The 72089-nt window shown below is 38.5% G+C and overlaps 1 protein-coding gene across 3 annotated transcripts; it reads left to right on the top strand.

Annotated features, from left to right (window-relative positions):
• Nucleotides 1-14009: 14009 nt before the first annotated feature.
• Nucleotides 14010-68213, top strand: ENPP1 (ectonucleotide pyrophosphatase/phosphodiesterase 1). 3 transcript variants are annotated; one of them, XM_027690878.1, is made up of 26 exons: nt 14821-14858; nt 27071-27101; nt 30654-30726; nt 32328-32444; nt 34427-34552; nt 34711-34771; nt 39805-39902; nt 42785-42864; nt 44184-44303; nt 45400-45509; nt 46649-46714; nt 46980-47052; nt 48770-48878; nt 50036-50167; nt 51735-51766; nt 53130-53257; nt 54281-54350; nt 57410-57497; nt 59304-59479; nt 59988-60039; nt 61088-61242; nt 62540-62675; nt 63663-63743; nt 64727-64859; nt 65575-65731; nt 66547-68213. In XM_027690878.1, exons 1-26 carry the CDS (start codon nt 14836-14838, stop codon nt 66712-66714), a joined length of 2595 nt encoding a protein of 864 aa, XP_027546679.1. In that variant the 5' UTR covers nt 14821-14835; the 3' UTR covers nt 66715-68213. The 3 variants fall into 3 exon arrangements, with proteins under 3 accessions (XP_027546668.1, XP_027546679.1, XP_027546689.1); XM_027690867.1 differs by lacking the exons at nt 14821-14858; nt 27071-27101 and adding an exon at nt 14010-14210; XM_027690888.1 differs by lacking the exons at nt 14821-14858; nt 27071-27101 and adding an exon at nt 25012-25047.
• The last annotated feature ends 3876 nt before the right edge of the window (nt 68214-72089 follow it).

Below are 72089 nucleotides of genomic sequence, written 5' to 3'. Positions count from 1 at the left end.
CACATGCCAACCATACTCCCTAAATGATTAATTGGGAATAGAGCCAGTATGTAAAATAGCTCCATGCTCAGTCTTTGGGACTGTGATCACTGCCACCCATGCTTTCTCTTACTACTTCTGCAACTCAGGACCTTCAGAAAATTTAGTATAAAAGCGATTAATTTAATCATTAAAATCAGATGGCTTCTGCCAAAGAAACAGAATAAGCTATGGGAAGCTCAGAAATAAGCATTTTCAATCACAAAAACCTTTTAACATGTATGACATCATAACAGTTCTCTGAGCTACAGATTTAATTTAATGTACCCTAAAAAAGACCCTTAGCTAGAAAAATTCTGTTGGTCTGAATAACTTGTTGTTGAGAACTAAGTAACATCATTGCAATAGAAATGCTGAAAAACCATATGGGTATGGGTTACAGAAGTGTATATATAGGTTTTCTTCTAATGTCTTCCTCACAAGCAAAATGCTTAAGAGAAATAATCCAGGGGAGATGTTCATAGTTGTACTGCCAACTGTTCTAGCTACTAAAAACTACCAACTGTTACCAAAAAAGTGCATAAAAGAAATGTGAAAGCTTTATATAACTTTATATAGAAATAAAAATAGAATAAAAGTTTTTTGTATCTTGCATAATAAGCAGTGCATATTTCAAAACAGCAGGGAGAAATTGCTACCTGCTGTGAACGCAGTTGTGGAAAGTTCCCTCTTTTCCTTTATGAATAACCTAATGTAACCACGGACATAATGCTGCAGTATTGCTTGACAAATTTGCTGATTAACTGCTGTAAAAAACATGGGACCTTTTGAAACACATTTGATGCATGATGTTAAGTCAAAAGGGAAGTTGATTTCTGGAATAACTTCGGAACATTATGAAATCTGCTGTAAGAAAGATTATATTTCTTCATAGGAATTGATTTTCTATTTTCTATTATATGTTTCTGCACTGTGATTAATGCAGAATAACTGCACTGTAAACCAGCACTGAACAAAGTTTCTTCTGGATAAAGCTTATGCTTTATGAATAACTGAATCCACAGTCTACTTCTTGTTCAACCAAGCTGCACAGCATTCTAGACAACTATAGCATGGGATAATGACACACAGGACATGACACACCACTGTCTTGTTCATGCTCAATGATTTTCCTGTATGACATCTTGGCTTGTTTATGGAGGTTTGAGGTTAGACTGAAGAAAACTGTGATTTCCTCCTAGTCTTTCATAATCATCTGCTTTTTAACTGCTCAGAGTGATTTGTGAACTGCTGTCAACTTGTACTCATTGCTTTGAACATAAACGAGATGTTCCATGTGTATCAGTGTTTATATAGCCACGGGGACATGGCTGGACTGAGTAACAACTGCAGTGATGCCCTAATGGCCAAGGAGAGGAGAGAAAATAAAGAAAGGCATAATTTCTTCTTCCTATATTAATTCCGAGTGGTTTTATATATAGCTATTTACAGGTTTGGCCAGCTCAGACTAGGTGGCACAAGGATTGTGCGTGGACCTGGAATGACCATCAGTGGCAGTGAAACTTCCAAGAAAGTGGTCTTAGTCATCTTAAAACCTGTAAAAAGTGCACCCAGGGCTTCAGAAGACTCTTACCTTACAAAAAACTTGCTTCAAAGTGAAGAAGGGTATGACTATTACTGGTGACACCTCCCAGTCTTGGATTGCCAGTTGTCAGTAGCTAAGTAGCTGGTCAAATAGTTGTCCACACGGTCTTCAGAGGTGAGTGCTATAGGCAGAGACAGAGTAGAGCTAATGTAAGGCTGGCTAATGCACACTGATGATACATTTTTGTTGCTGTTCAGTATGTGAAAAGGGCTTCAAAACATAGGGGAACGTTGTAATTCCAGTTACAGAAGAGGTGATTTCATTTTGGAGCCAGAGCAAAGGAAGGCTCTGATATGACATGGAAGATTAAATCCCTATATGGTTATCTACTTAAATCACTTCACAAAAAATAAGAGATTTTAAAATCTTGTTTTTGTTCAGCAGAGCAAACCCAGAACTTTAGAGGAGATAAACCACTCTTTCTAGTTGTATTGCTAGGATTGATAGTAGTGATGACAGATTCTCATCAGTAAGCTTCTGGAACAGCTACTCTATGAAAATTGCAAGGGATGAACAAAAATACTTTAAAGTAAAGAGCTTGGTCAACCTCTGAATGAGCCTGAATTACACAGTTACCCATGACAGCAGGCAACTGCCTTGATGAATCAAATGGTTCTGTGTTCTTTGCCTCAATGAATAATGATTAAATGAAGAAAAAAAAAGGTATTTTTACTTTAGAAAGGTAATGCAAGATCTGTTTGATTGAGACAGTACTCAGGGATGTTTTAATGGAGATTAATACCTCAAGTTCTTACAACCAGGAACTTGAGAAACTTGCCTGGGTTTATTGCAATTTAAATAAAAACTGTGTTGCCAGGATTTGTATGAGCACTGCTCATGCTGCCATTTCACCAGTCCTATATCCCGCTCTGCTTTGACTGCTTGTGAATCATCTTCCTGAATATGTTGATAGGAAAACTGTTCCCTACTTGCTTTACTTCCAGCTGTGTTTGTGAGGTTGGGAAGTATGTCTGTGGATAATTGACTAAAGGAAAAGGCAGTGGGGAAATGGAGGAGTCCTTTATTCCAAGATTGGGGATGTAATGCAATTCATCAATATGTCCTTCCTGTATTGACTTTACTGACTGTTTCGCACACCATCTGCAAAAATGTACGAGACAGCCTCTCTGGAATGACATCAGGACATGTCATGCTGAGCCAGAAAACATTTGTACAAAGTGCTTTTGACTAATTAGAGGGAAAAAGGGCATGGATAGAGTTGGTCAGAAAAAATTAATAAAACTAAGTCAGGGTTTAGGTGGGTGTTTTGGGGGTTTTTTTTGGTATGAATTAGTCAGATCACCAAATTGAAATTATTTTGCAGAGTCTGAATTTGCTTGCAGTGGTGTCCCAACACAACCTTGTCAGCCAAACAATTTTCAGAACAAGGTTAGATGCCAACACATCCTCATGACTTTTTCTTTCAGACTTCTCCTGAGCTGACAAACAACTTGAACTCATTGAATCCTGGCTGACAGCCACACTGCTCCATGGCCTGCTGAGCTGACAAAATCCATAGTTGGAGCAGCTTGAAGGCACAAGCTTGATGCCAGATTTTGTACAACTTGAGTGAGTGTCTTAACAACCAATCTGCTACTTGTTTTGTTGTTTTTCTGTCTGATGTGACCCCACACCTGAAAGATTGCTCTGACCTGGTGCAGAATGTGAGAATTTTTGAAGTCCTAAAAATTCCCCAAGGACAGGAAATTTTTTCCAGCACAGCATTTCTGCCATGATTTTCCTCTGCAGCACATCCAAAACTCATGCTGTTGTTCTTGCTTCCTTTGCCAAAATCCTAATCCAGCTTCTCATAAGAAAAACATATATGAATTTTTGTTGGAACATATACAGTGACTGAGGCAAGGCAGCCTGGCTAAAAGGAGACCAGACACATGATGGAGGATGTGGTCTGCTTAGAAGCTTTAATTTCAGAGAAGCTGCCTTGCAGGTCATTTCCATTTATATCCACTGAGAGCAGTCAGTCAGAAGACAGAGAAGAAATGCAAGAGACCAAAGACAATTAAATGTATTAAATTACCTAGATGTGAGAGATGATGACTGACTATTATGTGAATATCATAATATCTGGGTCCCTGCATCTTTAGTTTTGGATGCAGGATGCAGCAGTTGATCACTATTCATCAGTATCATTATTTCATTAGGGACAGAAGACTACTCAGCTGTTATTCTAGGATGCTAGACAGTGAAAAGACCTGCCCGTTTTATTGTTTGCAGACTTCCAGAGTAGTTGAAAAATAAATTCTACCTTTCTGTTCACCTTTCAATTATGTAGGGGACGCACAATGCATAAGATAAACACCAGCGGCTGATAAGCAATCTCAGAAAGAAAATCAGAGTGAAATTTGTTTATATACTTGAGCCAATGCATGAGATAAACTGATAGACTGGAGCTTCGGATTTCTATACCATAAAGGAGAATAACGAGCAAATTTACTGCCTTGTAGCTTTTAACTTTAAAAAGGTTACTCCAAATAGTTTTCATGTGAACCTTGCAAGGATTGAGTATTTACGTACTTCATAGGGTACAATCAATGCTTACTTATCTCTGCTCTCCATATAAAACTTGTAAAAAGATCAATGTGTGACATGTACTTTGAGACTTTAGGCTCACATACAGAAAGAAGGGTAGTAATATCTTCCTTGCATCCTCAAAACTCCTTTCTTTAATATCTATCTTCCAATAATCAGCGGAGAATCTAAAAAATAATACTTGCTGGCATGTAGGCTTTTGTAAGCAAAGTACAGGCTGGATGGAGTACAAGGGCAGCAGCACTGCTGGGACTGACCATCAGTTTTGAGATTCATCCCACCTTATTACTGGTGCCAGTTGAATAGCTTTTTTTTTTTGAACTCATAGTTGTATAAGAGACCACGTCACAGTGGGAGCCCCAGGAGTTGGTCATGTATAAGTCAGCCTCCTTATGAGATTGGTCTTCCTGATTGATCTCAGGGTTCTTGAGCTGGATTTCCTCGTGTTAGAACGATGAGAGACGTGAAAAGTGAGAAGGTTGCAGCTCCTGTATTATAAATTTTGCTAGCAAAGAGGGCTGTAAAAAAAGCCAGAGGAAATGTCTCTGTGAGGTATCAGGCAAAGAAACTGTGGTTTGTCTACATGGAGAAATAGTCTGTGTTGTTACTATGGAAAAGTTAATCTGCGTTTACAGAATCCTCTTAGACACTCCCATTGCTCTCTAAGAATGCCAGAAAGAACGTGGAGCTATGCCCAGAGTTTTCCCTGTCTCATAATTCTTTGTACATGATCTGAAGACCTATGGGGCATGGTGGATTGCTAAACCAGTCAGTCACTTCTGACTCTCAATTAAAGCACATTGTTACTTCATCCTAAGGAATTGGTTGCCCTACCTCTCTCCTCCATGGAGAGCAATTAAAAGTATACTCTTGACCTTCCTCTAAATAAGGTGGATTAAAAACATATTTTGAAGTTCAAAATATAAGATCTTGTCTGGCTCTTTGATTAGTAGTTCTAACAGTGTGTCACAAGGCATCACTATGAGTTAACTTGCTGTCAATGAACGCTACCAGGACTATCAATACTAAACATGTCTAAAGGGTAACTAACAAAGAAGTGCCTTAGCACAAATGTTTTGCCATCTTCAAAATGCCAGCTATCACTACTGTTCATATGCTTCCTCTGCAAATTTTCTTGCAATTCAGAAGATAAGAGTAACTACTAGGGTAACTAAGTTCAGCTACCCCATGGTTAGTTAACACCCCAAAAGAGTTATAGAAAGATACCTTCTGGAGACAAGCAATTCTTCAGAGACAAATTGATTTACCAATAACTTGTAAACTTTGTTTACAAAATATCTGGTACATAGAGCTCTTGAAACTTCCCATGAAAAAGGAACCTCAGACAAAAATAAAGGTTAACTAAAAATACACTAAGTTTCTTTCTGGGGTAAGGATAAAACGACTTTTAGACATCACTAACATCCTGGCTGAGTCAATTCAACCTCCCTCAAGTCAAATACATAGTTTGGTTTGGTTGAACATATTAGTTTTTAAATGGTTAGAGTCTAAAGAAGCATTCCTACAAAACAGCTGATGATAAAATTCTTTGGGTTTTTTTTCTTCACATCTTCTTACAAAAATACAAAGAGAAAAAATAATATAAAAATTAGCGGTCAAGGAGTTATTTGTCAGGTGAATTTCATACACCTGCATTTTGAGATATTTGCCTTTTTTCCAGCTTCTAAGTCCTAATAGGAAAAGGTCATATGAGAAGGCAACACTTGCACAGAGTGTGCATTACGTGTGAGTGACGCTTAGCCAAGATTTGCTCTCTCATAAGTGATGGACTACTGAGAAACTGAGGAGAAACAAGTTTTGGCAAGGGAAACAAATATGGAATGAGCAAATCTGTCTCTGACACCTGAAGATAATCTGGTGGTGGCATGTCCACATGAGGAATTGCTAATTTAGTTTAATGTAGACAACTGCAAAAAGAAGTTTGTTAACAAAGTTGACATAAATGATTTGGGAATTTTATAAAGGATACTTTACTCCTCAGAAGATTCATTTGCAAACTAAGCTGGAACAAAGAGTGGATTGACTAGCGAATGGGCTGAGATCTTATTGCCTGAAATACCCAGTACAGGCTTGTAGTCAGCAGAGGAGTGGCTGCTCTGTTTATTCTGGCTTTTGTTATTCTGTTTCCTCAATAGATGCAGGAGTATTGCCTTCCATTTCTCTTATGGGCTACAGGAAGGTATGAAAGGAGAATAGTAGAGATTGGAAGCCTTATGGTTTTAGTATTCCTTTATACTAATTGTGGAGTCAGTATTGACTAACTCACCATGTGTCCCTTTAGGACTGGTTTAACATGTGTTCCCTAGATGGGGTCTGTCAGGCTCACCTGCAGATTTCAGTTCTCTTTGTCCACCATATTTGTCCGCCAACAATATTATGACTCATAATAACATACTCAAATTCTGCTCTGAAAGTAAATCAGTGGATTGAGTTTTGATGACAAGAAGAACATGGGCAGTGACTTCTGACTCTTAGTCGAAGCACATTGTTACTTCATCTTAAGGAAGGGGTTGCCTTACCCCTCTCCTTCCTTGTGATCTTCTGGGCTTCTGAAGATCATGTCCATGGTCTGTTGCATAGACCCTGCTTCAAACTTGGAAGAATGTACTTCCTGGTATGCTCCACAGTCAGAAACAGCTGTTCTTCCTTGCATCTAGCTCTGGTGACTCTCTAGACAGTCTTTTGAGAATGCCCAGGTCAGGTATAATATGCCCAGGCCAGGCATAATATGCCCAGGCCATACAATAGCAGGGATTCAGCAGTAGGCACCCTGCTACAGACTTCATACTGGTCCTCCAAATATATTTATTGAAGCGTGCATTGTTTCCCTTTCTTAGTGGGCTTCTTGCCTGGGCCACGTCCCAGAAAATGGTTTAATTTTATCACTCTGGAGCAGCTTTGCTAGAAGCAGTTGTGCATCCTCTTGTATTTTTATAAATATTTCTAAATATCTATTTTCATAAATGCAGAGGAGGCAAGTAATGGAGCCCAAAAGAATAATACTAAAATAATCTCCCAGAATTTCCCTGGATAGTTTTCTGTTGTGAGAGTCTGAGAGGAAATGGCACAGGTTAGCTGGGTGACAAGGCAGAGTTGAAGACTCCAGCTTTGAGCAAGGACTGGTGAGCTCAGGTGCTGGCCACACTCACTCACACTGTTTGAAGATGAGAGTGTGAACATTTCCTACCAGGAGACCGTGTTCCCCTGCTTGGTGATTTTTTATTTATGTGCATCAAGTCAGAAAAAGAACAGAAGCAGAACAGATGAGCAAGAGGTGTGTGCCAGCAAAGAACTCAGGCATAGGCTGACATAGCAGTGCAAGGACAGGCATTTACTTCCAACAGTGACAACATGTAAGACTCTAATTTAGATGGTAATTTCCACTGGAAAAGTTAGTGTCCCTGAGAAAACATGATTCTATTCAGCTTACTTAGCTATTATTAGCTCTAAAATTCATGGTTGATTTAAAATTTATAGACAGACATTCTTCTTAAACAGTGTTTAAGCTTTCAAAAGTGCTCATGCAGAGACCTCTCAGGATTACAAAACCAGATGTCCAGTGAAGGCTGTGATGGTCAAGATTTCAGAAACATGAAGTATTTATTGTTGTTTTTACTCTGAAACACAGAAATACCACAACTATTCAAATTACTTGAAGGCTTTATGGATGTCCTTTCTGTGGAGGGGAAACTTGATTCAAACAACAAAATGTTTTCATTAGATGTTTTGTTCTATTTAACCAGATCATCTCTTAAACTCACAATGCTTGCATACAGGGCACTAAAATTCAGATGAATGAGAAACAGCATCTGTACCATTAAAAAACAAAGATAAAACTTCCCCTCTCCTTCCTTCCAGGTGCTCCTCTCCGTCTGTCCCTTCCTTCCTCCCTCCTGGAAATCTTTAAGTTTTATCTCTTGAGTTTTCCAGTGGCCTTAACGTTATACTTGTCAAGTATAACATTAATGTTAATAATGTGAATATTAATGTTAATAATAATGTTAATAATGCTAAAATCCTGTCTTATACCTTCATTAGGCCTTTTGTTTGTTTGTTTGTTTTTTCTTGAAAAGAACACATGTTTCTTCTCTCATTATCCCTGAACATAGTATTCTAATTTTGTGTGCATTTTATGGAGTAATTTCATATTTTACAATACCAGATGTTTCCTTAAATGTGAAACAAGTTCCTGGATCATTTGTTGTTTGTTGAAACACCGGAAGAAACAACTTGCATTGTGAAAATCACAAACTTCTTTTTCCATGATAATTCAGTGCAGCCCAACTTAAAGCATCATTCCAAGTACTTTCCTAAAGTAAAGATTTCTTCCAGAATCTTGTCCTGATGATATTTTAGTATGTTCATTTGAAATAGGTGTTGTTCCAGCAGTGAAGTACAAACTTGGCATTCCATGCACTTGTTTCCAAGTCAAGTAAAAAAGTAGTGAATGTCAGTGGCTGTAGCTGTTGGAAAGGAGACCTGCTAATGCTACTAAACAGGACATAGGACTTCCTTAAATGACATTCACTTACATATTTGACATGAGGACAAAAAATACTAAAATTTAAAGAGGTATTTCTTCAGGCACCAAAAATTAAAATGTAAAATTTTCTACTGCACAATAAGGTAGATCCTAAAAGTGTGCATGTGTTCAAAAAGTGGTTAGACAGGATGAAAAATTATCTCAAACAGTATTTAGCAGGAGCCTTCCCTTTGGCTCAAAAATCTTCTAGATACAGACCTCTGACTGCTGTTTATCCTAATTTAATACAGCAGTTGTTGTACTTCTAGGGGTGAAATAAAACTGGGTTTCAAAACTGTTTATATGATTTAAGAATATGAATTTGTATGGAGTTGCAGTATGTGAATTCCTAAATTCCTTATGCATTTTTTTCAAATCTCTGCCCTCAACTCACTACCTATTTTGAAAGCCTTTTTTTCCCCGTGCTGTTCTTTGTTGAATCTTGTTTGAGTTGTCAAAAATCAATGAGATATAAGGGAATATCTAGTTTAAATCATAACACATTTAACTTGTGAAAGAATGTTTTATCTTCTTTAAATCACCATCTAACTGCAGTGCATGTTACAGTACCTACACTATCGCTTTTTTCTGGACTTCCCTCAGATTGATAAATACTGCTTTTAATCTCACTACAGGCACCATGGAATTTACCTTTCAAGTCTTCAAGAAACCACTGGAGTAGTTACTCATATACAGTATTTTCCCCCCCTCGTTTTTTTTTGTTGGTGAAGATCCTACAATTCTTCCAACACGTACAAAAGTATTCTTCCTGATAATAGTCTTACTTATGCAGATGTCTTAGAAATGGTCGGCAGATTAGCTATTAAAATTGTGTTTGCTACAGAGATTACACTGATAACAGCATAATGAATTTCTGCTTGGGTAGCATTAAAGTATCGAAATGTCTTATAATGTGCGTCCCAACAAATTCTGCCAATATGTTATCATGTCAGGATTTAAAGTTCAAAGGTGCATAGGCATTTTTTTGAAAATCAAATAAAGGCATTTTAATATAAGCTAGGGAGACAGGCAATCACTGTCAAGCAATTATTTCCTGTTGCTAAAAGACTTTTCATATTTTGCTTGTACTGTTGCCAGCAATCTAACAACTGTTAGGTTAACAGTTATTAAACTTGCAATAATATATGCCAAACTAAGACTGAAAGCAGGCACAAGTATGCCATTTTTCAATGACAGGAAAAATATTAGGTAATGGGTTTATTACCCCTACTTTTTTTTCTTTCGGAGACAAGTAAAACAGCCTAAAAAATGGGTAATTCTTTGCAAAAACAATTTTCTTTGCGTACTTATTAAAAGGGGCAGTTGAGGAGCAAAATAAACAGATCTGAAACAAGTAGTTATAAAGCACAAAGTAGTTTTTCCTCACAAAAAGACATCATCATGGAAAGTTCAGAACCTGACACTTGCAACATGTGTGTTGAAACTCTAATTTGCCCTTGTATCTCGGATCTTTGCTCAGTTGTGTATCATCCCTTGATGCTGGTTTTACAGACGCAAGTCTGAAAAACACAGTTCAGTCCACACAGTTTAATATGGTCATAAATGCCATGGGATTTCTGACTTCATCTTAGGCATTACTCCCAGACATAATATAACAGTTTTGGGATATACCTCCAGCTTCATTTGTTTCTTTCACTAAGGATTCCTTGCATTTTTTAAAGTTTGAGACATACTTTGAGTGTTAAATAGAACTCCCCATAAGGATATTTCAGAAACTAAGATAATTACCAGTTTTTCAGTGATTTTTAGAGTAGTTTACAATGCAGATCTCATGCAACAATGCCAGAGAAGTCCTCATAGCAGGAGCTGAGAAGCAGAGCTTCAAGTAGGTAAAGAGTCCAGTGTTAACACTAAGCAGCAATGGTCTTTAACAAGCAGCTTCAGGCTTTTCTGGGGCTCCTAGCTTTTTTATGGCTACAGAAATTTTATGGAGGATTACAGATAATGCAACATGAAATAGTTCCCACAACTACTGGGAGAAGGTTAATATTGCAGTTTAAGGGTCAAGACTCAGCCAGCCTGGAGTTATCACAGGCAACCTTGCAGGATGGTACTCCCCTGCCTACAAGCTTAGTCTGTGCCCCTGCTGTGACAGCAGAAAAGGTCTCCCCACTCCGTCTGGAGTGAGTGGATAGTCCACTCATGCAACCTGGTGCAATTTACAAGCCCTGTCACTAGCCCATAGTTCCCATTTAGGCCATAGCCTCTTCACAAACTGGGGCCAGATGAGAGTACTTGGTATTTGCTCCAGTCTTTCTAAGAAACAGATATTTGGTGGAGATTTTGTCGAGGTAAAAAATGCAAGTAGAAAGCATTACAAGCTCTGACATGCAGCAGCGTGGAAAACTCCCTATGTTTACCTTTTTCTCCTACTACCTCATTTACATTCGTCTTCACCATAGCCATTAACAACTGAACAGCAAATTAAAATTGATAATCTTTGATGACCTCCTTTACAGATAAGGCCTGAAAACATGAAGCTGGTGTTACTTCTGTTCTCCTTTGACATTTGGCTAGGCAGCTTGATTCAGTCACAGCTGAAGCTGGCAGCTGTGCTGGCAGCAGCCCTGGCTTCCTCAAAAGTTTCCTCGGTCTCTGGTGAAATGGCCACAGCCAATTCTTTGGAATTTGGATTTGCAACCTCAGTAATCCCTGCAGTTAATTCATTGCACAATGATGTCTTTTGTCACAGATTTCTTCAAATGGTATTGGACTGCTATTTAACAACTTCACCCCAAAGCAGCTGTGGATTTCTGAAGGTTTAACATTGGAAATGTTTTGTCTCTTCCCCCAGTATTCAACAGATTTCTTCAGATTGATCTGATATATTCAGCATCAGTTATTCTTTTTTGGTTTTCCATTCTCTTCTTGTCTAGAGCACTTTGACACCCTGTCAGTCAGTTGAAATGAGCTTACTTCTCACCAGTAGGTTAATTATTTACCATGCTGGTTAATTATTATAAGCCTGAAGCACCTTAACTATTTGTACTGTCATAGAAAGAAATTATAAAATCAAGGGTGTCTCATGAACATTTGTACACAGGAGAGTAACTGTTGATGAAAGAACAACTCCAGAATATCCTTTCTTTCTATGGGAAAAACCCATACATTTTTGTCTGCAATGTAGTTATACATAATTTCCATTGAATCATCAGTATGCAACCTATACTATTCAAATTTTTGAGTGAATGAGTTACACGGGACAAGGAAGATTTATATTTGACTTAGTCTTAAAATTAATCAGAAAATATCTTTTTACATACAAAAATGAAAATGAAAAATGAAGTTTTTGTTGTTTGTATAAAAACACCTCTAAACTTCTAATTTTATCAGATTTTTTTTTTTTGGAAGGGGAAGGCATTTTCTTTATTTTAATAAAGAATTTATATTTTTAATACTTTAACTTAAACCCATGTGATTACAGTATCTTTTCATTTTTATGAAGAAAAAAATAGTGAGGCTCTTATTGCCACTTGTGCTAATTCTTAAAGCCCCATTCATCAAAAAAACTCCAAACCCAAACAATTCGGCTATCTCAGTTTTCATGAGAGTTTTAAAATTATCAAGCAATCAGTATTCAATTTACAATTTTTAAGAGTTCATATCTCAAAGATCTTGAAGACATAATAAATCAGCTGCTTAGTTGGACAGTTGTTCGAAATGCCACACTGATGGACTAAAAGAGGTTCTCAATTCTCACAGTTTTTCTTGCGTTTTTCTTTCCTCTGCAACCAAGTGAACTATTAGTGTAGAAATTCTCAAGACTGCACCTATGGAATCTCATAAGATGTCAACAGGCATATGGAGGCAGCTGAGCAGTAATCTTCAACATGCTGTGAGGTGCAGTAGCACTCCAGACCCACAGTTCTGTAAATGCTGTAACTTTGCAATTATTTTTAAAGGAAAGTTGTAGTGACAGCTTGATCTTCAAACTCAACTGAAATAGAAAACAGAGCAACAATACAGGGATCAAAGTAATTTCCAAAGGAAATTTTCATTTCACTGTAGCTATTATTGAGAAAATATAGATTTTTGTCAGAAACTATGCAAGTGCCACTCTTCTGAGTACACTGACAGTTAAATCTCACACAGACTCCTCAAGCCCTAGGCAATCAAAACTACCATCACACTAGAAGTGAAAGACGAAGCCTAATGTCAATATACGTACCTGTATATAATAACAAAGTATATTGAAAAATGAGATACTTTTAGCAATTTCAAGCTTAAGCATACTTTGCAAGTCTTGATGCTACTGAACACTACTACATTTCTTAGAGGAAGGAAAAATAACCCACCCCTGGAGCCAGCCCCTGCAGTCAGTACCTACACACGTAGGGTGAACTGTCTTTCCCCACGGGCAGTCAGCGTGGGTACAAACGCCCGTGGCGCACCTTTCTCTTGCCGAAAAAGTAGGGCTGAATTTAGTGGGAGTGAGTGGGAAGTAACCCTCTGGAACCAGGTGGTGCTTGAAGGGCACCCAAACATGAATTTCATCCCGACAACGCTGCCTCTCCGAGCACGGCCCGGCCTGGGGGCGTTACGCCCAAGTGACCCCAAAGGAGAAGCAATGTCTCCTAGGCAGGCGATGAAGCCGCCTGCCGAGCTGCGCCCCGGTGTGCGGGCACCCAGCTGGCCCGATGCCCTGCGTGGGAGATTTCCGTGGGCGCCCCGCGGGCACTTGTGGACGGGAGGGGAACACCTCCTCGGGAAAGGGCGGTAACTGCACGGAGGAAAGCACCGTCAGCCTGCGAAGGGGTGCAAACGCGCACCGGGGGCTGGCTGCGTGCCTCTGGCAGCACCGGGACCGGGAGCAGTGCCGGGAGCGGCACCCCCGCCCCCGCGCACACCTGTGCCACCACCACTGGGCGGCTGCGGGGAAAGCCGCGCCACCTCCTCCACCCGCTTCCCGCGCCGGGGGTCGGGCAGCGGAAACTTGCTCCGCACTCCCTCGTAAACACGGCCCAGCGCCCTCCCCCGGACGCTATTTCGGAGCAGCGTGGTGTCCTCCGGCCCTGCACCGCTTCCTTGCCCTGCCCGCAGGGAGGGGCGGCCGCGGCCCGCCCTCACCTGCAGGGAGGGGGCGGAAAGAGGCGGGAGGCCGAGCGGGGGTGACCGAGCGGGGCGGGAAGGCAGGGAAGGAAGTCGGGGAGCATCCCGCTCCCTCTGCGCTGCGGCCGGCAGGGGAGCGGGGGCCGCCGACGGCCGCGCTCCCAGGCGGGGTGGGGCGGGACCGAGCCGCTATTAATAGCCGTGTCCGGGCGGGTGGAGGGCAGAGCTGCGGGGACCATGCAGGGGAACGGGCAGCAGATGGGAAAGGGCCACGAAGACCACCTGGGCGGCAATGCGGCGCCTGACGGCGGGCTGCAGGCTGCGGCTGTGCCCATGCTACCGGCCATGGAGGTGGCCGAGGAGCCGGACAGAGCTCCAGGCGGCAAGAGCAAGGACCCCAACACCTACAAAGTGCTCTCTCTGGTAGGGGCCGGGGCGCCGCGGGGCTGGGCGGGCGGGCGGGCGGCGGTGCCCGCTCTGACCACGCCGGCGGGTGCGTGAAGAGCGGCGCGGCTGGGACAGGTGTTTCGCCCCGCTCCGAGCTTCAGGAGATGTCGGGGCCTTCCGAGCCTCCCGGCGGTGTCGGAAGAGGGAGACCGCCTTCGGCAGCACGGGCTCCTCGGGATGCCCCGGGCAGCAGTGCTGCGGGACGGTTCCTTTCCTCCGGCTTCGGGAGTAAGCCTCGGGCAGGAGCGTGGCACTTGCGTATAGACAGCGACCTACCTGAAAGAGGGATTCGTAACTCTTCACTTGATGTATTTTACTCTTTTGACTCAGCGTTCGAATATTTCCAGTTTTTTTGTGCTATTAATGGTTGTCCTGTCTTCCATCAATTGGTTTTCACTGTTTGCTGTAGGGGGGACACCAGGGAAGACAAAACCAGGTTAAAATAGGAAAACATGGCTAGAAAAACTAAAAAGAGTTGAAGAGCCTAAAGGACGGAGGAAGTGTAAAAACTTGCCTTTCACTGAATTTGAGGTACCGTGGGTTGAAAGTTTGTATCCAAATACTGCTTGAAGACACTTCTGGCCTTTGTTTGGAGGCCCCAATGGCCAAAGCCTTTGTTAGCAGGTAGGTCACTTTCCCGTTTTAGCCACGCTGCTGTATTATAATTATCTTCCCTGTAGAGCTGAGAAAATAAGACCTTCCAGGCTGCCTGGAGTGATCATTATGAGGCTAAAATCATTATCAAGGTGAAGGAACTGTAATGTTCTTGGAAGGAAGCTTTAGTGGAACTGCAGCAGACTTTATTACCCATATATATGTATGTATATATACACCCATAAGTAGTCCTCTTTCAATACATTAAAGCATAAGGATCAAGGTACCTTTCCAGATATACTTATAGCTTTGTAATCTGGTTACTATTTCAAATGAACCATCCACCCATATCATAGTGATTACATGTTGGTCATACTTCCTGACGTAGTGGGTGATAAGTCAGAATGTCATAAGAAAAATATGAAAATTCATGTAAAAGTCTATGGTAGTTTCTATGCAGAAGTTTTTTTTTGTGATTTGTAGCTTGTATCATTACTTTGTTGTCTTCTGGGCAGGTTAAGGTTGTGCCATAAAAGCCATTGTGGTTGGATGGTAAAAACAACTCGGCTTTTTTCAGGCTTAGAAATAGTTACTAACAGTGGAAAATAATGATATACTATTCAAAATGTAATGTTGTTGCTCTGAGCTTTTTAGGCTCTAATACAACAAAATGATTAGAGATACACAGCCACTTAAAGACTGGAGTTGAACACAAGTTAAAACATTTGCAGGTACTTTTCTGAATTAAGTTCTTATTTTCCAAACTATAGCCATTGCCTGAGAACTGGCAAAAGATTCATCCTATGCTAATTAAAGTGTCAGAATGAAATATAGGTCACCTAATAAGAAATAATTTAAAACTTGTAAGTGTAAATGACCATGCAGTATTCTTTTTGGTGATTGTAAACACTGAGATAATGTAGACTATTCAGAGAGAAGTTGAAAACCTTTCTAAATACTGCAGGGAGTATTGGACTGAGTAAGACAGGAATATATTTAACCTAAATGTGTTAGAAAGTGGAAAACAGGAGTTGGAAATACAAGTTTGTTCTTTCTCACAAGCCAATGCATTTAGAAAACAGTGATGATATTCCAGTGTAAGAAACAAGTGAATAGCCTTATCTGCTTGCTTTTTATAGTTTCACATAGTAACGTGGAACTATTAAAGTGTCTAGGTGTAGGTAAACCCCCTTTGCCTGCATTTACCCTAGTTGTATGCACTGTTGCTTCCTTTATTTGGGTAGATTAAAAAAATCTGGTTTCAGGTAACTTTATGTTGAAATTTTTGTAAAAACTGATGAGTGTATTTTTGCTCATTAGGGAATACTTGAATTACTCTTTCCATTTTTCTGGAAAGCACAGACTGGCCTACATTCTGCTCTACCTTTACTTGTGCCTGTCACCTGTAGATGTCTGTGTAATTTGTGAACACCACCTCAATGTTCCCAGCATCTGTCCATGAGCCAATCTTACCCTATTACAGAGCAACTGCAGAGTTCCCATGTGCAAAAGGTTATAGTCCCCTTTTCACCCTATGGGTATGTTTTGTTGGTTGCTCCAGAAGCCTCTGTGTTACATGGCAGTGCTTAGTTGTTAACTGAATGGATGCTGGTTGAGGGAGGATGTAGGTAGGTAAGGAGGTGGTATAGAATCACCCTCACTTCTAGCAATGTTTGTTGTGGCAGGCCTAACTTTAAGTTCAGTGGCAGGTTTTCATACCATGCAGGTCACTCTTCTGTTGCTGCTGCATAGGGAGGATTTCGCAAATGGTGGGACAGGCCTGGAGGGATTTACTAATCCATGGTGCTTCCCTAAGCACCTGAAGCACACCTTTTCATTTACTATCTTGCCAATTTTTTGAGCTCAAACCTTTTTCCATCAAAGTCCAGTGAGCTGTCTGTAGTCTCTCCAGGCTCACTCACTGCTGTTCTGTGACTGAGCAGCATGTTGCTGCCCAAGAGCAGTGTAGCCTTTGCTTAGGTTTGAGGGTTTTTTATCCCCACTTGCCAGTAACTCTCAGGCATTGCATTTTGGTCTGATTCATTCATTCCGTTAAAATAAAATTTTCCGTGCCTTTATAACAGCTGAGATGTTGAGAGGAAAGAAAAGTAATAACATAGAGAACGTTTCTTTTTTACAGTTTCAGACTTCCTTTGTCAGAACTGGAAAGCTCATTTAAACTGGCACTGTGGGTAGAAAAATTTTTAAGGAGTTTTTGCAGCTTGAGAATTCCTGAGGAAAAAAAATTACCAAAAAAAGTTCAGGTAAGGTCCAAACTGAGATACAGATAGTTACTCTAAAGAGTAACTCAAGCATTTCAGAGTGTGAAGTTTTAAAAAATGCTGGGGAATACACTTAAAATAGTTTGTAAATATATAAATTTTTTCTTTGTACTTTTCTCATTAAGGCAGTCCAGTCTTTTTTTTTTTTTCCTAAGGCTAGTGTTTTATGCGCATCCCGAACACTAAATAGTCTTCTGAAGTCTTTTGTCGAATTGCTTTCTGCAATTCAATGAGAGGATAGCTAAACTTTATATAATACCTGTGAATTAAAATGGTTTTATTTAACAGATTGACAGAGCAACTCTTGGTGCCTACTCCCAGAAAGCTGCTATGTTTTATTGCTGGTTGCAGATGCAATGAGAAGTAATCCAGGATATGTGGCTGCACTCTTGTGGATTTAGTTACTTTTTCGTTTGGACAGCTAATGAACCCTTTATCAGCCTGAAAATCAGACTAAAGCAGTGGGTAGGACAAGGTCTTGTAATCATCTGCAAAGTGAAACCAGTGAAGGATACCACGATACAGATGACATGCTTAGGAGGCTCTGCACTGATTTCAGTTAAGTGTACTGGGCTATATCTGAGGACTTGTAAACCAAAAAAGTTTTTTCTTTCCCGTACTAGCACTTGTTAGATACCACATCAAATACTGTGTCCAGCCTGGGGTCCTCCACACAGGAAATACAGGAAAGATCAATTCAACTGGAGGACATTCAAGGGATTGCCACCAGGGTGGTCTGGGGTTGGAGCTCATGTCATGTGAGGAGGAGGGGCTTATAATCAGGGCTTGTTCAGCCTGGGGAGGAGATGACTTGGGTCAGGACATCTAACTGCAGTTTCATTATACCTCTGAGGATATCATCAAGAAGATGGAACTAGGCTCTGTGCTGGTATGCACAGTGGGAGTATGAGATGATATCTATAATTGATCTGAGAGGTTCCTACAGGATATGTGGGAGGAGGGCAAAAATCACTATGAGCATAAATAGCCATTGTAATGGATTGCACAGAGGGGTTATGTTGTCTTTGCCCATGGAAGTTTTGAATGCTCAACAGCATAAAGCCCTGAGCACCCAGGTCTGAATTCAGTTTTGACTCAACTTTGGGCAAGATATTGAACTGAAAACCTCTTAAGGTCTCTTATCATATCACAGAATGGTTTGGGTCTGAAGGAACCTTAAGGATCATCTGGTTTCAACCCTTCTATCATGGGCAGGGACACCTTTACTCTAGACTAGGTTGCTCAAAGCCCCATCCAACCTGGCCTTGAACACTGTCAGGGATAGGGCATCCACAACTTCTCTGGACAATCTGTTTGTCTTCCCATCCTCACAATAGAGAATTTCTTCTTACCGTCTAATTTAAACATGCTCTCTTTCGGTTTAAAGTCATTCTATCACTACATGACCTTGTAAGAAAGGCATCTTTCTTGCAGGCCCCTTTAGGTACTGGAAGGCTGCTGTAAGAGCCTTTTCTCCTCTAGAGTGAACAACCCTAGCTCTCTCCACCTGTCTGCATAGAAGAGGTGATCCAATTTTCTGATTATTTTTGTGGCTCTCCTCTGGACCTGCTACAGCAGGTCAATGCCCTTCTTATGTTGAGGACCTCAGAACTGCTTGCAATGCTCCAGGTAGGATCTCACAAGAGTAGAGTAGAGGGATAGAACTGCCTCCCTTGACCTGCTCATCATAATTCTGTTGATACAGCTCAGGATCCAGTTTGCCTTCTGGGCTGCAGGCACACATTGATGGCTCATGTCCAGCTTTTCATCTATGAAACCCCCCAAGTCCTTATTTGCAGCCTGTTCTTAATGAGTCCTTCTCCCGGTCTGTACTCATCTCTGGGATTGTCCTTACCCAGGTGTAGCACCTTGCACTTGTTGAACTTTGTTAGGTTCTCATCAGCCCCCTTCTCGAGCTTGTCCAGGTCTCCTTGGATGGCAACCCTTCCTTCTGTTGTGTCAACTGCACCAACTCAGCTACATGTCATCTGCAGACTAGCTGAGGGTGCCAGGTCACTTTGTGCTTCTCATCCACTAATGCCCCCAAGTCTTTCTTGTCAGGGCTTCTCTTCATCTATTCTCTGCCCAGCCTGTACTGGTTCTGGGATTGTCCTGACCCATGTGCAGGATCTCACGGTTGGCCTTTGTATGGGCCTACCTCTCAAGACTGTCCAGGTCCCTCTAGATGGCATCCCTTCCCTTCAATGTGTTGACCTCATCACACAGTGTGGTGTCCTTAACAAACTTACTGAGTGTGCACTCAGACCCACTTGTCCATGTCACTGACAAAGATGTTAAACACTAGTCCCAATACAGACCCTGCGGAAGGCCACTTCTCACTGATCTCCACTTGGACATCAAACCCTAGAGCATAACTCGTGTGTGACCATCCAGCCAATTCCTTATCCACTGACTGGTCCTGCTGTCAAATCCATGTCTCTGCAGTTTAGAGACAAGGATGTCATGCAGAACAGTGCCAAATGCTTTGCACAAGTCCTGGTAGATGATATAAGTTGCTGTTCCCTCATCCACCGGTGCTGTGACCCCATGGTAGAAGGCCACCATATTTGTCAAGCATGACTTGCCCTTAGTGAAGCCATATTGGCTGTCACTTACCACCTCTGTATTTTCCATGTACCTTAGCATAGTTTCAAGAAGAATCTGCTTCATGATTCTATAAATCTGTTTTCAGTTGTCTATTGGTTGCTGTGTTAAGCCTAATGTGTAAGATCTGAATCATAAACCCTCATTTATCATAAATGAGACAGTCTCTGATATCTCAGTTAATATATACCATTGCTGCAGTCAGGAGAGAGTCTAACTATAGAAAAGAGATCTGTTGGATGTCAAGATATTCTGTATGAGTCCTGAAAGTTTTTCACCACTTTCTTCTAAAATAACCCATATCTGCTGACTTTCTGCTCATGCAGAGCAAGATGGGTCAGGATACCAGGACATTAGAGACAGCTGTAGGTTTGTTTGATTTGTTTTTAATTCCTCCGTAGAGATGAAGGTGTGGAAACAACCTTTTCTTACATAGGTATCTGGAAGATTGCATGCCTCTTTGGTTGTTTTCATATTGATGGTTTTTCTCCTAAATATGTTTGAAGATGCCCAAACTTTTGTATAGGTTAGTACTTTTTTTTTTTTAAATAATGCATTTCTGTATTCTTTCTCCAGAAAAAAAATGCAAAGTATGTATTATTTGATATACTTGACAAATTTATCTTACTTTCTCTTCTGCACATGCTGTTGAAGAAGGAAAGATGGAGAACAGTTAGAGCAGGTGGGAAATTACTTGGGCTTGTTGAGAAGTAGTGCGTTGGCCCAGACCCTTCAAAAGGCTGTTCTGCTCTCAGGTTCAGGCTCCTGAGAAGGGTGTGATTACTAGATGAACTATTACCATTGCTGCTGTGTTGCTGCAATGTGGTCTTGATTTCTGGTGGAAGGACTGTGTAGAAAGTTGGTTCTAGTCTCACAGATTTTCCTTTTTTGCTTATCATACAGACTAAGGAATTAATGTAATTTATGTAAGGAGGGGAAAGTGATAGGAAAGTGTTCTTGCTGAAACCTTGTGATTTGGAACACGGCTATTCACTTCAGTCAACTTTAATGTGGGTACTTTTATGGGTATCAGTCAGTTCTTAAGCACTGGATCGAAGGACTGATTGTTGTCTGAGTTCGTGAGACCTGGGTGACATGTTCAGTCTTTCCTCTAATCTTTTTTTGACCCTCAGCAAATCATTCAATTTCAGCCTTTTTTGTATTGTTTTACTTTATGTGACTTGGTTTTTTTTTTCATTTTTCAGTAGGGAAAAGTGGTTCTTGCTGAAATTTACTTGCTTCTATGAGAGTGCTGAATTGATCTTAAATGGGATTTGTGTGTTCCAAGAAACACCACGCATCTTTGAAGTAATATTAAAATGACCAACTGTTAGGTGACCTAATTTTTTTTTATCATCAAGCATCCTTTGGTGAAATATGAAGTAAAAAAAGACAGTGAGAGGATGGCCATATTTTAAATAGACTTTGAGACGCTTTCAGTTTAGAAATATTAAAACAGTTCTTGGCCAATCTCCAATATTTTAAAATTTTGTAGGAAAGTATTCCAATATTTGGAAAGAAGAGTATCTTACAGCTCTCTTCTGTCAATGTTACAGCTCTCTGGCTCCAGTGGTGACTTGGTTTTAAGTCTGAAGACACAGTAAAAACTGATATTTAACAAAACTTTTTTTATTGCACTTGCTGTTGATATTGCTTAAATGCATTAATTAGAATGCAATTGTAACTATAAAACAAAAAGACATTGTTATTCAATTTAAGTCATCAAAAGAAAGTTTGGGGTTTGGTGAATTTTAAAATCATTGTAACTTTAATGTTTCTCTTCAGTCAATGAATTTTTCAAGGAAGACTTTGTGAATAATTCTCATTATACAAAGGTAACTGTAAACCCACAATTTCTTTATTGTTCTTCAAGTGGGTACCTTCATTCTGGGTAGTGAAGACAAAAATCATAATCTTGCTCTGTTGCTTGCTTGCGCAGTAAAAAATAAAGAAATATTTAGACATTTAACTTTGAAGGGCTTCCGGGGTTAATTTGTATTCTTGCTTTATTTACACTTTACTTCCCAGAGCTACTTGGTGTATCCTATCCTAGATGATAGAAGCTGATATGAAGTAAAAAAATCTTGTCCAAAGAAACACTTGCAACAATTGAGCCTTTCTGTTTGACTGTTTTTTTTAAGTATAGAAAAAAACCCCCAAACTAAAACAACAGCAAACCAACCAAACAAAAACCAACCCCAACTGAACAACAACAAAACCCCCACATCTCCCTGAAATTCCACTTCTATAAAAATCTTCACAAAGGACACCATCTTTGTTTATGGCTCTACTCAGAATTCAGTTTAAATTTTTTTGCTTAACTGGGTTGAATTTGGGTGCACAGTCAAAGGGGTGATTGTGAATTGGCTAAGCACACCTCAGCTCACCTTAAGTTTAGGTACAGCTTTCTGCATATACTAAACATTGTGCAAGTTAGGTAAACCTCCTCTTAGAGTGCGGTGTGTGTGTGAATGCCTTTGGCTGCCTGGATTCCAACTGGAGTGTAAAGCTTGCAACAGGCTGAAGTACACCCAGATGGGTGACTGATTCTTCTATCAATGCTGTTGGCTGGTTACCTACCTGAAAACAAACATGTTGTGCCTAGGAATTTAATGTGGAATACCTGCTGATAGGTCAGCCTGTAGTGTGCTAGGATCAGCCGTTTGGTCCATTCAGGCAAAACAAGTGAGTGACTGGGGTCATGATTGGTGTCATGCTCCGACTTACTGCTCCAGCATTCAGAGCTCTTACTCAATTCATGCCTTAGGGTTTCTGTTACCATTCTTTAATTTTGCAGTAATAATCTTCGGCTACCTATCAGATTGAAGGCAGGTCACACTAGAAGAGAAGGAAAAACTGTATCCAGTAGTGACAACAAGGCAGACACATTGTGGCCTCATTGTAAAGGGAGAGTCTCACTGTAAGTGAGCAAGGTGAGCACAGCAAGTTTGAGGATGCTAACCAGGTTCAACCAATAGTCTAAATTGTCAGATGAGTATATAGTGATGAGATAGATCAAAGTAAAGGAAGGAAGGCCTGTGAATTATGGTCAATAGAATGCTTGGCCAGGATGAACTTGACTGCTGTGTGGCTGTAACACAGTTCAGACAGGGACAGAGGCGCAACAGGCTAAAACAAGGGCAAATGACTCTTCTGAGGCTTCCTCTAGCTTTTTGTTGAAGAACTCTCTTCAAGGCTGGTGGGGTTTTCCAAACAGTTCTATCAATTGCTCAACCAATATTGGAGAACTGGCCTCAAGCACACACAGCCAAACTTCTGGGAGAAGGGAATGTGCTCTTGTTCTGAACACACTTCCATGTACTTCTACAAGGCTCTTGGATACTAAAATAATAAGGAACATGTTAATTCAAGTGGATAGGCTTTCTCTAGGTTTAATTATTAACTTAAATTCAGAACAACTTAGTTACTGTGCTAAAACTTAGATTTCAAGCAAGACCAAAGATACAAGAATTATGCAGAGCTTCCTTTCAACTCCTGCTCTTCAAAAATTTTCCTTTGCATCCTTCCACTAATGTCAGTAGAATTACACAGAGTGAATTGTTCTGAGTCAACTCGCAGTGGAAGCTATGTTTCTGTTGCTTCCAGCTGAAAGAAGGAGCAGAGCAAAATAAAGGCTTTGAAAACATGAAAGGTATAAGGAGTTTCTCATGTTGGAGACAGTATTAGAAATTATTAAGAAAAAAAATGAAATATTTGCATTTCTGAAGAAACTCAGGTGAGCATGTACCTTGACCCAGTTCTGCTGTTCAATGGCATATAGGCAAATCTATATAAAAATTCTTTGTAATATGTGGTAGTATTTGGGTACAAGTTTATGTTAAAGGTTGTTTTTTTGTTCTTCATAGAATAACAAAAACTATAATGTTGTTATAAGCTGCTTCAACAAAAGTCAATAATCAAACGTGGCCTTGCATATTTCATTGTGCTGTTTATCTCTGGTAAGTGGACCAGTTCTTGAATCCTCTTCTGGCTCAAATATGTTTCCATGCTGTGAAGCATCAAAATTTCATAGTCTGCCTTTTGTTTTTTGAGGGACTGTATTCAAAGGGTGCAGAGATAAATAATGGCTTCTTTGTCAGCCCTGCTCTTCATTTTGGGAAAGTTGCCAAAGGACTCAAGGCTGAAGATTTGTTTGTGATTGATATCAGTGTGCTTAGTAAAAACCTACCATGAATAACTGAAACAGTCGAACTCAATGATCTTAAAGGTTTTTTCCAAACCAAATGATTCTATTAAACCTAATTTGTCTCAACTTCTTCGTATACTGCTTTGTGGTTCTGCAATTTTTTGACACTCCTTGTATTCTTACAGTGTTTTACAGAATTTCTTCGCTTGCTCTTTGAGGCCGCTGTGTCTTCCTGTGAGGGTTAATGTTACTGTCATTATAACAGTAACAACAGCATATGCCGTGGAAAAATGGAATTGAATATAGGTTTACTTGGTATATTTGGTGTTATTATCCATACCCAGTAGAAGCAGCTTTTTACACTGTTCTTGTTACAACTCTCATGACAGTACTCTAAACTGAAGCAGCTTTAGCTTTATTCTTGAAAAGGGATGTTTGGAATAGGAAGGGCATGAAGATGGCTCAAAGCTATATTTTCATATTCAGTTTTGCTTTTATTCGGGGGTGAAGTGCAGCTTGTTTGGAAAACAGTTTTTTAATTGGCATAGTTACTGACAGTTTTTTCTCTTTCTATGCAACCATGCATTCATATCTGGTTGCCAATATGCAATTCATATCACATCTGGATGACATGTGGTGGTCTTTGATCTGTGTTCTTATTCTGCTGTGCTGAATAAACGAGTCATATTTGAAAGTGCAATATTTACTTTTTTCTTATAAGATCAGTTTTCAGTCCTGTTTATCCTTAGGGCTTTTACAAAAATCTGCCTGGTGATTAAATAGCGGAGTCAGCTGCTCTCTGGTTTCTGGGAATTTAGTTCAAAGTTGTATTTTCCCTTGTTTTTGGCTAGCATACAGTTGCACTTTAGTTTCTCTCTAAATTCTCCCATGATGTAAAATGCACTGAAAAACATAACAGATACGGTAAAATTTGTGTGCTTTGATAGCAGCTTATGTGGTAATGACTTCCAGGAGAATATGTACCCATACAGTTGAGCAAGCACCAAGCAAGAAAAATATTTTAGATTCCAGCTGGCAGATGCTAACTCTGTTCTATCTTTTTGTATCTCCTCCCCCCTGCCCCAAACCAGATGCTTGAATAGTTTTGGAAGGTATTTAGAGAACTATAGTATGATGATGTCTTCTGCTGATAATTCTCTGCTGAATGAAGAGTTATCTCTCTTTGGTAAGCTCTGTGAAGGCTTTTTATAATATCTTACAGTGGCTCGATCTACCTTTAAAACATTCTTGTCCTTTGAATGACCTAGGTTGCAGTAATATATAATAATAGTCTTGAGAACATTAAATAGGAAGAATGAGAGTAGACCTTCTGTGTGCTGCTTTGAGAAGGAAAACAATAATGCCTATATATTTTTAGAGTAAATCTTTTTAGCTCTGAAAAGGTTTTGGGTGTAAGCTCCAGCTCTTTTATCCACTGACTTCAGAATAGTTTAGTCACCTTTAGTGTTTTAGGACAGCCAGGACCTTAGAGCCTCAGCGGTTCTCCTGCAGGCCTCTAGGTGTAGAAGGTGGATAAACAGAAACAAGTCTTTGAAGATCATAAAAATATTTACAAATGTGGAAAGAAGTATGAGTGGTGCAAGAAGGAGGTGAAGAGGAGGTCCGCTTGGTTCAGTGCTGGTAACTTTTTTTTAGGTGATTTACTTAAGTATGTAGCAGTGCTGGTTGAGTATTCACCTTCTTTCGGTTTGGTGAACTTCATTAAGTATCCACAGCTTTTGAGTGAAACCGAGCTGTTGGCAGGGGGGTTATGCTTGTTTAAAAATCATTTTTACAAGCAAGTGTTCCACTGTCCCTGGCGAGTGTAGATAAGGTTTTTTTTTTCTTTATACAGTATGCTTTCTGCATTTTTAACAGTGCTCTTTAGAGACAGAAGGTGACCCTATTTTGCTTGAAATTCATTACTTGTTACTGCATTCTTTACACTTTTGAAGCTGAAATTCTTTCTCAAAGATATTTCAGTTTTAAGGTCCAGGTCATTAGTCATCTATTCTAGGGGCACAAAACAGTGAAAACATAGTATGCCTTTCACTGATCCCAGTGTTTTTGGAAAATTCCATGGATTTTTGTAATTACTGGCATTACAGATCCAGTCTAGACGTCCTCCCTTCACGGATAGATGTGACACAACTGGGAGAGCCAATCATGAAGATTAGACTGGAAAACCATTACTTTGCATTGTTTCTTTAATAATTGCATAGTTGTTAATGGATGTGTCTTAAACCTTGGAGTGACAAGTTTTGTTGGCCGTGGAATACCAAGGATGAAGAAAGGGAGATGGGAAGCAACTGGGTACGGGGCAGGTAGAGTGAGAAAAATTAACACAGAAAGAAACTTAATTCAGAATGAGTATTCCTTAAAAGAAGTATCAATGTATTCTTTGCCAGAGAAAATACAGAATAGAAGAGGGGAGTGGGGGAGATGGACTCAGCTAAGGAAGAGCAAAGAGAAAGGGACATTAGTATTAACTGTGTAAAGAAGAGTAAAATACAGTAGCAAAGGAAAGGGGACAGCAGCTAAGCCTGGTGAGAGATTTCTTGGTAGGTCACTAGACCTGTACAGTTGATAGATCTCTTTGGGATGTGGTGTATGCAGCCTGCATGCTTGCTGACTTGCTGGCCCTTCCACCCACCCCCTGAAATCACTACTGAGAAATTCTATTCAGCTGCAGTTCTAGAGATGAATGATGGGAAAGATTCTCCTCTCTAACCATGTTATCATATTTCCATCTACCCAGCTCAAAATAAAAGGCTTTTAAAATGTTTTCAGGATTGCAGTTTTCCAGATGCTCAACCACCTATTCCCAACCACTATAATGTTTACAAAGCAAAGCTTTTATTGCTTCCTCCCACGTAAAGGAAGCAGTGATGGGACAGAGATTCATCCCTAGATGACAATGTTTTTGTGATTCCAAAACAAACTTTCTAAAAATTATTTTTAAAACAAAAAAGGACACTTTCTTCTCTGCAGTTGTTACTGTGTTGTTTTAAAACTTTTCTCAGATACTATATTAAAACTGAATGTGACATTTTGTCCTAGCAATCTCTCAAGACATAGATAATAAAATGTTCATTTTCTACTTTTGTGTATTACAATGGCAGATTCTTTAATTTTATTTGCCTTCCTACTTAATGTTGGATTCCCATATTCCTTCTTAATTGCACCTTTTTCTTGCTTTCTCTTTTGAGTGGAAGAATATGGATGAGAGAGAAAGAACAGGTAAGATTTTCTCCTTTTTTTTAAAAAAGACAGATTAAACCTTCAAGGCAGGATGACAATGTTGTAGTAGCTAGAGATTTGAATTTGGTGCTTGCAGCAGAATGCTAAACAAAGTTCTGGTAAACAAGAACACATGCAACTACTTCTCTTTCTGTATTTTGAAAAAATATGTGATCTTTACGCAGCAGACTGCAGCATCCCAAACCTGAGTTACTTGTATGTAAAATAGTTCAGGTAATATTGGTAACCTACCTACTGCAGTGAGGTCCCATATAGAATCATAAAATGGTTTGGGTTGGAAGGGACCTCAAAGATCATCTAGTTCCAGCTCCTCTGCTGTGGGCAGGGACTCCTTCCACTAGACCAGGTTGCTCAAAGCCCCATCCAACTTGGTCTGGATCACTTCCAGGGATGGGACATCCACAATTCTCTAGGCAACAGAGATATGTTGCAACACAGAAAGAAATAAAGTAAATTAGTTTAGGCTGCAGCAGTGAGATGTTTTTCTGTATCTAGGCAACCTTTACTATTGTTTTGAATATTCCTCATCATCTGCAGAACTGACAATAGGTCAACTACTAGTGTAACACCTCTTACTGCGCCTAGTTAGGACTACTGCTGCTGTTGACCAGTGTTAGCTGCTCCTCATTGTTCCAGCAGAACATTTGTCATTTGTGTGGATAATATCCATGTGACTGAAGTCATTCAGGCTCAAGATAAAGCTTCAATTCAAGGTTTTAAACACTAAGCTCCAATTGCATGGTATAGTCTACTGGACTGGAATTGGCTGTCCTAGAACATTGTCAAATGCTTTACTTCTAAGCTTCCCATTTGCATAAAACTTCCTCATTAAGCATTGAAGAAAGAAAGAAAAAAGAAGGGGAAGCTTTAGTGTTTTGGAGTAAGATATCTTTAGGACTAAAATTTAAGCTATTGGGACTAATGTTAAGAAAACAAAGATTTTGATGTAGTGAGTCAATAGAGTTTCAAAATCTTTATTTATTATTGCATTTAGTATTGCATTTTGTAGTATTTCCTACCCAAAACAGCACTCATGTGCCTCAGTGAACATAATCCTTTTGTTTTGGCCTATTAGAATTATGTTCATAGAAGTGTAAAACTGAAAATCTGGAATACAAAAACTGTGATTTTGTAACATTTGGTGCCCAAATCTCAGGAATTGTTTGTGAGAAAGTATTAATGCTATCACTTTGGAATGGGTTTTATTTAGATTTTATTTTTACATTAATTTGGTGTCACGAATCAATTCCTGTATTAACTACACTGAAATTCCCTAAGGGAATATTAATTGTCCATTTAATGGCAGTGTGTTTACCATTCAAGGATTCCTTAGGTGGCTTAAGTCCCATAGGTCATGTAGCTAATTTAAGATATGGGACTAAAGCTGTTGCAGACAGAGTAGCTGTGGGTTTTTTTGTTTTAAAGCGTGTCTGTACTTACACGTCAGAGGACATTCTATTCCTTGATTTTAGTACCAGGTCCTAGTGGGAGCAGAGAAGCAATGTATCATTACCCTGAAATAAAATGTGCTCAACTTGGCTTTTTAAAACAAATTAATCAATTTGTAATTTCCAAATAACAACAACAATATTAATAATATATAATAGAAGTTAAAAGGACAATAACAGGCTTTGCTCTCTCCTCTGATTTTGCTGGGCTTTGATAACTTGCATTTGGCATGTTATGTACCTACCTGTGCACCTGCTCTTATCTAGGTGATATTTTGTATGGAAGACTTCAAAGGTCCAGAACAATTTGCATTAAAGATAATGTTGTTGATATGGACTTAACAGAAAATGTCATTGATACTGTGCCTGTTAGTATGCTGGTTTAAAAAAAAAAAAAAGGCAAGTACAGAACTCTGCAGGTGTGTTTGTTCTTGACAGCTGAGTTAATGGAGACTTGCATCTTTCTGTAACTTTTTGCATATCCAGCTGCACTGATAATGCTAGATTTTTTCCACCTTATTCTTTTATGATTTTCCTTCTTTCCCTGTCATTTCAAAGACAGATTTGAACTCAAAGTGTTTGTTTCTCTGCTATACATGGTGTTGAATAAGATTCCAAACTTGCCTGGTTCAGAATCCTAGGCCAAAGCTTCATCAGGTCCAGTCTGTCATTCCATTTTTTTCATGAATGCTATATATGTAATATTGTTTATATTGATAATTTGTTTAATGATAATTTGTAGTTCAGAAATCCAGAATAATGTCTGAATTTCAATGCTGCATATTCCATGCTTTCTTACTGTCTTTATTAACTTCTTAGTGAACAAAATTGCACAGTGAACTGTATAGTTGTTAAAAACAAAACAAATAGTTTTTAGGTACTGAAGTGCTCACAGTCTTTGAAAAAATTAAGCTTGAGAATCAATTAGGTGCATTTTAAGAATTAATTTTTGCCACGTCACAACATGATTCATGCATCCTACTCAAGAGACTTGACTCAGCAGCTTTTACTGATGGGAAAGAAGGAAAAAAGGGAGAGACTTCATGTAGGCATGCACGTAAAGTTACTGAAGTATTGCTTCAAAGCAATTTTTCCACAGAAAAAAGTGACTGGAGAAGTGACATGTACATTCTCCCCTACCCAAAGCTCCCCAAATACTTTTGTATAAGAAAGTCTGCATTATTATAGTGCCTTCTGTTTCATGACTTTGGGCAAACTACCTTATTGCATTCTGCACTTGAATAGAATAGCCCTCATTACTGCATTGTTGGCTTCTCTTTAATTACTGTATATGCACTGGTAGTAAATACACTTTTTCTAAAGAGTTTAGGGACCAAATCCAATACTTAATGAGGTTAAAAAAAAATCTTTGTATTTGAGTAGGTGTTAAATCTTGCCCTGAAATGCTGGACAAGGATGATATGGTGCTTGGTTTGATAAGTTTAATGAATCCAGAATCCAAAATAAACACCGCCATAGTTTCTGGACAGTGCAAGACACTGTGGTCAGCCTTAATGTGACATGCCACAGTTGCTTACCATGGTGTGGACCTACATCTAGTATGAACTGGATACTAGGAAGTGGGAAAAGGTTTCCCTTTATTATAGGTATCACTTAAGGGCCATGCCTTCTGTTTGTAATCTGTGGTTAATGGCAAAACTTTGCTTTACCTTGTTAGAACAAACAAGGAGAAAGGAAAGAGTGGAGCAAGAAAAGTTTTTGATAAAATGGATATATGTGTAAGAAATATAGAAAGAAATATATCAACATGAAAGCATAATACAAAAGAAATCAAGAAAGAAATTAGAAAGAACTATATCATCATATCTGTGTTAAATGGCTTGATAAGAAATTATATACGTAGGCCAGTTGTGACCATATTCATGTTCATGCACTAGTAATTAATGGCAAATAACAACTACTTGTGGGAGTGAAAACTGCTGGTGAAAACAGTGAAATCAACCTCCTAATCTGCATGTTTATAAATTTCTGTACAATTGTATAGCATTATAGAGAAAATGAGGGATTTCAAAACCATTCAGTGGTAATTTAAGATTACTTTCTTTTCCTTCCTGTCTCACAGGTACTCTGTGTCTGCATGTTAACAACAATCCTAGGATGTATATTTGGCCTGAAGCCTAGCTGTTCAAAAGATGGTAACTAATATGCCTTTTATTTACTAATATTTGCTTTTTCTTTCTTTTTGTAAATTAATTTTTTTATTACCAGAATGCCATCCTTTCTTGCTGCAGAAGAGGATTGGATGCATTGCTTGAAGCAGTATCAGTTAGAGGGTACTGAAAATATCAGAAAATAAACCTCAGGTGTACTCAACACTTGTGTGTACTCACTTGAGAGGTAAACTGATCCTGGTACTCGGTGTCTGATCTGGCAGCTTCCATGTATCCCAGCTGTCACTGTGGTGGTGTCACATGGCTGGCTTTTCTCAGTTCACCATAAAAAAAAAAACCCAACCAACAACTTCTATTTCATGTTGTTCTGGAACATTTGTTTTTCATCTTTTCCAGACAATTATGGAGGGAAAAAAAAGTTATTTTTTTTACTGGTTAGAATTGTAGCCTGAAAACATTCCTTGTGGAATTCCTCTGTCTATTTTCTGTCCTGAAAAATATGTGGGTTTTTTTGATGGTGAAGTTTCTTCAGGTAGAAGGTTACGAAAGATTTTTTTTTTTTTTAAGAAATCAAGCTTCACTTTGTGAACAACTGTCAAGAATAATTTCAAAGTTGATCTGTTGAACAATTATTTTTAACTAAAATTCAGATTATTAATTTTCCACTAGAATATATATAGTATTTTTCTCATTTTATTACAGCTTTGTAGCACTGGCTGATTAGTATCTCCTTTTCCTAATATCACACACCTTAAGATTCTTGAGGAGCCAGATGATGAAGAATTTACCTCGCTCCCTTCTGGTGATTGCACAGGATTAGACAGACTGACCAACTGCTTAAGTTTTGTTAATGCTTCACATGACAAGTTTCTGGTCTGGTTTTTTTTTTTTCTCCTTTTTTTAATTCCCCTGCCCCCAGGAACTCCAGTCTAGTGGAAGAAGGCTATGTCTTTTTTTTCACATTAGAATGGGAGAAAAAATAAACCAGTAAGCAATAGAACTCAAGTTTGTATCTCTTGTGTCTGCTTTGGAACAGCCCTTTTTGTGTCTTGAGATAGCACCTTCATGGTACAGTGGGATGCAGAAGTGAGGCTTCTTCAGTTCCTCCTCCCCAGGGCACGGGCATGGGAGAGCTGCAAGCATAGGCAATTCAGTTTAGATTCTAATTAATGTTTGATTATTTATAACTGTCAGACATGAAAATGAAGATTAGTGTTCTCTGCAGAAGCATTTCATTGCCTAGGGCACCCACAGTGAAAATATCCTCCAACAGATCTTCCATAATCTGAATGACTGTAGTCAAATATTCCAGTGAGACAGAAAGGCAAGGACAGTCACAACGGGAATTGTAGTCTTTTGTTTCACTTGTTTCTGCCAGTAGTGAAACACCATGTTCCTGCTAAAACAGAACAAAACCCTTTGTTCAATATGATGAAAAATATTTTTGTTCAGTAAGAGAAAATATTCAGTTGGGTCAAGACTTTCCTTTGGCTGTCACTGTTTTTGCAGCCGTCCTGTAAGTTTGGAATGACCAACTATGTCATCTCACAAACTGACTTAATTTCTTTTGCATGTTGACTGATTTGGGCTCAGCCACTGACATCTAACACTATCCAATATTACAGTGAAAACCTGCAAAGGTCGTTGCTTTGAAAGGACCTTTGGAAGCTGCCGTTGTGATAAAGATTGTGTCAAGCTTGGAAACTGCTGCTTAGATTACCAGGAAACATGTATACAACCAGGTAAGGATGAAAAGGTAGTCCAGGTTATGATTGTGGGAGCAATCTGTCCTGTTCTGTGACAAGAGACAGCTCAGCATATGTGAATACTGCTGTGGTCAGGATTTCTTTCAGATGGGCTGTGAGTGCAAAGGAGGGGCTACTGAACAGCAGACTGGTTTTGATGCCAGTGATCTCCCCCTCTTTGTACTCCTTCCATTGCATTCCTGAGTGGAGTTACAGTGGTGATGGGGGTACTGGGGACTCCTGTGGAAACATCAGGGCTTTGTACAGCCGCTGTTTTACACAAACAAAGCTTGTATTTCAGCCAGCTGGACTACATAGGAGCTGACATAGCCACTATAATGGCTTTCCCATAGCTCTCCTGTGAGGAGAGAGGCTACAACACTGTGCTGCTGCCCTCCCCCTTGGAAAGAGGAGGAGTAACTGCAACTTGAGATCTCAGCCAGCTTGTTCTTTGTCTGGTGGTGAGAGAACAGTGACCTGCATTGTCCCTGACATCAGGGACAACTCCTACATTCTCAGGCAAGCCCAGAATAGAAGTGCATTCTGCATATTGTATTTTTCTGTCGTTGCCTGCGTGAAAAAGGGGAAGGACAGAACAGCTCTGTAAAAGCTGCCATCTCTCCTTACCCAGCTATTCAGGCCCTTTACCATGTTACTTCCCAGCTTGAGTGTGAAGCAAGGGTCATGAGCATGAATCAAGGCAGAATGACAAAACAGATTGCACTGGTGGAGAAGGATTGCGAAATGAGTAGCAGTTATCATGATTTGCCAGAAAGAAAAGGTCAGATAGGCAAAGGTGTGAAAAATACCTTGGAGAAATTTTACAGGGGAAGTCGTTAGTGCAGGTAGAACACTAAGGGCAAAACTTGACTGTTTTCTCTACTTTGATTTTGCCTTCATGCTTCAAATGCAGCGTTCTTTTCAGATAACTATTTTTATTCTTACTCCTCTTTACATGTATTTCATTAATTTCTGAGTGAGACAACATTGATAAATTTAGAATTCCAATGTATACTTTGAAAACCAAATGATTAAACTAGGCACAAATCCCTGCTTCAACTGACTGCTATTGAAAGGTCATCTCATTTACCTAAAGCATTTTGTTTATATATATAAAGTTGCATGTATAGTTGAGATATATGTATATATATATTATATATATACAGTTGCGTAGAGTTTACTCTGCTCTGTTTCATTAGGTCATTTTCCCACAGTTAAAAAAATTCTTTAAAAGTAAACTGGAGAGTCTGTCTTAGCACTAAGAATGGGAATGAATTGATTTGTGTTGTTTTTTTTTAAATTAGCCTTAACATCAGTAGAGAATCAAATTCTTATTTCCCAATAGTATCATGTAACTAGAACCATAACAGATTCTTCTCCCTCTCTCTCACAGAAGTAAAGATCTATTGATATTAGTGGAGTTACTGAAGTTCAGTATCCTGAAAGTGAGATTAACCTCTGACAGTACTTTTAGGGATTTCTAATTGCTAGTCATGTATGAAAATGTATGAAAAAACATTGAGTGTTCTCTGTTCAAACATTTAGATTTGGCTTCCGTGTCTCTGTTAAGAGCTTCACGGAAATATTCACTCAACTGATAAATTGATTCATGCTCATCCTCATTGAATGTAAAGGATCTACTTGTGTTTACAACTGATAACAAAATCATAGTATCATAGAATATGCTGAATTGGAAGGGACCCATCAGGATCATCGAGTCCAACTCCTAGCCCTGCACAGGACACTCCAAGAATCACGCCATGTGCCTGAAAGCATTGTCCAAATGCTTCTTGAACTCAGACAGGGTGTTTCTATTTTTCAAAGTGCCAAAGTTTGCAATACTATGCATGAATAAGAACTCAAGGCTGTTTTTCAGTGGGTAGACATTTGAGACCTAACTTTACACTTGGTTTATTAGTTCTGCACTTACAACATTGTGTAAGTCATTGTGCTGTCCTTCTCTCTCATCTGCTTTTTAGCCCACATATGGACCTGTAATAAATTCAGGTGTGGAGAAAAGAGGCGACCAGAATATCATTGTTCCTGTTCAGATGACTGTGTGGAAAACAAAGATTGCTGTGTCAATTATCAAGCTGTTTGTAAAGGTAAATATCCCCAACAAATTCCTATATCTTTCATATGTACCCATAGTTGTATGAAAGGAGTAAGGACTTTAAAAGCATCCAGTAAAATGAAAAAAATCTTATATTTATCAATAAGAATGTACTGTCTTAAAAAATAAATTGCACTCATTTGTTTTAAGGAGAGGCAAGCTGGGTTGAAGAAGAGTGTGAGGACATTACTGAACCTCAGTGTCCAAAAGGGTGAGGAAATTGTATATTTGCATAGCTCTCCTCTTTGCTTGCGTTTCATTTTTGTGATTATTTTTGCTGCTGTGCCTTCCTGGGATCTACTTGCCTTTCATACATACAGTAAGAGCAGCTGCCAGACAGGACACCTCTTCAGCCAGCATTTGGTATGCTTACTAACAGATCAAATTGCTCTATCCCAGCAACACTCGTGTATCCCAGCACCTGCTTGACTTGTAAGACATGCCTATTCCTCAACCCTCCTGTCTCTCACACATATGTGTGGTCTAGGCAACTTTGCTGTGTTGCCAACCTTATCGTTGACCTACATGTGCTCCAGTACCCACTATCCCAAATATTTTGGGACCCATCCAGCAATCTCAGGCTCCTAAGACTGCCTCCCTCCCTGGTCACTTCGAAAGACCTCTTCACTAGCTTGCATTTTACAGCCTGGAGCTGCAAAATGTGCACAGGTTGCTGTTCCAGTTTCACCAGCAGTGGGACAGCATTACTTGCAAGCTGTCTGAACTACTTTCTTTAAAAGGTGTAAAATACCATGGGATCCTTGTATTCTCTGGCTCAGCTCCACAGTGGGCCTGCTCCTGTTCCTGCAATTTATGTATAAACTGTGTGAGGAATGACTTGTGGTTTATGGCATCAGCACTCAGGCTCAAATAGTACAGCAAAACTCCCAGGCAGGAAAAAAAAGCCTGTATTTCTTGTACTGTTTTTGCTGTAGGATCTTCAAATTAACTTAATAGTTAAAGTTGACTACAAACTGTGATTGTATGTCTAAGCTATTTATAGAAGTGACTTAAATGTTCTTGCTTGAAATGTGCTCCACTGGTAAATAGTTGGTAGATATGTTGTGGGATAAGTTGAATTAAATTGTGCTCTTGACTGACAAGTATCAAAAAATCAGACTTATTTTCCTTTTGAAATTATGGTGTGCTGGGAATATTTCTAGTGAAGTAAAAACATCTTATTTTGTTATATCATTACTTTTTTGACTTAAGATATTTAAATCATACTGTATTTATTCACTGGAGTTATAATACTGTGAAAGTACATTTCCTTTTGAAATATTTTATACTAGTTGAGTACTCTTCATTCTGATTCAGAGCAGTAAACAAATTGTGACGTGACACTTCACAACCTTCACCAGGACAGAAAATGGAGCTTCTGTCCAGCTTGTAGTCCAAGTCCCCAGCAACCCCTCATGTAGAAAGGTGATAGTGAGGTGATTCTTGAAGCTTTTGTCATTAACTCTTGTTCTGAACTCAGGAACCATTTGAGACTGCATGCTGGGAACTCACTCTAGGATGCTGATTTCCCTAATACCAGGTTAGGAAGTCTTGCCCCTGAAAGGTTGGTAAACAAGCAAAAGCCTTTTACAGATCCACAGTCAAAGTTAATGACGCAAATGCAATAGAGCAGCTCCTGTTGGTTAACTTGTTTTTTTTCCTTTCTGTTCAGTGTATGAAAGAGTTACATAGTTACTCTACTAAAATTGTTTTAATCCTGGCAAACCCAAAATGTTGCAATAAGACCCAACCCAGGAAAGGGTGATGTGTGGTCAAAGTGTTGACTGAAGGCTCATCTCGAACTATTAGCACACAAGCCTCTCCCAAAACTAACAACTCTGTAAACAATCCACTTCTTCCTATGGTGCGGTAGGCAGGAAGGCAGGTGACTTTAGTGCAGTGCTCATTTTGAGACCTTAGGATATCAATTCCAATTCTATGCATATTAATACAGCATGTTTTGTGGGTTCAAATGGCTGGTTTTATTCTGCTTTCATTTTAGCTGTGTTTGTTCTTGTAGTGCAGAATAGACAAAACATGATGCAGTGTTCAATGAGGTGCTTAATCTGAGAAGTCCCACTGACTTCAATGAGATTTGTCAACTGCTTAAAATTAAGTAAACACCTAAGTCTTTCCAAGATGAGGTTCTACGTTATTTAATAGGGTTATAAAGTTAATGAGCTGTGAGATCTCAGGAGTGATCTACTGCTTAAAATTAAGTACACACCTAAGTCTTTCCAAGAGTAGGTTCTATGTTATTTAGTAGGGTTATAAAATTAATGAGCTGTGAGATCTCAGGAGTGATCTAGGCCTTCCCACTGTTCTAGGAGTAAAATAATACTCTGAGAATTCAAACCTATTTAAGCAGTTTACCCTAATGCTTAGCTAGGTGGCTTTACTGACAACTTTTTCCTGTCTTTTTGTCCTTGTGTCTTTTGCTGTACTTTAAGCCTATTATTGTTTGTTCTGTCTTCACTGAGCTGGAAGAACAGCTGATTCCTTTCCTCTTTGCTGATCTCTCTTTATATTTGAAGATGCTATTGTGCCTCCTATTGAGGCTTTGTCTACATTTAGTGGAAAAGAAAGCTTTTCTTTCTAAGCTTTATGGCTGTATATAGGCTGTAATGTATGAGTATGTGTGTGGGATAGGAAGTTTTCTGTGTAATATGTTAAGATTTTCAAGGGGACTTTCTTTCCTTTATTTTTCTGTTTTCTTTTTTTTCTTTCTTTTAATTATGGCCTAACCTGCCTGCAATGAGGCAGGTCAGCTTGGCAAAGTGTTCCGTGGTTCTGGGCTCTTGATCATCCAGCCTTGTAGATCTACTAGACCACAGTAAGCCTGTGTTGCCTGCATTGTGTTTCCATAGAAGCAGGTTTATAGGAGGGGATGATTGCTACTGCATTTCCTTCAGTTTGGAGTCAAGATGTGACTGTGGTGTACCTATTTATCCAAGAGCTGTTAAACATGCTTGTCATACCATTTGGACACAGCCAGAATGAATCACTGGCAGGACCAAAACTTGAGTCTCCCAGACTTGCTTGCTCATGGCAGCGCATTTCTGAAGTAGCAAGTACAGTCTTGGCTACTGACAGGAAAAAGTCATGGAGATTGCTGATATACCTTGGAATTGAGCTCATGTCAGTTCGTCTGGGCATTTTGCTGGAGCTGTTCCAAAGAGTGCAGTTTATCATGGTATGTCATGCTTTACTTCCCTGAGCACCAGGGAGATCACTAACTATATGAGTTTTGGCATGTGTAGAGTATACAAGAAGTGAAACGGCCAACTGCCTCGTTGTGGCAATGGTCTATTTTGCCAAATTTAATTTTACATGTGCAAAGGGGTCAGTAGCTAGATTTGCAGACAACCAAAACATGTATTTAACTGTTGGTTTACTTGTAAATGCCAAACCAGAAACAGTTGTGTAAAGTCCCTTTCTAAGGAGTTGTTTTAAATTTGGTGGGGTTTTATGTTTGGGCTTTTTTTTTTTTTTAAGTTAGACTTGTTGGTAAGTAATATTGAACAGTCTTTGCCTCAAAGTTCATCTTCTATTGCAGGGAACTTTGTAATGAAGATTTTTAGACCTCTGCATTTGAGTGAATCAATTTATTGAGCAAGAGGGGGCATGGAGAAGGTATTTGCAAAAGATGCAGACATCAGAAACTTTTGTGCAAAAAATACTTGTACTATTGGGCAAATGTAATACATAACGTTTCCTTACTCTGTTCTGCCAGAGGGCTTTAGTCTTGATCTGAAAATCATTCATTTCTTGTTCCCAACTAGTTGCCCCTACTAGATTTTCAAAAGATGATACTAAATGTGCCATATATTTTAAAAACCAAGATACAAACATACATCTTAGAAGCGCAACTAAATGTTTTGTTCTGTCTGGAGTGTAGGGCAGGCTATATAATGGTTCTGAGTAATGAAATCCTTTTGGCTGAACTGTTGATTAAAAATTGTTGATTAAAATTTTCTTAAGATAGACATGTTTTGGTTGCCTGACTAATCTTTAGCTTAATATAGTCACATTTGTTTAATGGACATAAGGCTTATAAATGTTTCCCTTGTAAATGACTGCTTGGATTTTTTGTGGAGTACCACATGAAAGAAATTGTTAACACTTTATAAATAATATTTGTCTTCTATCATCACTGTTTTATTTTGGGAAACTAAAGTGCCACAAAGTTAAAATATTCATTTTACCATTTACAGACATAAAAAGAAAATGTGAGCTTGCAATTGACATGTAAAATATATTAACTTCTGTTATGGGAATCTGTATTTTCAGTAGTTATTGTTGCACTGCCGTGGGTTTTTTTTGTTTTTGTTTTTGTTTTTTTTGCCTCATGTGTCCTCATATCTATAGGTCAAACCTAGGGTATGTTTTCTTCAAGGAAGAAGTTACTGATGACTATTCCTGTCTGTGATGCAACTTACAGTTGGAGAGAAATTGTTTGAACAGGGCTGAAGCTGGGAACAAGTTAAGACTGGAAAACATAGGTCCTGTGGAGACTGGAAAGGCAGATTTTATTTTAGCTTGTTCCAGTGAAATCAGTTTCTGAATTTATCTGTCAAGTTCCAGACAGAAATACTGTTACAGTGTTTCCAGTCACAGGGCCATGTTGAGTTTGGAGATGGGTAGTACTTCTGGTACAGTAAGCAAATTCTTCTTGGTTGAATAATCTTTATAAGATGAAAGGAAAAATGTGTGTTATATATATATATATACTTTTTTTTTTTTCAGCTGGATTACAAGTTGTTCAGGAGTAAAGTGAATAAAGGAAATGTTATTTTATAATTAGGCTTCACACTGCCTTATTTCTTTCCCTGCTCTTACCTTGGGATGGGAAAGTAGGGTTGAAGAGGCTGAGCATTGCTCCAGTGGGACTGATTTCAAGATAAGGAGTATCAAACCCACCAGATGGATTACCTGAGCATCTCATGTTATGGGTGTGTTTGAAATCAAACCTTGTCTTGACTTTTCCATACATACCCTACTGCATTCCTCAATGTCTTTGGGTAGGGCTCCTGTGCCAGCCTGCAAGCAGAGGGACCAGACAGCTTGTCTGGTCACCACTGTGCCAGCCTGCAAACCTTCCTGCTTAGGACAACTTACTTCCTTGGCCTGGTTTATAGCCCCATAATGAACATTCCAACTATTTGGGGGAAACTTTCTTGAAATAAGTGATAGGAAATTATTTCTCAGAGTCTGTCTTTTAATATTTAATTTCTGTTTGTTCAGATTTACCAAGTCGCCAGTGTTATTATTTTCGTTGGATGGCTTCAGAGCAGAATATTTGCAGACTTGGAGTGGACTTCTACCTGTTATTAGCAAATTACGTGAGTAGTTTATTTGTCTAAGAAATATTATGATGTCTTACCTGAAAAATCCATAGATGCAGCTATGCTTACTCTTTAAAATCCTCGCTTTTCTTCCATGAATATGGAAATAGTTGTCCTAAATAACAACCATGCACAGAGGACTTGAGGTGTGGGAGAGTGTGAGGGCAGAAAGAGAGAGGGCATGAGGAAAGGTCCCTTTGAATTTTTGGTGAAATCTTATAAATTATTAGGTAGCCCTGTTATATTTAGGAGGTGGATGTTTTTTGCTGTGAGCTTACTTTATTTCTTCAAAATAGAAATAGACCCTTTTTATTCAATAATGTATATGGAATGGCTTGGAAAATGGAAAGCAAGGTAGAAAGCATTTGATTATATTTGAAAAAGAAGACAGAGAAAGAAGAGATTAAGAGCAGATGATATAGAAGGGCTAGTAGAAATGTGATGAATCCAAGAAAAACTTCATTTAACAAACATTTCCAGAAGAAATGAGAACCTCACCAGTACATGTTTATTCCCTAACTTTTGTAGTGTCTTAGTTATGTAGGCCTAAGTAACTTTAGTTACTTTTCCTGTTTCTGTTTTGGCTGTGGTCTGTAAAGAACTGATGGTATTTCTTGTCTGAAAAATATGCCAATTTTCTTGACTTCATAAATTACTACCTGGGGTGCCTGGTTTCAGTTTGACTAAAAATAAGTGAGTAAAAATACTTGCTTTTTTATACAGTGGTTGTCACCACTTGATATGTTCCAGAGGATAACAATTCACAGATGTATTTGAGGATTTTTTTTTTTTTCCTTATTTCGTTCCATGTTAGCATAAAATAAGGCATTTGAAAAGTTTTCATTAGATGCAGTTATAAAAAAATTAAACTGGAGAAGTCTTCTTGGGCAGTGCTAGGAGAAGCTGGCTATTACAAATTATTATAGCTCTGCCCGAGATAAAAGATAGCAGTGCCACAAAGCATCTGTGGGTCTTCCAGTCTGTGATATCCACGTCTGTGTGTAAAGTTTCTTCGTTCTTTGGTCTGGATAGGCTAAAGTGCAACTTCTCTCATTGACTTCTATAATAATCTTGTATTTTTCTTTGTACTGAATCTATGATATATTCTGACCACTAAGAAATACAAATATCTTACTATCTTCATCAAAGTCACTTCACTTCTCCACAACTGTAGAGTTTTTGATGATTTTTAAAGGATTCTAATATCAGAATGCCTAGTAACACATGTTTTAGACACAACAAAATTAGGAATAATCTGGGAGGAAATATTTCTGCATTATGTTAATTTTTCTAAATTACTCTGCAGCATTTTTTGGCAATATGCTAGAAGGCTTTTACAACAGAGCATACTACAGGATCTTCAGCTTTCTCCTTTTCCCCCTCATCATAAAGTGATGGGTGAAATGCTCAGATAAGGCAGATATTCTTCAGTACGAGAAAAATAGTTTCATGAATAAAAACTGGTGTCACTGAGGTGTGAACCCAGGCATAGCCTTATTGTGTCATATGGTGTTCAGAGAAGACATTTTCACATGCTTCTATGCTACGATATTGCAAGTTTAAGATAAATCATCCTTTTGTATTAAATTGTCTTTAAGGAAGGCAACAAGCCAAAAAAAGTAAAGATAACTCTTATGGAAAACCCCAGCAAAAAACCCATAGGATTTTTGGCAAAAATTTTCTAAGTGTATTTTTCTCTTACTTTTAAAAAAGACAAAAAAAAAAAAAAATCTCTCCACCCACCCCCACCACAAAACTACAGTTTTGAAAAACAACCTCAAGAGCAGACTTGGAAATGGTTGAAATGTGTTAAGTGTGTTGCAGTAATAAAAAAGATACCAGTGATGATTTATTACTACAGAATGCAAATGTGGGAGAGGATGTCTATGAGACTTGAGAACATTTATTTTCCTGGCTTCTTTCTACCTTGATTAGCTCAAATTGATTATTTCAACAGAAAAGTAATCAAAGCCTCAATTCAATGAGTTCGAAGTGCCTTGATGCAACACATTTTATGTTATTAAGCCTTTCATTTCTATTTTATTTATATTATATATAATTACCTATAATCATAGTGAAGATGGTGGTCCAGTCGTGTTCTTTCTATAGGCTCATTATTTTTGGTTCTTTAGCTTCTGTTGAAGCAGTTTGGGTTATCACATAGCATTTTTTAAGTTGTTAATGAAGGCTTTTTCTTTTTCTTTTCTTTTTGAAAACTGGGGCCCAAACATTTGCCAGTGGAAATTTAGGCCCCTTAAATAAGGTTTTCTCAATTGCTTTGACCTGGCTAATGACTTTCATACTAACGAATACAGTACGCTAATCTATTTTAAACCATATGGTTTTATATCAAGATAAAGAAAGCTTTGAATTTCGTTCTAAAGTAGAGCTTATTTTTATATTTTAAAAGCCCCGCAAACAAAAAATGAGCCTACAAAATAAGTAGTGATTTCACAGATGACTGAGAGAGCTAGGGCACCACTGTGCCAGCGGCCACTTAATCTCTAGGAGCATCCAGGGTGAAGTAGCTAGTTGGTCTCAAGCTGCAGACTGAACTTACTGCATACCAGGGCAACATTGAAAGGTTTGATTTCTTTGATTTTTCATTCTTATCTATGCATGCTTTTCACAGAGACTGTAAGTTTTTCTCATGTGACCATTGCAGTTAGTGATTAGGAATATATAAAATTCGTGTTAATAGCTATTTAGTCAGCTTGTAAATGAAGGTGGGAAGAAAAATTAAGTCCACAATTTTGAAGAATGAAAACTTTCTGGAAATATGTGTTTGTTTTTTTTTAATAGGACTATGTCTTCATGAGAGAAACTTGCAAGATTTTTGTTTCTGTAATTTTGCTGATTTTCTTTCTTCCTCCCTCTAGAGAAATGTGGAACATACACTTCCAGTATGAGACCAGTGTACCCTTCCAAAACCTTTCCCAACCATTACTCCATTGTCACAGTAAGAATTCCTGTATATTATATGTTTCCACACTGAGTAGATGGTTCACTATCAAGTTGTCTCCAAGGGAGTAGTATATTTTTGATGGATTATTAAAATAATAGTATTTCCCTTCAGAATAGGAAAATGTATATATTATATTCTTTATGAAATTTAGATTAAGTCATTATATAACACTACAGCTAAGTGGCCAGATCTAATGTAAGTAAATCCAATCCTTCCAAGGGTAGCTGTGAGAATTCCCATACAGTGGAACATCACATGACTTTATAACTCTTTATTTGTGTAAATATTTCCACTAAATTGCAGCTCACTCTCTTGGAGTGGGAGCAGCCTGACTCCTTTATATTGCCAGCCTTATTCCACTTCTTTAAGGTAGCATGATGCAAAGTAGAGTATGAAATGAGAGATTTGAGCATCATACCGATGTTGACTCTGTCTGTGATGGACTGTACCCAAGACTGCATAGAAATGTCACAGAGCTGATCTTGCAAATTTATCACCTCCTGCATATGGAAAGAAAAAGAAAAATGAAGGTTTTTAACACCAAACACAGGGTTGGAATTGAGGAGATCCTTATTGATTTCATCATGCCAGAACTAAAATTCAATCAAATACTAGGATCTGCACCTCCTGTCTTATCTCTCTAGTTTGTCTGGACATTTGCTAAGTGAGGAGAACAGGTTCAGGGATGAGATGCTTAATTGTGCAATCCTTGAAAATCTCCATGACTGAATATGCAACTGAGGCATTAAGCATGCCCTGCAGCCATGTGAACTATACAGTACAGAGCTTTGTCTCAACTCCCCATTCTTGTGAAAAGTAGCAGGGTCCTAATGGTGGTGGTGTTTTATCCTTTATAAATGTAAACAGGAGCTAGTCTGCTTAAAGGCAGAGCACAAGGTTTCGTTGTGCTACCCAAGAACTGATGCCCCTGAGCACTTCCTTCCCTGCTCATGTAATGGGTATCCCAGCTAGAGCTTTTGCTTAGGTGATGGAGGTCCAGCATAGGTAATTGCTTTGTCTTTGGTACTAAAGATACAACAAATGTGTGAACTCATAACATATCTTTCAGTTTGATCCCAGAAGAAATTACTGGCCTATTTTTCTTTTCATCTCACTGAGAAGCAATTAAGAATTGGAAGGTAGGGCTTGGAAGCTGTGGCACATGATGCTGTAAAATTTGGGTCTTGAGGCACTGGTGGAGTGGAAGTCACATATAGAGTATTCCATGGATATACATGTCTAAAAGACATGTTTGTACAGCCAGAAGGTTCTTTTTTTTATAACACTGCAACAAGGTATACTCTCAATTACAGGGGCTGTATCCTGAGTCTCATGGTATAATTGATAACAAGATGTATGACCCCAAAAGAAATGCATCCTTCACCCTTAAAAGTGAGGAGAAGTTTAATCCACAGTGGTACCAAGGGCAGCCTGTAAGTATTAATACTCTTCTGAGAATGTACATCAGCCTGTTATGTTACTTAATATCACTTGAATGCATAGTGATGTTGAAAGAGTACAGAGGGTACTTCTAAGTCAGCCAAGAAGTGTTACTCAGCATGATTAGGATTGCTGCAAAATAACACATGAAATAAAATGTAACAGATTTTGTTGAACTTAAATGGAATTTTCCCAAAGGAGAATGAAGGCTTGAAGTAACTAATAGAGATACCAGATCTTGTTCTCTTTTTAATATGAGTGGGCTTGCACTTAGCTTCTCTGAGAAAATTGACAGACCAGTTAGTTTTAGTAATAAGAATCATTAGTAAAGGTTTATGCTCTGAATAAATTACTGCTAAATCTAAAGATGTGGTTTTAAAAGAAATTGTCTCGGTTCAATCATACACCTATGCAAAACTGCTGAGACTGCCATCAAAATGAAGTGGCATGGAAAAGTTTGGGTGAGCGCTAGCCTGAAGAATAGCAAGGGACCAGATGCAGCTATTTACTAATGTGGGGAAGACTAGGTTGTTTGTGGGGTTTGGTTGGTTGTTTTTTTTTTTTGATTCTTGAGGAAAGAACACACTGTTGTAGATTTTGCAGGCTACTGAGAAGAGAGCGATATGAGTCAGGCAGAAAATACGCAGAAGGCATAAATCTGCAAATCATGTGATCAACAGTAAAACCAGAAGAACTGACCACAGTGTTGCTTCCATATGTCAAGAGTATGTGGGATGTAGGTCTTTGGAATATTCCTACGCCTTCTTGTATCACTGCTCTTGAGACATTTTCCCTTCCTGGTGTTCAGCCATGGGTCTACCATTGCATTTCTACTAATGGTTCCTACTCCTGCCCTGGCTCCCCCTGGTGTAGCAGCAGAAGGGATGTGTCTGCAATAAGGAATCAGGCTACAAGGTGTATCTGGGCTGCAGATAATGGTGACCTGCAAGATTGACTGGAGTGTTCCACTTAAAATTTTAGTTTTTGGTCTTGCTAAAGGGTGCAGAGTTTGTGAGGGTGGCAGTGGGTCTGTCAGCTACTCAGCTAATTCAGTGACCTGCACTAATGACAGCGAATGTTCTGCTGCAGATTTGGCTGACGGCTATGTACCAGGGTCTGAAAGCGGGTACTTTCTTTTGGCCTGGGTCAGACGTAGCAGTTAATGGAACATTTCCAAGCCTGTATGAAAAATACAATAGGTATGTACGCCTGTGTCTTGGATGAATATTTGATTTTAACTGTTATAATGGGACAGATGCCAGAGAAAGCATAATTTTTTTTTCCTGCTTTCTAAACAGTTGTGTGCAACATACAAAAAAAAAAGCTATAATCCAATTAACGTTGTTTCGGTATAATGCAGAGTCTTGTCTAATAATCTTTTCATTCCTTAGCAAATGTTTTAAAGGTATTTATAAAAACCTTTTTTGGGTGTGTAGAGTATTTCAATCCAAACTCTTCATACAGTGAATGAATCAGGTCTTGATGTGACACTGTCCATGAACACTGGAGTTTTACTATTGACTGTGATAAACTATTCCAATTTAAAATTATTTTAATTGCAAATTTTGAAAATATTGCACATTAGGGCAGTCATATGTTAGTCAGTGATAGCTCTTCACTACAGCTGAACATTTTCTGCTTAATGAAATGGTTTATCACCAGTTATTTAATAATCTCAAATCTTGCCCAAGAAATCAGACTTTTTATTTCTATCTTCCTAGGACCATTTTCTCTTTCTACATCCTTCATATAGGATGGAAATTTTGATTCTTGTCTTGCTACCTACATTTTTTCCCTAGGAACTGCTACATTGTTACTTGAATTGGTGTTATGTAGCTGAATACTAATTTTATGGATGCCTGACATTGTTAAAGGTCAATGTGCTTATTTTTGGTCGACTTTAGTAATTGATGTAGAGGATCTACTTTGTGACATAGTGTGAGAACTTGTATTCAACCTGTTTAAACATAAAAAACCCCTAGCCCCATCCTTAAACCAAAGCTTTTTCATAACATAATACAGGAAAGAAAACCTGCATGTGACTTTGCACCTTGAAGCCAATTATCCACTTTGTATAATAAATGCAAGCGGTACTGAGAGCTTTACTCTAATTGTATTGCAATCAATGGGGACTATATTCAATTGAGCTTTAGATCAGACCATAAACTCTTGTAGAGTCACAGGCAATTAGCATAGATAAATTTGCATCCTGCTAAATAGCCCTTAATGAATTAATTTTTTTTTCTGCTAAAATACATTGACTTTTTGTAATGCATAGCTAAAAGTTTTTAGCTCTTGGAAATACATGGTTGATTGATATTGTATTATTCTGATACAGCTCAATCCCCTTTGAAGAAAGAGTGGTAACTGTCCTGCGCTGGCTGCAGTTACCTGAAGATGAAAGGTAGGTATACAATGGCAAGTGTAAGTTCCTGTTGGAGTGGAATATCTTATCTATGATTCTAATAATGTTAAAATATTATTTAATGCCCGTTTCTATGACTGAAAGCTTTTTCTATGAAATTGCATTTTTCTATTTCTCTTTAATGTGTTTTTCCTCTAATGACAGCGTTCTTTCCAATATTTTATCTCCATTGTTTAAATATAATCTCTTCAAACTGTCTCAACATGTATGTAAAATATTACATTTTTGGTACTGTTTGATATAGACCACACTTTTACACTCTGTATTTAGAAGAACCAGATTCCTCGGGCCATAAGTTTGGACCAGTAAGCAGTGGAGTAAGTAGTTTTGTAGTTTAATTTTTTTTTTATTTGAAGCTTTGCTCTGACTCTATAATTTCCATACTTCATGTTATATTAACCAAGATTATATGAAGAATCCTTCTTAGGAAAAAAAATGATGAATAGACAGCCCATCCATAATTAACATTGGTATAAAGTGTATAATAAACAGCCTGTTTAGTAAGTCTAGTTTTTATTTTCTTTATTTTGATAACTTTTAAATTACCAAAACATGTTTGAGTGTGTCTTGTATGTTGTTTTATCTGCTCCTACTAATGGCTTGTGTTGACTTTTGTTGGGAGGGAGTAATAGGGACATAAAATTTGTATACTTTCAACTTAGCAAGAACAGAGGTTTTCATAGCAATGTGTGTGTTTTGGTGGTTCAGTATTCATATTATAATTGTCATTCATTTCCACTCAGTCCCTGTGCCAAGGTTAGATGAATATTAGTCTTATCTCCCTGCAGTTATACTTTATGCCTTTTCTGAAAGAGGCAGATAAAAGGAACATTCACCCCATTGCAGTCTGTGATTTATTGTATAAATAAGAAGTTTTTGGGACTGCTACTGTTTTCAAAAGTATTAAATAGCTTTACTTTTTAACAAACGAAAGTGAAAAACGCAAAGAAAGAGTTCTTGGAAATTCAGAAACTTTGTAAAATTCTGCCATCTTGAATGGTCAGGAAGTTTGGGCATCATAACTAGATATTTAACTTGAGTGATGACAACAGTAAGAAACTCTTGCCAATTTCTCTTGATCTGTGAGTGGTTACTCTTCATGTAAGGAAGTAGCAGACATAATTGGAATTGCAGTATAGGGGACATGTTTAAATTGGCAATCTTTTTCTTTGGTTAATAAGGGAATTTAAAGTTCTGTATGTCGGGAATGCTCTGGAGAGCAAGACCCTGAGGATTTATATATAGTCTCCACAAGAGCATCTCATCTTTGTTTGCACAAAGCAAGACAGTTCATATGAGTAGTTCAATGAAGTAACACCTACCCCATTTTAAAATGCTTTTTTTTGTACTTAGCAAGTATTCAAAAGTAGCTCCAGTGCTGTATCTATGCAAGTGAACTTGGACACCAGACACCTGGTCACAAACAGTGCTACACGGGTAGCTCATTCTTTGGCTTTTTCAGTTTCTTTAAACTAGTTTGAAAAGATATTAGTCTTGGAGCACAATTTCAAGGGCAGTTTGCTCCAAGGTATCTCCCAACAGACATTTTGAGGAAGAGTGCTACAGGTTTGGCTTCCTCTGTTCTATTCAGCACATCAGTATCTGCACCCTTGTACATTCCCTGTTGTCCTTGGTTGTGCCCCTTGTAATGCAACAAGCATTCTGAATTTCATGCTTTAAAACCCCTGTCACTGGTTGGTTTGGCTTTCTTTTCAGATTTGTTTTGTTGTTTTGGTTTTTTTTTGTTTGGGGTTTTTGTTTGTTTGTTTGGGGGTTGTTTGTTTGCTTTGTTTTTCTTTTTTTTTAAGCATCTGCAACTGAAATAACACAAAAATGTGGCTTTGTCATAGTACAGTGTGGGGTGCACAAAAAATTGGATTAAGACCTGTGTAGTGTAGATATAGCCAGTCTTCTGTAGATGGAGGCAACTCTGAACAGTGCAGGTGATAGGCAGTCTGCAGGCTCTCGTTTTCATTTAGCTGTATTTAATAGTATTTTTAACATTTATTTTACATTCCTATTTTTGTTCTGCAGGTCATTACAGCATTACAGAGAGTGGACAACATAGTAGGGATGCTGATGGATGGTCTAAAGCAAATGAACTTGCATAAATGCCTGAATATTATTTTTGTATCAGATCATGGTAAATTTGATTTTATGAAATATATCAGAACTTTTGAAGAACTGATTTTATAAAGTAATATTCTGAGTTTATACTTGTGTGTTTCTGATAAGATTAACAAAGCAACTAATACCTATAAAATATGTTTTATATTAACAAGAAGTATAAGAGATAACCAATGTAAGTGAGAATCAGATTACTTTACAAGGGGGTGAAGAAGTGGAGAATATGGGGGGGATTAAATAGTTTTCATATTTTATTTCTAATTCTTTTTGCGACCATTACCAGACGATAAAAGAAATAGAATAAAAAAATTGAATTGTAAAAAGTAGATTTCATTTTATTCTGTCTTTTAACTACACTACACAGCTACAGTTTGAAGATTGCTGAAGAACCAAAAATACAAGCCATATGTTCCTTTCAGTTGTCAGTTTCCTCATCCACTGTTAGAAGGCTGTGAATACAAAACTTTATTTCTGTAATGGCTTTTCTGTATATCTGTAATTATTTCTATAAGCTGTGTATTTTACCAGGTTTTTTTCTACTTCTTTTTCTGACAAACAAAATATAAGCACACTTTCATGCAACACAAAACTGACTTGCAAAACTCATTGCCACAGGGAATGATGCAAACCAAATATCTGTACAGATTTAAAAAGTATTTATGAAATTAATGGAAGGTAAACCTGTCAAAAATTATTAAAAGTAAGAGTTCAAATGCAATATGCAAGTTGAAGTCCCTTTGGCTTCTGGAAATTGATAAAGGGCACTGGGAGAAAGACCAGTCCATAATGCTGTACTTAATGGGTGTTTCTCTAGACAGGTTATTGAATGCTATTAGGTTGGTGTGATGGTTTCAGTCTAGGCCTAAATTAATATTTGGTCTGACCCTTGCTTCTGTTGTCAGGCTTGTAAGATTTCTTTTCCCTTTAGAGAAGAAAAATTGTCCATTTATTCAATTGGAGAGTCTTTCTCAGCTGAGGAAATAATTGATTGTGTTTGTCTGTGTGTAGTTTTTTTCTTCTACACACATCTTGGATCAGATATCTTGGGATTGCTGATAAAGAGTACAGAGAAATTACATTTCTCACTTTTACAACTGAGGTTACCTGTCTCCATAGCAAGGCTACTCTACATCGATATTGCCATTTTAAAATAAAATTTATTTCCTTTTACAGGGATGGAAGCAGGGAGTTGCAGAAAAACAGCATATCTGAACAGCTATATGGACAATGTTCAAGATTTCATAGTTGTACCTGGTCCTGCAGCTCGCCTAAGACCTAATAATGTTCCAGATGAGTATTTCTCTTGTATGTAGTTGCTAAACTAACTTTTGTTATTTGGTTATATGTTTTTTTATTTTATAAATACAAACTTAAGCTCCACATATTCCATGAATAAACTTGACTGAATACCAGCTAGGGTTAACTTGAGTAACGATGAAGAGGAAATACTGGGTAGTGCACCTGTATTTTTAAAGACCATTTGACTTTTCAAGTCTGAAAGTGTATTTGAATCCTACAGGTTGCTTTTATGAGCTGCCTCAGAGTGACTAACTGCAAATACTTCCTGCCTTGTGAATGCCATTCCTTTGAATAAGATCATTGGTGCTCAATGTCCAAAAATCCTCTCCTCATGTCTCATCTCATTTCCTGATTTGCTAGTGTGTGTATATATTTGCAATATTTCTGTTGTAAAGGAATTTTAGATTGTTACCATAACTTACATATTATTTTAAGTATTATAGTATGTTTCATAGTTATTAAAAAAATGGCCCAATGTCCTGACAGCAGTTGCGTAAACTGCAAATAAACATAAATGAGATAATAAAACTGAGTGAAAATCAATGAATGCTTGCTTACAAATTTTAAACTTTGATTAGTTAAGCAGTCTCATTTTAGATGATTGTTTAATGCCTGCAATTTTTGGTACTTATGAATTTTGAATGCAAGTTTCCTTTGTGTTGTTTGAGTGTTTCTTTTTTTTCTGTCTAGATTATTGTTCCCTGTCCTCTATAACTTGTAGGCCTCAACCCCAGTGATTTTAAGTCCTGTTTACTTTATTGCTTAATGCTATTCTAAAGTGCTTTAAATGTTTAATCAGAGAATGTGGGAATCAAATGCTTATTTCCTGCTTTTGACATGTGCACTGTTTTAATGAAGTAGCATAGCTGTCTTTGTAGCACTGCATATATCTGTGCAGGAATTATGAATGGTTCTCTTGCCAGGGTAATCCTTTATGTACTTGAGTCAAGTATTGGGTATCAGACTCAGGACAGGGTAACTGTGTGAAATGTAGTGGGCCTGCGTTATAGAAAATGTCAAACTACATGATGGAATGGTCTCTTTTGGCTTGAGTGTAAGCATCTGAATCTTAGCCAGCTTGCACTTGGCTGTCTTTCTAAGGATGCTTGCCAGATGAAACTGCTGTCCTGATAGTTGCATTTGTTTCCTTTTCTTTATAAGTTTATTAGCAAGTAGGAAAAATCCATCTTGATTAACACAGCATTTAATTGCCTCTTTTGTACAAACCTACTTCTTAGATTATTCTTCTAATATTCTGTGGCTAATATAGTTTAACATGTACATATGGTTTAACTGATAGTATTAACTAAAGTTTAACTAATATAGTTTAACATTTGAAGCTGTAAATAAGTAAGCAAAGAGAAGAGAGGCTGAACTAAAATTTCATAAAAAGCAATACTTTGACAGTTTAGTGATTATTTTGCTCTATATGGTTTTCATTCTGGAAAAAAAGTTTCTTATGCCCAGGAATTTTTTGAAACTAAGCCAATTATATTACGTGATGGGAATGCTTTCATTTTACATCTGATTTTTTTTGACTTAGGTGATTAATACTTACCTATGATTCTTCCAGTTAATTATGAAGGCATTGTCAGAAACCTCACGGTAGGTGTTGTCTTATCTGTTGTTCTAGCTTAATTTCTACTGACATTTACAGGTATTTTATAGTGTCAGCTACTTACATAGCATCTGGACTTTGAATCAATGACAGGACGAGAGGACATAGTCTTAAGCTGCACCAGGGGAAGTTTCATTTGGACATTTGGAAGAATTTCTTCACAGAAAGGATGATTAAACATGGGATGGACTGCACAGGGAGGTGGTGAAGTCACTGTCCCTGGAGGTCTTTAAGGAAAGCCTGGACATGGCACTTAGTGCCATGGTCTAGTTGACATGGTGGTGTTCGGTCATGGGTTAGACTCAATGATCTCAGAGGTCTTTTCCAACCTAATTGATTCTGTGTGTGATTCTGTGTGTGTGACCTTCCATAACAACAGAAAAAGTAGTTCCACATGTGGAAAGATCAAAATTGATCTAAGGTGGCATTGCTCTTGGGTTGTGCATTAAGGCTTTGTGTTCATTTCTTTTCACTAACTGTTTCATGTTGCTCTTCAAACTGGAGAAATGGTGTATCTGGACCATACTACCTGAGGGCCAAGTCAGGGTAAAGTTCAGCTCTATTGTTAGGACACACATAAGATTTTCTTGCTCACACCTTTTTGATAAAGAGCTTTGAGATAGGATATTGAATTTTTTGTCACTTATTGCTTAGTGAATTTGCTTTTCTACTTTGTCCCTGCTGTTGTTGAGAGCTATGGTATTTGTATAGCTTGCTCAAAAATTCCAGTATTAAAGTAGAGGTTTTGTTTTGGTTTTGTGTTGTACGTGGGTTTGGTTTTTCTTAATTTTATTTTTTTAAATCATTAATGCATCTTAGTTCATGGAAAAATCTTTTTGTCCCTGAATGACTTGTCCCGTGCAGGGCTAAGAGTTGGACTCGATCCTTGTGGGTCCCTTCCAACTCAGCATATTCTGTGATTCTTTGAACCTAAAAACCATTTGAATGTTTATTACCTTCTCTAGTACAGAGGTATAGAATTATTGCACTGGATAGTCTCCTACTACTTGTGAAAGTATCATGATGTTTGTCTTAATATAATTCATTATTAGTTCTAGACACTACTGTTTAGTTCTGTACAATTGTGGGCTGTAAGAAAAAAGTAAATAATGTCCATAATCCAGTATTAAATATTCTTCTAATAACCACTGAATCCAAAACCAGTCACTATTTAAGTATTCATTCATATTTATGTTGGAGACCGGATGACTCCAAACCTGACGGGATCATACTGTTCTTAGTGCAAGTTATTGCAGACCCTTTGCAATTGATGTACTATATGAGAACTATACATGACATAAGTAAATTTTGGTGAAATGTACATTTTATGTTTTAATTTCAACATTTCAGTGCAGAGAACCAAACCAGCCTTTCAAAGCTTATATGAAAAAGCTGCTACCCAAGCGTTTCCATTATTCCTATAATGACCGTATTGAACCGCTGCACTTCTATTTGGACTCCCAATGGCAGCTTGCTCGGTAAGTTAGAGTTTGCAGTACTTCATTATATCCAATAGATATCCAATGATATCTATTGGAGTGTGGTATTGTTTGTCACAGCAAAGGATGTTGCACAGAAACAGTGCATGCTTTTCTCTACAGGTTTTGCTGGCCTGGGGAGGCTTAATTCTAAACTGGGAGCTATAGATATTCTCCCTGCTGGTTATGGAGATAGTGGCAGGTTAGAAACTAAGGTCCTCATTGTCAGATACTTGAGCACATCTTGCTATGCTTTAGGAATTTCCAAAGTGAGTCCATGAAATCAAAGCATGTAATTAATTACTTGGTTGAATCAATCTTGTCAGTCTTTGAACTTACTGACTCCACTATTATTAATTACCTTACATGTTTTGATGAAAGAATTTACAACTCCCAGAGTAGCGGTATCTCCTGTAATAATATAATTTTGAACACCTGTGTGATGATTCAGGGCTTTCATCATGGAAGAATTTTTCAGTCCATGTCTTTAGTAAGTCCTGTTGTATAGCACCGTAGATGTGTGCAAGTTGTGTAAATGAGGTTTGGGTTACTAGAACTGTATGTGTTTAAATAATATATATGGACCTAGCATAGGTTGGAGGTTTGTTTTTATTAGACTGTAAGATGCCTGGCTGAATGGTCTAAATTACATTAGAGATTTTATAAAAAAGAACTATTAAGAATCACTTATATAAAGTAGTGTAAAGTTCTGTTACCCAAATGACAGTGAAAATCTATTATCCTGAGAACAGATATTCAAATATTTTCTTCATATGTCATGTCCAATTAGACTTCAAATGACTCTGATGGGCACATGAGAATTCCAAAGGGATAATATTTGTGGAGAAAACTACCATTCTGATTTTAAAGGTGTTGTCTTCCAGAGCTTTAAAGACTTCTTATTCCCTATGGACAATCCTCTAAAAATCTTTAAATAGAGAAGTAAACAAGGCATCACTGAATGTGTTTTAGGCCAATATGATTGATAAAGTGTGAGTTATATAAACTGTGTTTTTTTAATAGAAAACCACTTGAGATTAAAAGCTGCACAGGTGGATTCCATGGCTCAGACAATCGCTTCCCCAATATGCAGGTGAGATTTAAATTCGTGTTAGCTCTTATTTTTTGGCTCCTATGTTGTGTTTGCTGGGTGTTGGGATTATTTTTTCAAAGACCTGTGACATTATTCTATCTGTAATTAAAGAAATCAAGCAATTATAGGATTAATATTGCTAGGTAACCTACACAGGATGGGATTCCATTGTTGTAAGAATTGGTCAAAATCCAACAGGATTTACCCCAGAGATCTTGCTCTGCCAGTAAGTGTATAAAGGTATGACAAGTTGTTTTGTTGTAGCATTAAAAGCAGGAAAAGAGAACTTATCAAATCATCAAATAAAATAATTGTAGAGCTTAGGAGAATTCAGTTTGTAAGGGAGCTCAGGAGGTCTCTAGTCCCACCTCCAACTCAAAACAGAGTCAGCTCTGAGATCAGACCATGTTACTCAGGGCTCTTTGAAGCTACCAAGGGCAGAGGCTCCACAGCTTCTAACCAACACATTCCACTGCCTAACTATCCTCCTGGTATAAATGTGTTTAGTTATAGCCATCCAGAACCTTTCTTCTTTCAGTTTGCCTGTTGTCTCTCTACCCCTCACTGAGTAGCACTGAAGAGCTCGGCTCTTTCTCCTTGATGACCTTGTTGTATGTACTGGAGGACTGCTGCTGAGTCTGCCTGAAGCAGTCTCTTCTCTGTGCTGAACAAGCCCTGTTCCTCTTTGCAAGGCAAGGACTTCAGCCCCCAGCCCCCTGGGGGGTCCTCCCCTGAATTTATGATTATTGTTTATTGATGTCATTCTTATGCTGAAGGTGCAGTATCCTGATGTAGTCTAAAGAAATGCTGAGTAGAAAGGGATAATCCCTTCCCTCAATCTGCTGGCTGAGCTTCTGTTTGTACAGTGCAGGATGCTCTGCTGCCAAGGTGTGCTGCTGGCTCAGATTTGCCTTGTTGTCCACTGTGTCACCCAGGCCCTTGCAAGGGAAGTTGTTGCTTAGCCAGTCAGTTTCCTGCTCTGTAAACCTAGAGTTCATTTGATTTCTGGGTTGCCTAAGAACAGAAGTAACAGGCTTAAACTGCAGTAAAGAAGAGCTCATTTGGTTATTAGAAAACTTTCTTTTAAACCATTAATGAGCACATTAGTTTGCCCTGGAAGTCTGTGGAACTTTTATGACAGGCACTACCTAAAAACTGGTCAGACAAGCATCTTTCAGAAATAACATAATTACTTTTGATTTTGGCTTTTAAAAAGTTGTAAATTATCTTCCAGCTCTGTAATTCTACTCTGTCATGATAGATTATGTATCACTGTTTTGAGGTAGTCTGAGGAGAAAGCAGGTCGGTCATAAAATAAGGAAAGTCCTGAAATTCTTCTCTTTAATGACAAATGGGAAGAGATCATAGGAAAATGTGAAATCAGATTCTTAGTTTCATCTAATTTGGGGAAGTCACTTAACCTATCCCTGCTTCAGTTTCTGCTATCAATAAAGTGAAAGGCAATACTCTTTATTCCAGAAAGCTATTTTCAGGATAGAATTCACAAACAGTTGTGAGGTACTTGGAATTATTACAGTGAATATGTGTGAACACATCTATAAAGAGAGAAAATTGTTGAAAACAGGTTTTATGAAAAGACCTACATAGTCCATGTAACACAGAGATTTCTCTTAAAAACCTTTTTTTTCTGTGTTGTAGAATTATATGGTATTGGCATCAACCTGTTTTTAGAAAACAGTCATAAAACATGTTAGACAAAACATGTTAATTTTGTATCAGTTTACCCTTCCAGGCCTATTCTTCTTCCCTGATTTGACGATGGAAAACGTGTTGATAGTGTATCTAGTAATGGGTTTCAACCAGCAAGGCCATGTGATGCCAAATGACAGTTTAGCATATTGTCTCTCTCTGATACAGTTTAACTGTGTAATTTTTTTCAGTATGTTTATTTGAATGTTTTGCTGACACTTCATAGCATCTCTAACAGGTCTTAAAACAGATATAATTTATCCTTACTGTGGCTAACATTATAACAGCATAGATTTCATACTCTGTAATTACCAAAATCAAGAGAAAGGAGGTAGCATGTCCCTACCTCATCTGGTTCAAATTAGGCTTGTTGAGTAAATTATTAGCCTACAGATTTTAGTATCAATAGTTGCAGAATGATACCCTGCATTATACTTTAATCTCGAAAAAAGCTGGTAGGGTTGAGTTTTTAGCTTCTGTGAAATCTGAGACAATTGCATTTTTTGCAAAAAGCTTGGAGATCTTACCCAGGGAGATGCTATAGAGAGTGAAGCATCCATCACTCGTTCAGTGTCTTGATGCCACAGATGGGTACAATCTGTTTCATTTCATTAAAAAATAAACTGAATATCTCAGGATAAGTTTTAAAACAATATTTTTTGGCAGCAGTTGAGTTTAAGCATTTGTTGCCCTTCTCTCCTTGTTATTCACTCAGCAAACCCTACTGTATGCTGGTGTAAGCTTTGCATGGCTGCAGTGTCAAGTAGGTTGGTGAATTGAACCAGAAGGAAAAGAGCCAGCAGGAAAAAAAACAGAAAAGTTTTTGAGCTGGCTGTGTTCCTGGATCGGGTCCAGTACAGCTCAGGAAATGGTGCAATAAGAAAGAACAGCTGCAAACCAGGCGTAGAAGCCTATGACCTTTGCATTGCTTAAACCACTTAAAACATTGCTACCAACAGATGTTTTTATAGCCTTAAGTTAAAAGCTTCCAAATTGTTTACAGGACATGAAATGTGATGGTTTTTTGGATCACCATTTCCATTAAATCTCTTAAAGCATTTAAGAAAATGACTAACTTCTTCAAAAGCATAGAAGAGCAAGGGTCTTCATAAATGACTAAAGGCAATGAAACAGAATTGGGTTTCCTAATACTCTTTTACTACTTTTAAAAGTTATTCTTATACATCTACTTTTTTAAAAGAAAAACTTATGCTTTTGACTTGATCTGACCTATGTTGGTAAAGTAAAGATTAAGTTCTTGGAAGAAAATGCTCTCTGAGTATGAAGATACTTTCCATTTCAACTTGTCTTAAACAGAATTCCACTATACTTTTCTCTGTAAATCCTAGGCTATCTTTATTGGTTTTGGACCAGGATTCAAGTTTCATACTCAAGTTGATCCATTTGAAAACATTGAAGTATATAATTTATTGTGTGGTAAGTACAATTGATGAGGCTCGTTTTTGTTCAGTAAAATGTGATATATTTTGCGCATTGTAAATCTTTTAGTAACAGATTTTTAAGTGTCCTTAGAAACTCATCTTTAAGACTTGCTGCTGATTTTCACAAATAAAAGCTGTTTTTTTTCTGAGAAAGGTCTATCTCTAAATGACTAACAGCAGTTTAGGATCTCCTGGTCAGGCCACCTTGTATGTCTCTTTTCCATTGATCTGTGTATTCCTCTGGCTGCTCCAGAGCTGACACTTTGACTCACCACTACTAAAACTGGCTACTTCACAATCTCTCTACCATCAAGAAGAAGGGATATTTCTCTCTCATATCTAACTAGAGGCAGAACAAGCAGAGTAATGGGTATGAGTGCAGCTGGCAGGCAGCTCATTTCCAGAAAGCCTACATCAGTCACACCCTCTTCTTTTTATGCAGGTTCCTTGTATTTTGTCATATGTTTTCTTCTTTTTTGCTTTACCATAATTTTAATGTTAGTTCCTTAATTTAAACAGGTTTTAAATTCAGATAAAATTTAGATTTTTTTCTTTTTTTTTTTTACTTGTTTCATGTAAAAAAACCCTCTCAAATTCCTCATTTATGTGTCACTTGTTAAATTTCTGTATTGTATCTTTTAATACTGGCTTTGAATGTTTTCCTGCTCATTCTCATTGTCTAATACAACAGGTGTTTCAAATATGTGGGGTTTTCACTGTTCTGATGGACTGCAAGTGTTTTGTTAGTCTTTAGTTCCTTCACCTTGAAGTCTTGCTCTAGAACTAGTTGTCTCTGCAATAGCCAGGTTTCCAGTTTCTCCCCCCTCTATGGTGTCACTCTAGAATTCATGATTGGTTGCTGTTCCATGCAGTCTGTTTCTGTATCTGAGGATCTCAGACTGTCTGCTCCATATACAGATGTTCTTTGCGTTATTTTCTAACACCATGCAGACCACACTGCACCAGAGAGAAGTGATTTTTTTTCTAAAAATTAGATGTGTCGCAGCCCCCTTTTCCTCCCTCTAACAGTAACAATGTTACTGTTACTCCTTGTTGCTTTGTCCCTTTTTCGTTATGTTTCTCCAAAAGTCTATCATTAGGTCTACCACTTTCTGTTCGTTTATTCCCCTTGAGGTCTTTGCCTGTTTTCCACTATTTCCTGTCTACTCCCCTCTTTTGTTAGAACCTGTACTGCATCTATGAGAGACAAAGTATTACCAAAGGGTTTGATCCAGAAAACACTTAATGGGAGCACGGCAAATGCTTGAGATCAGTGGAATATTCAAGTATACTGTATTTAAACCGTGTGTTTAAATTGTTTGCTGGAATAGGAAACAAGCATGTCTCTCTCAGCCTTGTATGCTTTTCTGTCTTCTCATATCATGATTGATATTGAAATACCGTCTTGTGCCCCCCTGAGCTGTTCTGTGTATGCTGTATGGAAGGGGTAGAGTGCTTACACTGAAGTGAGTTCAGTGACAGATCAGATGTTTTAAGTGCACTCATCGATGTCTAGATTTCCTCCATTCTGTACAGAAAACATTAGAAGAATAGGATGTATAAAAGGCAGCATGTAAACTTTGTGATATAAAATTAATTGAGGGAACTTAACCTTATAAGCACACTAATACCATCCTGAACCCTAATTAAAAATATGCATGGTCCCTTCATTGCTTTCCTTGTTGGGTGTTGTGAGCAGCAAGCAGTGCAGCTTTACTGACTCATCCATACTTCTAAGCACAATACAATCAGCTATTACAATCTTTCTCCTTCTGCTAATATCACTTGAATTCTTTCATAGATTTGCTTGATTTGAAACCAGCCCCAAACAATGGAACTCACGGACGCCTAAACCATCTTTTAAGGAACCCTGTTTATACCCCCCACCATCCCAAAGAAACAAACCATCCTTCTGAATGCTCTGTGGTGGGACAAAGAGCCTTTTCAGTGAGCCTTGGCTGCTCCTGCAGGACAGCAGTAAGTACTGAAATGGTGAAAGTTGTGGAGGCAGAAGTCTGTGTTGTATTCAAAGAGTGAAGCTCTGCATTCTCCAGATATATTTCACAGTCCTTTACTATTCATTTCAAAATCAAATCTTGCTTGGGGTTAGCGGGTGCTAGCCTGTATTTGTGTATTAATTTTTGCAGTTTGCTTATATAAAGTCACATTCACCTCTGAAAAGCATGGAAAAATGTCACAGAAGCTTGATGGGGAAGGCATTCATTTCTTGCTCACTTCACTTAGTTATGTTGAAACTTCTGTTTTGTGTTTGGCCTGTGGTTTTCAAGTCTGTACATTTGCTTGTGGCAAAACCCATTTGTTTCTGCAAATTCCCTGTTGCTCCTCTGCAGTAAGTCAGTGAGTTCTGTATACGTGTGACTTGCAAGACAGAAATTACCTGCAGTACTTTAAGTGTAATACCAACTCAAGGTATGCTTTGTAGAATACTCTGTAGAATCTCACCGCTTTTGCTTTATAATTATAGGGCTTGCCAATAAGGGATTTTAATCAGCGTTTAAATCTCACTGAAGCAGAAGGTAAGAACTTTAGATGACAATAATATAAGTTAAAAATTTAACAAAAAAATTTATTAGACATCAAATATCTTTGTATTTTTAAACTTCTGAGGAACTCTGATGTAAATGATGTAAAAATTCTTTGAAATACCCATTGGATCTATAGTCCTGTCTGGAGAATTTGTGGATGCCGCATCCCTGGAAGTGTTCAAGGCCAGGCTGGATGAGGCTTTGAACAACTTGGTCTAGTGGGTCTAGTGAAGGGTGTCCCCGCCCTTGACACCAGGGTTGGAACTAGATGATCTTTATGGTCTCTTCCAACCCAAACCATTCTATGGTTCCAACGTTTTTGAATACAGTCCTACTGAACAATTTGTTCTCAAATAAATGTGTGTCCTTATACATGTGTCTTTATGGCATATGTATAATCTGATACTTTTGACTTTTCCAGCACTGAAGTAATGAGCATTCCAGAATGGGAAGCTAAAGTGGTGTAAGTGGAAATACCTGATAAGAAATCAATGCAAATACTGATATCACAGTGGCAGCATACTTTTAATGAAAATACATTTGAAAATCCAGCCAGCTTCACTGTATTGTTTGTTTAGGTCACTGTATTTCTTAGTCCTTTAAGTGTCATTTTTGCAAACGACTTTATGGTTTCTACTAAAGTAGTAATTTCAAATCACCAGGATTGGTTTCTCTCATCTAAATGTTACATAGAAGCAGACTCCACATTATATATTTAAACTGAAACAGAAAGTCAACAAAGACTATAACTTTGCAACTTAGATTAACCTCCTATTTTAGATGGTAAAATGTTTTGTTTTAAATATAAGCTTTATTTGGGAAGTGTAAGTTTAAATGATTGCATTATACTGGCTTTGTCACCTTTGCCTTAGCACAGAAACTGTGTCTTTGATATAAGAATGAAATTTTTTTGTTCCATTACTGTGATTTCTCTGTTTGTTTGGCAATTTAAAATTAAAGCAACCCAAGGTGTTTAAAAGACGAAGATATTTAACAACCAGTATTAATTGAAAAGTAATAAGCACTATTTCTGTTGCAGTTAAGAAGACAGAGAAACTTACTTTACCCTACGGACGGCCCAGGGTTCTACAGAAAAGACATAATTACTGCCTCCTTTACCATTCCCGCTATGTGAGTGGATACAGCAAAGACTACAGGATGTCTCTGTGGAGTGCGTACACTGTTAGCAAAGATGTAAGTATATGAAGAAAGGTTTGTAAGCAACCTTGAGAAGTAAAATGCTTGAATGTCAGTTTTTCCTGAATGCTCCTTAGATCTGTGTGTGCTATGAGTCACCATGGTGGTGGAGTCACCATCCCTGGAGGTGGTCAAGAAATGACTGGATGTGACACTTAGTGCCATACTGTGGTTAACAAGGTGGTGATTGGTCAAAAGTTGGACTTGATGATTCTAGAGGTGTTTTCCAACTTCAATGATGCTGTAATATTACCTCCCAGGGAACTAAGTCAAACCATATGAGATATAAAGAGGAACTTTGTGAGAGTTTTTCTTCACTTATGCTGATAAGGATTGGCTTTGACTCTTTTTCATTTCTCAGAGTGTAACAGTTTTGCCTCCAGAGTGAGCAGATCCACTAGGAAGTGAGGAGTCCATTGGCATTGATACAGAACTCCTGTGAGTCTGCACTGGTTTACTGCTTGGCAGTATACATCTGCTATAGCAGTCTGTCAGTGCTATCCTGAAACTCTGGTCTCAACATGGGTTTCCTAGTCTTAGTGTTTGTAATGTGGCCAGATCCTTTTGAAAATGTAATCTCTGGACTATCTTGAACTGTTCATGCCCTGATACAATCCTTCTCTCAGAATATAATCCTGCTTGGGGAAAAAAAGAGGTGGAAATAAATCAGGTCTTTGCTGTCCTGAAACCTATGCTAAGATACACCTGTTCATGCAGAGCACTGATCTGGTGAATGGAAGTTTTTTCAAGTTGGCCTTTCCTATTCAGAGGAAATTTAGAAGCCATATCACGCTTGGAAGGAATTAGGATAGTAGAGGATGCTTTTAAATTTGATTATAGGTTTTAAATAATCACTGTTATAATTAAATTTAGCTAAACTCTGTCAAAGTTTGCTTGATCCTGAATATTTTGAGGTTAGTGTCATGAAGCAACTAGTTACTGTAACAAGTGGCCCACACATCTGTCTGTGTGTCTGATTTCTAGCCTGAATGAACCGTATTTACCATAAATCAGATTATCTTTAATGGTCACCTCTAGATTCTCTTTTGGAAGATGTTATTCTCAATTTGACTAAAATCCTGCAGTTCTGTTCACTTTAATTCCAAGATATATGAAATGGGTGGAAGGGCTTGTTTTCCACTGACAGAAGAGGAAAAATTATTGCGTCTTGCTCAAGTCCCTTCACACTGTTAAAGGCAGTTGCAGCTAAATATTTGGAGTTCTGCAGTCCCTCATACCAAGAGAATTATTGTAAGTCATCTTTTAACAATGATACTTTCTTCTTGTTCAATAGGACAAATGGATTTCTGCTACAGAAAATACCTCCAGCTGTTTACACAAAGATGTTCGTATTTCACAGAACCATAACCAGACATGTTTGTTTTACAACAGTCATCCTCACCTCACTTACAGTTTTCTTACTCCTCCAAGTAAGTAGGTTGCCTTCATTATATAGCATATCTCGTTTAAATAATATGTAATGTAGCAGATATAGTGTTTTGTAGATGTTCTTGATAACGAATCAGAGTATGAAGCAGTAGTTGCTGAATTGTTGCAGTTCACTTCAGCATATGAGAAAGAAAAACATTTTAAGCTTAAGCACCCATTGGGTTGTCCAAGGTCACTTAGTACTTCCCAGAAGTTTTGAAACTTAACAGGTTTCTAAACTGGCATCTCATACAAGAAATTGGGAGGAACATGTAAAGATCGAGTAAAGTCTAGCAAGCCAGTAAATTGCAAATTCACTTAGTATGACAGGTGTTAGTTAGAACTACCCAAAGTAAAATTTAGGGATGTTTCATTAAGTAAAAAACTGCCTTGATAAGTTTATTTTCTATTTGAAATATACTGTTGTGTGCCGTATGTGGTCTTTAGTGTAGAAATTCAGCATTGTTCTGAGGAACATAGTCCTTATTCTCAAATATATTACAAAATCCTTAGGTCTTTATAAGTAGATAAATTGTTTGTGAACTGTCACTGATCTGATTTGGAAGCCCTTTATCTTTACTGCGTAGAGTACCAAGTAGTAGGTTATTTAAACACCTGCATCAAGCGTAATTCACAGAGTTCCAGTAGAGCTCCTATCTTTAGGCATAGATTCTGTGGTCAGGGCAGTTGGTCTGGCAGTTGTGAATTTTATTCCCTTCCCCACAATTCAGAAACCTATTCTGATATTTTTAAATCTCACAAAAATTCACCAAATATATATCTCAGAAGTGAAATTGCTGCTACTACTAAGATTATTTATTTTAGGTGGAATCCAGTATGTACTGAAGTTAGCACTTAGACCCACATCAGGTTTGAAAAGTGAAGTTAGGTCAGCTCCATCTTAATGTTATTACACCAATCATTAAAAGCATGAGAATGCAAGTTTCAAGTAACAAATCCAAGTAATTAATTGCCTCTTCTTGCTTCAGATTTTATGACAGATGCAAAGAGCCCTCACTACGATGCTTTGCTTACCAGCAACATTGTGCCAATGTATCCTGCATTTAAAGGTATTTTATTTGTATGCACATTTTATGTGCACATTTGAATATAAGAAAGACTGCTGATTTTTTTGATTGCTTCCAAACCATGCAAATGTTCTCTGGGTAAGCTGCTCCTGTTAAATAAGACTTCTTGTGACTGTATACCTCAGTGAAAAGTTCCTTGAAGCAGGATTATCATCCTTGTGAAAAAGGCCCACTGTTGTGAGCTAATGATTCCTAATCAACTGACTCATTACATGGGAGCACAGCGTGTCTTCATTTAATCTCTAACATTTTTTTTGCGTTTTCCTATGCACCTAAGCAGGGTTTTATATCAAATTTGTTCTTGAGAATCCAGATACCATATATAGTTATGGGAGTTATATTAAGTTGCATTTTATGCTCTCAATCACTAAAGAAACAGGAAAATATTCATGTCTCTAGTAGAAAAGTTATGAAGACCTGGACTTTCCTGGGAGAGAAAGTCCATGAGATGGCTGGCTGAGAGAGATTGAGCATATTCCTGGGGTAAAAAGAAGGCACTTCTGGACAAAAGAGAGAACCTGTTTTGTAATGGAATATTGTTCAACTGTTAATTGTAATTAAAAATATTATATAGGTTAGATACCAGCTTATAGGTGTGGGTGTACAAGCTAGCCAGGCCAACTTGACAGTGAGGCAAGACACAGACAGGCATGGTCTTCTCTGGCCTTTCCTCCTCTAGTCTCTCCATGATTTGGTTTCCAAGGAAAAAGCCAAGGCCACAAGGGAGCAGCACCACTATGCCTCAGTCAGGTTTGTGAGTAGGGTGACTGTGAAACCACAATGCCAGGAGATACTGCAGTCCATGCTACTGCCCAGTTAGATGCAACCTTCAAAAACTAAACACCTATAGAATTTATTATTTTCCTAGCTTATATGTCAGTTTATACTCCACTGAATACTCTGCAGAGTTGTATTAGCAGCTTCTATCTTGGAGATTATTTCACTCTTCTATTACTGTGTTTCAGTGTTATGGAACTACTTCCATCAATACCTGCTACCTGAACATGCTGCAACCAGGAATGGTGTCAATGTAGTCAGCGGTCCTGTGTTTGATTATGATTCTGATGGGCTCTATGATACCCCAGAAAAGTTGAAAAGGTGAGAACCTTTCCCATTCTAATCCTATGTTTCTTTCTTCTATTAGTGGTCTAAAAATATCAAAGTGGTCTAACAAGTATCCTTCTTTTGAAAGAAATCTTGTGGAGACGGGCCCTTGTCAGGTTATATCAGAGAGACAGACAAATGGCTCTAAGCAGATGCAGAAAAATAAAGTTAAGAAAGAAGCAACAAGTACAAAAAAAAAAATGCACCTCCAAAATGTGTCATTCTAAAACCTGAAGGTGAAGTGTAAGAGAAGCTGTTTCATGTGGAAGAATGTCTGCTAGTCTGAAAACTTAAGTCCTTGCCTCATCCTCTCCTAGAGGCAATGTCCTATCCCTAGTGGCATGGTTGACACTTTCTGAGCTGGCAGTGTTCCACTACAGGTTGTGAGTTATGCTAATTAGCAGAATTGGTTCAAGCCAGCAGGTGGATGGGCTTGAGCTGAACTCTTCATCAACTCTTCAGTTTTACACATTTTTATGACAAATCCGTTTGTTGTTATACCTCATCAAACTTGTTACTTAAATCAACCTACAAGACAAACTTGATTTGCAGAATAGTAGTATGGAGTTTTCCTTCCAGATCTAATCTTTCTTTGGGAAAAATAGGTGAATTGCTAAAATTGATATGCCAGAATACAGCCGATTGCTGTCATTTGTTCTTTGTACAAGTATGATTTGGTGGATTTACAGAAAGATCTTTTGTATTTCAGATACCCTGGTAATTCAGAAGTTCTAGTTCCAACCCACTTCTTCATTGTGCTGACTAGCTGTAAAAATACTTCTGAAACTCCTCTGGAGTGTGAAGGGTCTCTAGATGCCTTGTCTTTCATTGTACCTCACAGAGAAGACAACAGTGAAAGCTGTGCAGTAAGTAGTCTCATCAGTCCCCATGAACATCTGAAGTCAAGCTTGAGCTTGTTTTGCTTGGATATGGTGATTAACTACTTAAAGCCTGTAAGAATGGTACAACCTATCATGATCATCTTGAGAGAGGAGACAATATTTTTGTAGACAGAGTGATGTTAAAGTCTATATGTATGATCCGATGTGAAAATAAAAGTTCCCTGGTCAACGAGCAAAACTTAGAGCTAGCAGGGTGAAGTCAGAATATACCAAGACCATCAATGTGATACATATGTAGACTTCTGTAATGCAATTATCCAGTCAACAGCTGAGAAGGATAAAGAGCTTCTAGGGGGAGTCACCCACAATGAAAGGTCAGTGCGAAGGCATAGGCATTCCCAGAAGAGAACACAGATGTTCCTGAAGAGTACTGGTTGCTTCTAGTTCAGGTACCTTGGTATTGTGATGGGAATGCGCATAGCTCCACTCCATATACACCAGAAAAGAAGTGTGGAAAGTGTATAGACCTATCCTGCAGCAAGGGGTTACAGAAGTCACTACTCAAGTCAGGCACAGCTCTCAGAAATAGTTTTATCAAAGAGATGGTGGATAGATCTGGTGTAGCTACAAGTTTTGTATACTTGAGGAAGTAACAGCAAATACTGAATTCAGACAAGCTTCTAAATTTTTATAATCCTGCACAGTCTGTTTGTTAGATGTTTGCCAACAGTTACTGCTTTCTGTCTTTATAAAACATCAGAATTTCTTTTGCTAATAGTTTAAATGTATATCAGGAAAAATTTTTACAACCCTTTTTTTTTTCTCCTCTGTCCCAATAGGATGGCAAGTCTGAGTCCATGTGGGTTGAAGAGAGAATGAAATTTCATACAGCTCGCATCAGAGATATAGAACTAATTACAGGACTCAGCTTCTATCAAGACAGAAACCAGCCAGTATCTGAGATTTTACAGTTAAAAACATATTTACCAACTTTTGAGTCAGTCTGATTTTTCCTATGGAATGTTATTATCCATTTCACAACTGGTTGTAAATAGACTGTTTTTAATTAATGAAAACATTTTTTTAAAAAATAAGCTGGAACGTTTATTGAGAACTCTTGACCAAAATGCCAGTAGGGAGGAGAGTGGGTGCCATATTTGTATCTCAGGGACTCCTGATGGACTATGCTTGTGACATAGGATGGCAACTCCTGTCATTCCCACTTGAATGTGGTAGAGCCTTGTCCATTATTATGCTAACAGCGTTTGGTTGTCATAGTCTGAGACATGAACACAAATGTTATCTTTGATATGCACTGGAGAGGGAGACATTCATAAAGCATGGGTTATGATCAATATGCTACTTTAAAAATACAGATAATTAGCAAATACAGTTCTGGTAAAGAACTACATTCTTTGTGACCATTGAAATCTGAACAACAGCACTTCTAACTGCAGTTTTCCTTGAAGCGTGAATTACATTCTGAGTTTTGGGTCTCACAAAATAATGCAGCATTACGGTGCAAGAAGCTATAGTTTGATTAGTAAGACCAGTAACTAAAACTTCCACGGCACAGAAAAGAATCCTGGCTACAGGAATTCCATGGGCTTGGAAGCCTTGGCGTGTCGGTGCCCTCTGGTGGCTCCAACACTGGCGGCGAATTTGATGCACAATTTGCATGTTGTACATGCATCCTCTGAACAAGCGGTATTGCATGCATCAAGTCGCCTGTAAATGAAAAGAAATTGATACAGGGGTATTTCTGAGCTCCTAGAAATAATTATCTTATTTCAAGCTGAACTTGAATTTGATTAAAAGATTTCACTTTATTGAAGCAAAGATGTGTTTCTTAGTTTGGTACATGATTTTGTCAGCTGTGGTTTTGAAATCCCATTTTTGAATGCAGAGACTATGTCAGAGATGCAAACTCTGAAGAACCATGTAACGAGCTTTCTTGGAAATTTTCAGGCTACACAAACAGCTGCTACAGGCACTCAGGAGTGTAGGAATTCCCTGCTTTTCCAGTACACATGATATTACCTTTGTAATTCTCCCACCCTCTAAATTACCCAATGTTGGCTCTGTTATGTATGAAATTTGGCATAGTCAATTACACATTTATGTTGTTCTCACTTAAAAAGAAGAAAACACATCACGCACAAGAATGTCAGAGGAAGGAAGAGCCTGTGACTGAGCAGAGAGACATTTTACCTTACAGCTTGGTCAGGGCATGTTGAAGGCTGGATTCAGAGCCTGCTGAAGTCAGAGAAAGCTTTTCCATTAACTTCAGTTTGAGTGGGCTGAAATTCTGGGACCATTTTTCTTTTAACCAAATATATTTTCTTGATCTTATGTTACGAGTATGATTTTCTTTTTCCTAAAATAGTTTCACTGTGTGAAATCCAAATGTGTTGTAGCAACCTCACATTATGATAGGACTGTGACAGCATTATTCAATGTAACTGCTTTGTAACATTGCCTGTGACCAATAAAACCGTCAGAAGTAGTATGCTGTTCGTGACCCTTTCTGTACCAAATCCTACTGACTGGTGCAGATATAGAGCACTATTTCACATTATTTTTTGGGTATGGAAAGGGAGTTGCTTCAATCCTTGCTCTGTGATTTGTAGATAACTTCTCCATCCAGAATGTTAGTTACATTCATTATTGGTAGTGGAAGGTAGGAAGAAAGATTGTCAAAGACTAATCTCTTTTTTTTCTAGAAATGATATTGTCTCTTGAATAGAAGAGATGTTGACATCTTGAGAAAGTGAAGTGATGCCAGTTTCAATTAAAAGGCAGGGCTAGCCTAGCTCCTGGGTAAAAAGGAAAGAGGGTAGGCTTCAAACAGATGACTGCTAGTTTGACCCAGGAAGGATTTTGGAATGAAAAGCAGTTGTGAAAGCCACTATGGTCATCAAGAGAGGGTAGTAGCTAAGAGAGGTTTGGGATATGGCTTTGTCAGAAATTGAGAAGTCAACTTGACAAGGAAGAGAGTTACCCTGATTTAATCTTAGCGTAAGTAGTTTTGCTCATTTAATTTCTTAATCTTTGATTTTTAAAAACATTTATAAGGGTGGTGTCAGAGCATATGAATAAACGCTAGTGCTAGTCCTGGTATCCAGTGGCTGATGATACCCCAGGATGGCAGATACTCGATTGTGTTCTGGAAGGCCAATGGGCCTTAAGGAGCAATGCTACAGCCACCATCAAACTCAGTTCTGAAAAAAAGCCTACAGCTTTGTCCATTTGGATGTAAAATGTTTCCTGTTTCCGCTGATATATTGTATCAGAGCTCCAGTAAACCTTCTCAGGTGAAGCTGGAAGGTGTCATAACAGTGTTGTGACTTGACTGTCAGTGTTATTCAATGTAACTGCTTCTTTGTTGTATAGCCTGGCCTTCTTTCAGGTAAAAAAAGACAGTGGAGGGACAGAATACAGGTCATCAGTCTGGATGTGCCTAGTGTCATGTGTCACCAGACCTTTACAGGGATGGCACTGGGAGCTGCTGTAGGCTGCAGCTGATACCCACCAATAGCAGGGAAGGTGCTGGTCTGTCTCCATCTCCTAAGCAATGATGTTTTCTTAGGAAAAGGAAAGGATGTGTGAGGAGAGGGGTGGTAGGAGCCTTCACAGATGTTAAAGATTGTTCCAGTGTAGACAGAACTAATCTGGTTCTTGTGACATTATGCTCAGGGAGAAAGGAAAAATGGCTTGAAGTTACAATAGGGAACATCCGTTGTAGGTATGGGCTGTCTAACTATAGGATGAGTTAAGCAGTGGAGTGGACGGGTTAGGGAATGAAATGGGTCATGACATGTAGGCAAGCAAGCCTTGATGTACCTGAGAAGCTGATAGCTCTGAGATGGTGAGGTAGGAATAAGCAGTGGGGAAGAGGACACCTTGGGATGGTTTTGCTGCTGAAAAAAGTGCATAGGGAGTTGTGCCTTCAGAGGTATTCAGGTAGCACAGATTTATATCACTGGTTGCTGCCATCAGTAACTGTGAGGTAACTTGCTTTACTAATGTGTTATGGGTTTCTTGCTCTTATTTGCCTCAGGATCCAACGTATTTTAATAAAATGAAGCAATATCTAACTACCTGTGTTTCAGATAGGCCTGTTCTGGTACATCTCTTCTTGACACAGCCAGCATCCACTAAACCACAGTGTCCAGCCCAGTACACAACAGGCATCTGCTGAGAGCACCTTCCAGAGGCTGCCCTGTGTCATCCAGCGAGTGGGTGGCCTGGGCTCCTGCCTTTCCTTAGTCTGAGGAGATTCAAAGTACAAAATTATCCCTTTAAATATAAGGTTATAAACCGTACTTGGCAAGCTGGATGGAGCTAGCTCTCTGCTGCATGGGAGAACACCCACTTTTCCAGGAAAATGAGATTCATGAGGACCAGAAGACAAAAAGGAATATAAAGGAAAGCCTAAATCTGTGACTGTGGTTAGGATGGTCATCTAGGAGGATAGATTGCATTTCTGACTTCTCTTCTTCCAAAATCTGCTGCAAAGCTCAAGCCTGTTGCTGAGGAGGAATGTGTGCCAGGATGAGTTTCCCATTGTACTACTCCAGAGTGGATGCTCAGGAGTGAGAGCACTGTGAGGAACTTCTGCTGCGGGTTGCAGGGCAGCTGCTGTAACACTGTGCCCACAGTGGCACCACTAATGAGTTCAGGAAACCAGTCCAGGGCTCACGGCAAGGTCTATATTCAGTGCTTTTACTACTGTGCTGTGGTAAACTGTTTTTACCCTTCTGAGGAGTAGAGGGACAGAGTCAGTATGAGTTCAGCAACTTACTAAAGCAGAAGTTTCCAAAGAATTTTGTTTGTTTGCCAGCAGCAGCAACATCTGCTTACCCTCGTATACCCTGTGGCACTATCTGGGAGGTTTTGGAGCACCATGCTGAGGTGACTTGTGTACCATGAGTGGTATGTCTGCCATAGCTTGGGAATCTCTATATTACAGGAAACCAATCCAGGTTTGGCATCCTGTGACTCAGACTCCTTTGGAAATAAGTTGAGTCCTTCAGTGAACCACTGTGAGTCATCACACCGGCCTCAAGCCTCAGGAAAGGCTACTATGGAGACCATGGACAAACTTGGAATAATTATGGAAGCCTGGCAACAGATTTTGGAGGATACCATTGCAAATTATTGTATTTCTCCTCAGCCACAACGTGTTATGTTTGTGTTGCCATTTATTGCAGGTTTAGTCCTTCCTATTTTTAGTTTACTGAAGTAAAACAAATACAGGGGAATGGAAGTATTTTGAGTCACCCCAAACCTCTGCACTGATCTCCCCCAGATCAGAAGACAGCAGAATTGCTGTTTGGTCATGTCCATAAGACACATATGCATGGCTGAAAGTCATAGAATTATAGAATTATTCAGGTTGGAAAAGATCTCTAAGATCTAAGACCAGTAACCCAACACTGCCAAGTCCACTATGAAACCATGTCACTAAGTGCCACATCCATGTCTTCTAAATAGCTCCAAGGATGGTGATCCAACCACTTCCCTGGGCAGCCTGTTCTGGTGATTGACAGCCCTTTCGGTGAAGAAATTTTTCCAATATCCAAACTAAACTTCCCCTGGTTCAACTTGAGGCTGTTTTCCTCTCATCCTATCACTTGTTACTAGGGAGAAGAGACCAACACCCACCTGGCTACAACCTCCTTTCAGGTAGTTGTAGAGAGCAATAAGATCACCTCTGAGCCTTCTTTTCTCCAGGCTAAACAACTCCAGCTCCCTCAGATGCTCCTCATAAGACTTGTGCTCCAGACCCATCACCAGCTTCGTTGCCCTTCTCTGGACACACTTCACCAACTCAGTGTGTGTCTTGTAGTGAGGAGCCCAGAACTGGGCCCAGGATTCAAGACATGGCATCACCAGTGCTGAGTACAGGGGGACGATCACTGCCCTAGTCCTGCTGGCCACACTACTGCTGATACAGGTCAGGATGCCCTTGGCCTTCTTGGCCACCTGGACACAATGCTGGCTCATGTTCAGCCACTGTTGATCAGCACCCCCACGTCCTTTTCCATTAGGCAGCTTTCCAGCCACTCTGCCCTAAGACTGGAGGATTCCATGGGGTTGTTGTGACCTAAGTGCAGGACCCAGCACTTCACTTTATTGAACCTCATACAATTGGCCTTGGCCCATCAAATCCAGCCTGTCCAAATCCCTCTGCAGAACCTTCCTGCACTCCAGCAGATCAACACTCCTTCTCAGCCTGATGTTGTCTGTGAACTGACTCTGAGTTCCCTCGTGCAAGTCATCAATGAAGATGTTAAGCTGGACTGGTCCCAGTACTGAGCCCAGGGAAACTCCACTCATGACTGGCTGCCAATTGGGTGTAACTCCATTCACCACTACT

This window comes from Neopelma chrysocephalum, unplaced genomic scaffold, assembly GCF_003984885.1.
Source record: "Neopelma chrysocephalum unplaced genomic scaffold, ASM398488v2 Primary Assembly neopelma1_23, whole genome shotgun sequence".
In the NCBI taxonomy this organism is placed as follows: Eukaryota; Metazoa; Chordata; class Aves; order Passeriformes; family Pipridae; genus Neopelma; species Neopelma chrysocephalum.
This window is presented reverse-complemented; position numbering and strand designations above follow the sequence as displayed.

Bases quoted from the DNA above. Each gene is read 5' to 3' on its own strand.
- ENPP1 (XM_027690867.1), top strand. From the start codon at position 14,025: ATGCAGGGGAACGGGCAGCAGATGGGAAAGGGCCACGAAGACCACCTG. The intron at 34,553-34,710 runs GTAAATATCCCC...ATTTGTTTTAAG, and splicing joins TTATCAAGCTGTTTGTAAAG to GAGAGGCAAGCTGGGTTGAA. The intron at 64,860-65,574 runs GTGAGAACCTTT...TTTGTATTTCAG, and splicing joins ACCCCAGAAAAGTTGAAAAG to ATACCCTGGTAATTCAGAAG.